The sequence below is a fragment of the Chelonia mydas genome, chromosome 1 (genome assembly GCF_015237465.2).
Source record: "Chelonia mydas isolate rCheMyd1 chromosome 1, rCheMyd1.pri.v2, whole genome shotgun sequence".
Lineage (NCBI taxonomy): Eukaryota > Metazoa > Chordata > Testudines > Cheloniidae > Chelonia > Chelonia mydas.
This window is the reverse complement of record NC_057849.1, coordinates 284091731-284156024: the sequence shown is the minus strand read 5'-3', so window position 1 is coordinate 284156024 and position 64294 is coordinate 284091731. Positions and strand designations below refer to the sequence as shown.

Here is a 64294-nt window from a genome sequence, read left to right as displayed (position 1 = left end):
CCACTGAAACTTCAGACGTGGCTGAAAGGTCTTCGGTCTGGAAGTTTCACTTTCCACTTTCCGCATGCTCCTGCCACAGAGTGAGAAGGCATTAGTGACTTCAGTCTCCTGGGCTTCTCCTCCTCTGCAGAGCTCCCCACATGACTCAGCAAGCCAGAGAGCAGTCTTTCTGTGGCCATGGAACTAGCATTTGAATCCAGCTCAGACCTAGATTAACTGGTGCAGAAGGTTGGCATGCCAATAATAAAAAGCACTAAAGAAAATAGGGCTCCCTCGTATAAAAACTTTATAGTTCAATACAATGAACATTTAGGGCTTAATTCTAATCATAGATATGTAGGCGGGTACCATTTTATAGCACAAGTTGGAACATCAGCTGCAGTGCTGACATCCTGTTGAAATGCAGACTAAGCTACTGGCCCATTAAAAGTTGAGCTAAAAGTAGGCGTACTTGCTTAGTTTGTAAACTGTTTGGAGCAAAGACTGTCTTCGTAATAAGGGTTGATTATGGTAGCTCAGTGCTTGAGTGGGGCTCTTAGGCACTCCCATAACACAAATAATAAATAATATTTAGAGTGCTCTTGGTACATATCTGAATCCTGAAGCACTGAAGCTATTCAGTACTTTACATATATGTGGTTCAACTGAGAAAAAATTCAGTTCACCAACTTTTTAGCATAATGCCTGCACTTCTAACAGTCCATGCTAAGGAAACCTGCAAAGATTCATATGGACACCAGTGCTCAAATCTCCAGAGCCAGTTTGAGGACACTTGCAAGACCCGAAATTACAGAGGGCTGCAATCTTAGGGCTCAGCAAGATTATCTGAAGTGATGGATTCTTGTGGGGTTTTGTAGATGGCAGCACCCCTGTTGGCTTTGGGACAGAAAGACGTGAGGAGCCCTAGTGACTACCCTCTTGAAGAGAAGTTTGGAAAGGAATAGCTCCCAGCGTCCAAAGCTGGCTCTGCAAGAGTCTTAACATTGTTAGGGGAAGTGTTTCAGTTCAGTGCATAGGTAGATAGGTATAGATACACTAGATAGGTGCAATATACGATTATATTTATATACCACTCCCTGTAGCCTTCAGTTACCATCTATGACATTTATGAACTATTACTAATCATTTGAGTTAATAGGTTTTTATAATTACTAAACATTATGAGCCAAGTTTTCAGACATGGATGCCTAAATTATGCATACACACTTTGCACCTGGGCATGTGATGATTCAGTGCAAGGACCTTTATATAATATACATAAATGCAGTGTTTTAGTTGACCACTAGGTGTTCACAATTATACGTATGCAATCATGAGTGTAAAAATGCACATTACTAAATCTGGGATTATATAAATACCACATCCAGAATATTTTAGGTTGTTGTCGGAAGAGAAACTTCAGAACACTCCAAAGGCATTAGATAAAGCAGAATGAAAACTTAAACTTGGAGAAAGAAAATAAAATATTGTTACTTTTATGCTGGAGATTTATCTCTGTTTGTAGTATGTAAATAACACCATGGCAGTGGTATAGAATGTGAATTGTTTTTAAACACTCTGGTTATCTACTCTCCTCCTTTGGAAGCTTGTAATGGTTCAATTGGTCAGAGAGTCTAATCTTTTTAACCTTAATCAACTGATCTGTTTTCATTTGCCTTTTAGTAAAACAGCTGATTGTCAACAGATTTCTTTCAAATTACTGTAAATTTTACCTCAATCATCTGATCAGAATTTCTCAGATCAATCAGACTCCTTAGACTTCAAACAGTCTACAGGTTATATTCGGATTCCAGTTTGAAATTTCCAAGGCACAAATATTAAAACTTTCCTATTGTGCATCTTTTATCAGTCTCCTTCCCTTTCATGATCATACAAAGATAAAAACTTAAATTTTCAAAAGTTACTAGTAATTTTTAGTGTCCAATTCTGGATGCCTGCGAAGGGTCTACATTTCAGAAGTTGGGGCTCAGCACTTTTTGAAAAGCAGTCCCCTTTAAAATATTTCAAGTTGGACATTGAAAAACTGGGGCATCCAAAATCACTAGTCACTTTTGAAAATTAAGTTATTTGATACAGGCTAAGAACTACACCCACTTATACTGATTTTACTGTCCATACTCTTGACGGCTGTTGAATAATTGTTTTTTTGGTAAAGCAATTAGGGCATGGGAAAGATAGCATTCAAGTGTAGGCATGCTAGTCTCATCCTCAACTCAATTAACTACAATGATTCTAAACTCCTCATGGAGCATTATTATTTTTCTGCCACCAAATTCATATTAACAAAAGCCCAAAGCAGAGTTAATCTGTGAGAATACCCTGCAGCCGAAGACATCAATATTGAACTTCCACCAATAGACATAATACTATTCCTAGCTGTTATTTGCTTACACAATGAATGGATGTTCACCACTAGTTCCAATCTGTGTAGCATTTTTCTCTTGTAATTTCAAGAGGGTTTTCGAAAAGTCCCTGCAGTCCCTGCAATAGCTAGAGGTAAGATGATAAACACTACCTATTTTTAATTAGAAATGTTCTCTTTCTGCCTCCCCCTCTTTGCCCCATTTTTCACGTTTATCTGAATTTCTTTTCCACTCTGCCCACTCTCTGCTCTATTTTTTCATCCATTTCTTACTCTGAGTTTTTTTTCCCACTTCGCTCCCTCATCCAAGGTTCCACCAGGAGAGCTTTTAGCTCCTGCAGGGGATCCATAGGAGGGGTACTGGCTGAGGTGAACTGAGAGATGAGCTAAAAAACTACGACCTTCCAGTGACTAAAGCCTCAATCCTGCAAAGACTTCAGGGGATGGAGAAAACAACATTACAGTGGTGAGTAGGATAGACTTAACTTTTAGAAAAGACAGTATCATTCTTAATACAAACTTTATCAAGGAAGAAATTTTGCAATATAATTTCTGAAATAATAAATAATATAATTTCTGGAAAATCTCCTGAAACTACAGTGATACTTTATTATCTATATAGGGAAATTTGAGATACATAGCCAGACAGTAGAAAAAGTGTTGGAACTGATATACTGGGCAGGTGAAAAACAGATGACAGAAACTGCCCTGAGAAAAATCATTATTAGAGCAGGTAGAATTTTTTGTTTGGTTGAAATGTTTTTTCAACACAGAATGGCTTTTTTCATCAAACAGAAATTGCTATGGGAAATGTTCATTTTTATTAAAAAAAAAAAAATCTTATGGCAACCAAAAATCACTTTCTGGTTGTTGACAACCCAAACAAGTTTTGGTTAGTTTTGTATGTTGGGCAGAAATGTGTCTGGTTTTGGTTGCTGAAAACAAACATTTTTAGTGTACTTCCAGCAGCTAAACATCTGCTTGGTGAAGGTTCAAAGCATTACAAACATCCCACAACCTATTCTCCAGTGGTGGGCCCAGGAAAAGGAGGAGACCTGCTTGGGAAGGTAGTGAGATAATGGCACATGGTAAATGTGATGATCTTCTAGAATGTTCTCTCTATTTTGTGGTTAACCATTCTTTACGTTTCTCTCCTCTGTCTTCTCCATTTCCCACTGGGGGTATTCCTTTCTTTTCTTTGTTAGCTGCAGGTCTTAGGGAATCTCATTATTTCTCTGATCTCACATATTTTTGCCAGGTAGAGTTCATTTATTTTAATTAACCCTCTGAAATAATTACATGTCTGTGTTCTTTCAAAATACAAAATACAGGAATTGAATGATGAGTCACACAAAACATACTGATTTTTAAAAATACATAAAATTCAACAAGACTAGTGCACAAAAATGAGCACCATAGAAACAGTTAAGTATAGTGAAAAAACTGGTCTCCTTTTAGCTATCATTTATGTATAAGAGAGTGAACTAAAAAATGAAGCCTAAAAGGTTATAGAAAAATAAAGCATCGCAAGATATTATTGATATTTAAATAGCAAGATTGCATCAGATCTTTCAACAGCTGTATCCAGTTCTTCACCTGTAAGAAGTGCTATTATTTATTAAACTAATACAATTAGAGACTTTGCATTATAATAGAAAAAATATATCACTTATTTTGAATTAAATATAGTTTATGATAATGATAACACTGATGTCTAAAACACCAGAGAATATAATTCAGATGATAAAGATAATATTTGTTGCATCAATTGTGTGTTATTTTAGCAATATCAGGAAAAAAGTGAAATATTATTTTCATTTAACTGCAGATGGCGTATGCATTTCCAGGCCTAATTATCTGATCTTTGTGATATGCTGTTGTGAAAACGAGTATAATATTTCTAGTTACAGCAGAAGTATTTTAAAAAATGGAGGATGTTTTAAAACATATATAACACACTTACAGGTTTCAGAGTAACAGCCGTGTTCGCAAAAAGAAAAGGAGTACTTGTGGCACCTTAGAGACTAACCAATTTATTTGAGCATGAGCTTTCGTGAGCTACAGCTCACTTCATCGGATGCATACTGTGGAAATTGCAGAATATCATTATTATATACACAGACACCATGAAACAATACCTCCTCACACCCCACTCTCCTGCTGGTAATAGCTTATCTAAAGTGATCATCAAGATGGGCCATTTCCAGCACAAATCCAGGTTTTCTCACTCTCCGCCCCCCCCCCCCCCCAGACAAACTCACTCTCTTGCTGGTAATAGCCCATCCAAAGTGACCACTCTCTTCACAATGTGTATGATAATCAAGGTGGGCCATTTCCTGCAGAAATCCAGATATCTCATTTAAAGATATCTCTTTCCAGCCTTCAGATTCTTTTATCACTAGCATCCTGATATAATAAGAATAAACCCACACATTAGTCCAATTTGGACCAAAACCAAACATTTAATTAGCTCTTTTTTGGTTTTAGATTTTCTCAAATGTCTGTGCTTATTATAAGTCACAACCTGGGGCGGAAATCCCTCAAAGAAGGTGTTTCTCCCCTTGCATCTCCCTTGATCCAAACTTGAAAGTTCTGAAAATCTCACAAGAAAGACATCCTCAAAAGATTTCCAGCCTGTTTTTTTCAACCAAACTATTTCAATACGTTCAATAAGTTCCTGATAAGCATCTGGTTTTTAGATGTTTATCCAAAATTTTGAACCTACCGAGGTTTATTCTTGCTAATCTGTCACCACTGTATGTTAACATCACATTTATCTCATATTCCTGTAACCACACAGCAAAGACGGAGATAATTTATAAATTTGCAACTTCTCCCTTATCTTGGTTTAGATAATGAGGTTACCTAAGAAACCTAACAGTCACGGGCAAAAATTCAGACTGCTTCTCTGCTTTTCAAAAGTATGGAAAGGGTGAGTTGCTACAAACACCTTACTTTAAAAAACTCTTCACTGGCTTTTCTTGCATAAAATGCGAGTTTTAATATTGAAATTCATTTTCAATGTTACTGGGTCACCAACATGAGAGGATGTGTACAGGGAATGTTCTGTTACTAATTTTAAAATAGAAATGGAAAACTTAGGAAATATCTACAGGGGAAATATGAATTCACACTGTTGCTGCCTAGATGTTCTTAAAGTAAAAATCAATAACAATATGTAAAGCTTTTCACCTGCCAACACTTATACAAGTAAGCAGTCCCATTGGAGTCCGTGAAATTATTCATGTCAGTAAAGTTAAGCATGTGTGCACATTTCTGAAGGATCAAGGCCTAAGTCACTGATTTTATTTAGGCTATGTCTACACTAGGGAGCTTATGGCAGTGCAGGTATACCGACTCGTATGATCTCTCATGTAGCCACCCTATGCTGAAGAGAAAGAGCTCTCCTATCGACATAATTAATCCACCCTCAAAGAGCAGCAGTAGCTATGTCAGTGGGAGAAGCTCTCCTGCCAACATAACACTGTGCACACTAGCGCTTATGCTGGCGTAACTTATGTCACTCAGGGGAATGTAATATTCACCTCCCTGAGCAACAAAAGTTTTGCCAACATAGGTTGTAGTGTAGACATAGCCTCAGCTTTCATAGCTGAAGTGTCCAAAAGTCATTACCGTGTGACCAGCGCATCACTGCAAGATACAAAATGAGTTGACCATCTCAGACTTCTTCCTTCTAGGCAGGTCTCCATGTAGCAGAAAACCCCTCACACCCTAGCTGCCCCACCAGTAAGCTTTGTGCATCACCCTTTCAAGTGCACCACTTAAACGCATGTGAACCCTTTTCACAGCATTGCGGAGTTGCATAACTGTTTCTTTTAACCACCACCATAGCACTACCAGAAGTAGTAGAATGTTGCACTGCACTTGTGTGAATGTTAAAGGTGAACATCTATATATGTTTTTATTATATTGTTTGTAAATGCTGCACTTAGCAAAGCAACTATTCTTCACTGGGAAAGAGCCACATGCAATGTGGGAGTCCTCCAAGTTCAACCATTTTTGAGTTATCAGTGTGCAAAACGAGGCTGAGAAAGTGCCATTACCTAACTCAGGGACTCTCAGCCTGGGATTAGAACCACTATCTTTTAGTTGGGAGCACAGAGTGGGGGGAAGACTGCAATTTTTTCCTCTCATAACATGCGAGGGTTCACAATATAGAAAGGCTTGAAAAACCACTGACCTCATTCCAAAATGACGGAAGAGGTTTTACTCAAACCTGTGAGAAAAGTTTACCAAAGATGAAGGATGGAGAGTTTGGAAAGTTAGGAACAAATGACAATCAGGTGTTATAATGGACATCTGTATATAATCTTAACATGAGTGAATTCTACAATAACTCTAGTTCCCCAGGGAATCGTCAATAATGGGAGTTTTTGGAGCACAGCTCCCATAAGACAGCATTGATTCTTCACTTCCACTTTAACACATGTATTAAAATGTTGATAATATTGCAGTATAATTCAGTCAGTATAAACACAGATTAAGAACCTGAGCCTGCACCCTTTGAAATCAGTGGGAATTTTGTCACTAATGTCAGTGGGATCAGGAATGGGCTCTTGAGGACCTGGGTAGTTTGATACAACCCATATATATCAATGAGTAATGAAAACCAAATCCAGAAACCTCAAGAATAGATTTATCACAAAAAAACTGACTAGTTTATCACAAATTTATCACAAATAAATTTATCACAAATAAATAAGCGGGCTCCCTGCTCATTTTCAGGCATCTGGCTCCTATGCCAGATGCCAACTGGAGAGCTAACTAAGCTAAAACGGTAGGTTTTTTATCAATGCAACCTTGCAATTCTCAGGAAACAACATCGTTTCACATTCAGTCATTCTGAAACTGGGACTCAGATTTCCATGGTAGAGTCTCACAAGTTCTCATAGACAAGGATACCCTAAAGTTTTAAGTGGGGCAACAGTCAAATATAAGTTTTCACTCAATTTCTTCACAGTATTTCAATCTGACTTATTTTTACTAAAACCGGGAGTGGTTTTTGGTTTCGAAACACTTGCCATGTGTCCATACCTCAATTTCTACAAAGAAAACTGGCCCAGTTCTGCCGGTATTTAATCCTGCCCCTTAAATGGTGATGATATGTTTAAAACAATGGTTCTCAACCTATTTACCATTGTGGAGCACATATGCAGTTCTCTATGCATTATGTGGGCCGCATCCACGCAATATGTATACTACCTGTAGGGCCTTCAGGATGTCACATGGGCCGCAGCTGTGTGCTGATCGGGCCACAAGTAACCCATGGGCCACAGGTTGAGAACCATTAGTTTAAAGACTACTTTTGTTTATTTATTTGGGTGCGCTTTTGGGTTATTTTTGCTGAAGGAAAGTGAATGGTTGTTTTCAAAATATTTTTTATTTTCTCCCTGGAGGTGGGAAGGAATAGGAATACTTTTCTTTTTAAAAACATTCATCAATATATTCCTATTAATAGTAAGGAAACCAAAATCTGTGCATTTCACCTGAGGATTGGTACCTAATGTTAAACAGAGACAGACTCCTCTGATTTACATAACTTCTGAAATGCTTAATACTTTTGTTCGTGATGAACATGCCTAATTGGCCAAAGCCACTCTCATTTGACTATCTCTGAAGTTACATATTAACAAACAATCCACACACCAGGAGAAATATATTACAAATGTGTAAATTGACAGCGATGTATTACAGACACAGAACTGTTATCACCCCTACCATCAATTACACCATTTACCTATCTTGCACATGTGGCTTATTAGCAACATTGTTCGATTTTCTTGAATTATGGTCAGGAATCTTAGGGATGGTATGTTATTTTCAATCTTATATTTGAATATGTGGCATGTTGTTGGGTAGATGTCCTTTAAACTATACAACCCCTCAAGGTTGTATTCCAGGCTTTATTCTTTTGCATTTTTATAACCTTTCTCATGACAGCATCATTCATAGACCTGCGACTGATTGTAACCTCTGTGCCAATATTAGCTCACTCTAGGGGCCAGATTGTCCTCTCAGTTAAACTTGTTTTATACAGGTTGTAAATCTACTGACGCCTGAGTTACAGTGAAGTGAGTAAGAGCAATATCAGGTCCTAGGTATCTATTGCTAGGGATCCCAAGCGGGAAGATTTATTCAGTTCACCCTTTAGATTATCCAGATCTGGGCTTGGACTACTATTTGTATCTCAAAGCCACAAGCTGACATGATAGAACCGTTTTTGGGCAGCCCCTCTGGATATTTGCACCTTTCTGTTGTCCAGATTTTGCATCCAGCAACAGCAGATATTAGACATGTCAGTGCTCTCATTGATTCTGGGTCACTTGTAAAGCATGGAAATGTCACCATTGAGAAACCCTGTGATTACTGTGACTAAGAGATAGTTAGGCTGTCACCCATACTTACTCAGCAATATGTGGAAACTGCTCTCCAAGCTTTGGGCTTCACTATCTCTGCTGTGTGAAGTCCAGAAGTTGCTTTGTAATTATCTATGAGCAAAAAAGCAGGTGTGCTTGCTCTGTATTGTGAGGTGTCTCTTGCCTCTCCCCCGGCCCCTTGTTCTCCCAGGTCACCCTAGTTTATGGATGATCTGTGATAAATGAAGCAAGAGGGAAGACATCTGGAGTGACAATAGTGGAAGTCTCATGCCAAGGCTGATTGGTTCCAACATGCAGATTTTTTAAGAACTCTGTTGCTGAGGCTCCAGGTAGAGGGCAAAAAAAAAGTTCTTTTCCTCCACCATAGCATCTACAAAATCACAGTCAGCAAGTTCATTTTAGATGGTAGATAGTTTGGATTTACCAGGCTATCTCAGCTCAGTAGCTGGTGTGAGATCTTCCCATTGAGAGGGCATTGTTTACTATTTTGCTGACAAGACTGATTACATTAGGGATAGGTTTTCTTCTTCAGTGGTCACAGTGCAAACGCCTGAGGGGACAAAGGCCTTGTCTTCTCTGCTAGAGTTTTGGCCGACAATGCTCCTGAGTTGTTGGAAGAACTTCATACCACGACCTGTGCTTTGGATCCAGGGGATCCATGTCTTTTCTGGCTGGTGAAAGGCAGTAGGGAAGTAATGGGTCCCTTTTGTGTGGAGATTGTCAAGGCTTCTTTCAGAGAGGGCAGGCTGCCTATTGCTTGCCTGGTCCAAAAGAGCTCAAGTGTGGTGACTTTGCGGGCATGCTGCAAAAGACAGCTGTTTGAGAGGCCTCCTGGAGAGAGCTGAGGATATGCATCCCACAGTGATGCAGAGGACCGGTGGCTGGCTGGCTGGCCGGCCAACCGCGTTCCTATGGAATGACTTTCAGATTGGCTGAGGTTTAAAATAATTGTGTTTATTCCATGATTAGTTATGGTAGGGTGCCTAGAGCCGGGGATAGTCATTGTGATAAATGAAGGGGGGGGGGAAGTAGCTGCTTTTTATGGACACCCAGCCAGTTAGCTATAAAGTCCTTCTTGATGGCTGTTTTCTGCTTGCTTTACATGCAAAGGGTTAAAAAGTCTCCCTGGCTATTTAAAAGAAAGGGAATGGGCACCTGACCAAAAGAGCCCATGGGAGGGCTAGAACTTTTTAAAATTGGGGGAAAAAACTTCCCTTTGTTTGCTGTTGTTCTCTGGAGAGAGGGGACAGAGTAGGACAGGGCTGGAGCTATGCTGTAAAAAGCTTTAAAACCAGGTAGGAAAAGCATCAAATCATACCTCAACCCTACTTATCTGAAACCCCAGATATGTAAGTAATAAGGGAATGTCTAGGAAGATGCAATTAGGGTTATTTTCTTTTATTTCTTATTGGCTTGTGGACTCCTCTGTGCTAACCCCAGATGCATTTGTTTTGCTTGTAACCTTTAAGCTGAACCTCAAGAGAGCTATCTTGATGCTTAATTTTTGTAATTGTTTCTTTTGTAATTTTTTGGATCTAGCAAAAAGCCTAAGTTCCAAATGTATTTCCTTTCTTTTTGGGATTTAATAAAATTTACCTTTTTTAAGATTAGGATTGGATTTTTGTGTCCCTAAGAGGTTTATGCATATGTTGTTTAATTAGCTTGTGGCAACAGCTGATTTCCTTTGTTATTTTCTCAGTTCTTCCCTGGAAGGGTGGTGAAAGGGCTTGAGGCGACCTCACAGGAAGGAATTCCCAAGTGTTCCTTCCTGGGTTCTCAAAAGAGCGGGGGGGAGAGCTTGCACTTGGGTGGTGTTGGCATCTAGCTATCCAAGGTCAGAGAGAAGCTGTGACCTTGGGAGTTTAATACCAGCCTGGAGTGGCCAGTATTAATTTTTAAAATCCTTGCGGGGCCCACCTTCCGCACTCAAAGTCCAGAGTACGGAATCAGCCTTGACAGGCATCTTTATTATTTTAAAAGCTATATAAATAAATATTAGAATTAATAGAAAAATTAGGGCCAGACAAAGAATGGGCTATCCCTGGGTCACCCACAAAGGCTCACCAGCAGGCAACACAAAATGTTCCCTTTATGTTCTCCAGGTGAGCCTACCAGTTCAGGCAGTGAACGACCAGCCTCAGGAGCCTGAATTACCTCTCACTTCAACCAGTGTAAATCAGGAATAACTCCACTGACGTTAATGTCCCTTCCCCAGTGCAAATCTATTACAAGAGGGCAGGTGGGAATTCATTACTGAGCTATAACCAGTGGAGTTGATAAGGTGAGGCAGGCAGGGATGAATTGCACTTGGCACAAGGGAGGTGCAGAGTTAGCTACACCAGTTTCGTGCCCAAATCCTGTGCAGCAGGACTCCCGAGCATAGGGCATTCCTTTACTCTGTCTGTTACTCACTGCTGCAATGACCATCCGGGGCTGATCTGGTTCCACCTGCCTGGCCCTGCATAGGGGAAATGCAAAGGTGCCCCTCTGAGGCCCTGCGCTGTTCCATTGAATTCTCACTACAGAGGGAGAAGCATGTCCCAGAACTTGACCCTGCATCCCCCATGATAGTGTACTGTGAGGCCAGTGGACCGTCAGCCAAGCAGCATCTTCCTGCATGTGCAAGTGTTTGAGTTAGAAAGGAAAGCCTCAGGAAACTGCAATATTTGGAAAATCAAAGTATTTATTATAATAAATAACAATGAAAGAGATATCAAATAAGCAGCTCTTTCAAATGTATCATTCTATAAATATTATAATAACAGTTGTAAGTTATACCATATTTCATGTAAAAGCCTCTGGTACATTTTTATAAATAAATTCACACTATTAATTTATATAAATAAATGTATAATTATTGCTGTTCAATAAATTAGCATTAAATATTAAAAGGCTGTAAATACTTTTTGCTAAAAGAACCTGAAATATTTGTTTTCTAGAGAAGGATCAATTTGACAAAAAGACGGCAACATTTCCTAGAAAGATTTTTCAAGTTAAAGACATTGGGACAGATGCAGGCAAGCACCACTGCATAGCTTTCAAAATATCCACTTGTGCTTGTGCACATAGGCCCCAATCAACAAAATACTTAAGCACTTGGTTAAAGTTGAAATGTTTGGCACTGTTAAATAACTACCACTCCTATAGGTGCTTCTTCCTAATAGATATATGGTTTGTATCATAGCAGTGGTTTCCTGGAGGTTCTTTCAGTTTTTCCTCTTGTTTCCTCCCTTACTAGTAACAATTTTCTTCGGTGCTTCAGTGCATGCATTTTCCAGGTAATCAAAGAGCAAATCCAGCTCCCCAATTGCTTTGTTCTTTCCACTAACTCCCAACTATATAGAGAGAAAAAAAAGAAAATTCTTTAATATCTCATTATGTCACCAAAGATTTAGATTGGAATATAATATTTTCATAGAAATAGGGCTAAATTCTGTTCACTTTACTCTTACAAATAATCCTGTTAATGTCAGTAGACATCAAGATGGAAACTACCTAATCCAAACCATGGCAATGCTGGATTGTTCCCTCCAGTCTATATTCCATGACCTTGCCCAATTCCATTTTAAATTACTCAAGAGATGTATCAAGTGAACATAGAAATCACACAATATACAGTAGCATCATAACAGTGCTGAGGTTTGGCTTATGATGCTTTTAATATGACATCTGAGGAAGTTGTCCCTAACTGATTGCCCGATTGGCTGAACAGTCCAGCCTACAGTCTCTTTCCAGTAAAAGATCACATTGTACACTACAGCAACCATGACACAGTTGGTGGAGGAAGTTTTTAAGTTCTAAAAATCTATTTATTTTCTTTTAAGGTTAAAAATTGCAATGACTTGTCTGTAACGTTACATTCATTCAGTCATTAAGTGCACATGGTGATATCTCTATTACAGTTTGCATATCATTATAATCTCAGTTTGGGCAATAAAGAACATAAAGTCCAGGTTACCATTTCAGGGACATACTTGCATAGCACCATTAACAAACACAGGCCCCAATCCTGCCAGTCTTACACATGGGAGTAATTTTATGCAAGTGAGTAGTCTCTTAACTTCACTGGAAATATTCACTTGCTGGTTCAGAGCTATAGATAAGAAATAATCTCTATGCCAAAAATCTTACAATCTAAATAAGACAAAGGAGAAGTAGAAATGTCCCTAGCCCCCCTATCACCACTGCAGCCCTTACCCCTTAAATAATGTCTGCTCACTTTAGAAGGTTAGCTTCACAACTGTGTTTTTTTCTGCATTAAACTGTTTATAGTTTTGGATTACACAAGAGCCAACTGAAATGGGTATTTTTTCATCATTAGTCACAGCTGATAATGGGCCTAATCCAAAATTCACTGGAGTCAACAGAAAGACCCCAACTGACTTCAGTGGGCTTTGGATCAAGCTCAACAGGGACATTGGAACAACAATGAAAAATAATGACCTGGCAAATCACAGCCAATTCATTAATCTGTTAGTCTTAAAATCAGCAAGTAAGTTATTTGTAATAGCTACTTGGGGGCCTGGCACTGGTCTTGTTAAAATAAACGTACCTGCTTAATTTTGTCTTTCATTTCTTCCAGGTTCTTTTCGACATGTTCTCTGTGTCCTGAGAATTTCTGAAAAACAAAAGCCAGGGTTTGGTTGGTGAATGTGTGACAGTGCGGTTTTTCTGTTTCACACCTTTCTATTAATCTATTTGATTTCACAAGCCTAAATTTGGGTATCTTGATCTGAGGTTTCCTTTGATTTCAGCACCCAGTGGGTGCTCACCTTGCCACTACAGCACACTGCTAAGGCTACACTTGAAATTCAAAAGCCAGCTGAGAGCAGAACAAAGGATGGGAACCAGAGACGAGAAGGTGCAGGAGAGGTAGGATGGGAAACAGCCAGGGTCTATGTAAGTGTGCAATACTTACGCAGCCACTTAGCTCTGTGCTCAGAGCTGCTAAGAACTGTGCCACCTCATGGATATATGGATAACGGTTGCTGGTCACAGAGAGAAGTACTTCGTTCACTATGATCTCTATTACCCTCTTCATCACATAGCAGCGATTAGTCTCCTACAAAACACAGAGTAGGAGGGTCACCCTATATAATAATAAACCAATAAATGCAGCTTAGGCAGCTGGCTTTGTGCAGTGTATGTAAAGCTCACCTGGACATTAATGTACAGCTGCTGTCCAATGAGCCTGTTGTCTGTGTCCTGGTCCGAGAGACTAGCCTGAGAGGTAGAAAGGAAGTCAATATTCTACAACAATAGTGCAGGACACTACAACTGACACCCTGCTTTGAGTGACAGCTGCCGGATTGAGGGATTATACCTCAGAGGGGACCCCGGGTGAGATGGAGAAGGCTGAGCCTACCGGGGAGGAGGGAGAGTCAGAAGAAGTATATAGGAGGTTGTACTCTTCGGAGGAGCTTACTAGTTATTCCTAGAGTAATGTCCATGGCCAGCTTTGAATGGGGCTAGGGGAAAGAGAAATGAAAACTCTTTTTTCAAAATTTGCCAGCCCCAGGGAAAGCAGAGGAAATTTAGTGGCGTGCACAGCAGTTCATTAGAAATGAGCTGTGCTTCACCAGTGGGTTATCCCTCCACAGATCGTTGAGGGAGTTTCACAAAACTATGTATTTAGCTATACCTGCCTCTAAAAGCATCACTGCAGCATAAGTACATGTCCATGTAGAGGTGGGGGGTGGGGGTAGAAAGAAAGTGGAATATGGGAGGGGAGACCCGTTGCAATGGAGAGGAGAGAGGACACTCAAGTACTACCATAATAGATAGATAGGTTACTATACCAGTTTGGCCAACGTGTAGGTGCGATTCCTGATGTAGGATTGCTGGAAGCTGATCTTTCTCAGTCTGCAGGAGTGACTGGCAGGAGCAACTCTTGCTCCTTTTGGAGGCATGGGGAGGGCCAGGAGAAGGAGCGGAAGACAGCAGAAGCAGAAAAAGATCCAGGCCGGGGAGCACCTCATCCAGTTCTGTATGGACACCATGGCTCAAAATCCAAAGTAGTGAGTTCAGCTGGGCCGCAGCTACAGTATTCTGCACCGATGAGAAAGAGAGATGGCCATCATCAGAGAGAGAGACCGGGTAAGACAAAGCAAGAAAGCCAGGTAGACTTCAAATCTTACCTTTGCCGGGATTCTTGTTGTGCTGTGCTGGAGTCTAGGTGCATCTTATATAGACCCATCAGCATCTTTTTCCTGGTGATGAATTAAAAATGACATCAGCAAGTCTCTTACTTTCCAGCATCCTCTTCTGAGAATAACCACCACCCAAACCCACACAGAACACAACCACAAGGGCTTTGCACTCTTCCGTTTCTTATAAGAAGTAACCCCATTTTTAATGTTGGGGTTGACAGGGGCTTTTCCTGACGTATGGTTGAAGTTACACGGATGTGAACCCGGGATGCTCTTTTGAAAAAATTGTTTATTGTAAAGTTGACAGGTTTTGTGACCTTTGTCTTGATCATAACACACCAGCTCACTCAGCAGTTTGATTTTAGACTTGATTCAATTTTGTAAACATGTTCTACATTTATACTTATTTATTATTTGTATTACTGTAGTGCCGAGAGGCATTAGTGGAGACTGGGGCCCCATTGTGCTAGGTGCTGTCAGATATACCATCAGACGCTGTCCCTGCCTCCCAAGAGTTGGGGTCCATGCACCTGCCCAGAGCCCTACTGACATTGATGGAGTTCCACCTGTGTCCACACAGCTCTCTTTGAAAGATCAAGGTCCAAATATAATCAATATAGTAAGACCTCATTTATAGGACCCCCCTTTGCTCCCAAATCCTCATTTTCCAAAATTGAAACGTCCCACAGTGAGCATCATTTGCACTGAACCGCCTCACATTTGTACAACTGTTTATCTAAATGAATTCCGTGTTCTTCATTCTATTCAGATAAACCAGGGTCTTCAGAGCACAAATACTACACTTTGTGCTTAAAATAATGGTGCGGGTGGTGGAAGGGCTACAAGCTAAGGAGGAATTTAACTTTTTGTAAATATTACCCAAAATCAAATGGTAAGAAAGATGTATTATTATTCTTTATTAGGCACCGACAATGTGCACAAGTAACGAATATCGAGATAGTCCATGTCCTGACGCGCTTGCAAATTAAGGCCCCAATCCTGCAGCTAACTGTGCAGGGGGCCATCCCTGTAATTGGATCCAGGGCAGGTGCAGGGCAGTTCCCGTGTACAGTCACTGGCAAACTGAGGTGTAAAAGATGGACACGGGTAAGACAAGATGAGCTGGGAGAGCGAAAGGAGAGTTAACTAAGATTATGTTTTATTTTTAATATAATGTTGTGATCGGAAGGGCACTTAATGTGGGTTAATTATAGTCCTAGGCTGGGAAAAGGAAGGAGAGGATTAGAAGATGGGAGGGCTTGAGGATTTGGCTACCCAATGGCTAAACCCAGAAGCGAACGCAGTGGCAGAGCCCATGGACAATACTGTCCTAGAACAATAACGGCATGTTCTCCCTATGTTGGTACAAACCTGGGTTTGATGGTTTTGCCCTACATCTACTGTGGAGGCAGTCTAAGACAACTAATTGGTTCTTGGAGGTCAACTTAGCAAGGAATGGGAAGGCTGGTCTACCTGTTGGTTGGCCACATTTAGAACGGAGGTGAGAGATGATAACCTACCAACCTCGCAAGGGTTACAGTATTGGTCCACCTCGAGCGACTGAAACGTTCCTCCCCATCACAAGGTCCCCACCAGGAACAGGGGCCCCAAGATCCCAGACTTTCAAGAGACTACTATCGCCCTCCCGCAAAGGGCCAGTGGTATATTATAACTGTGGGCAACCTGGGCACATTCAACAGGAATCCCCTACAATGGAAAGTGACTAGATAGGATGCCTCTTCAGTCAAGTGGGTGAGAATCCAAACCAATCAATAGAACTGATCCAAAGGTACTTCGTGGTCTTGATAAAAATAGGGCCAAACATGGAGGAAGAATTGATAGATTTGGGGTGTGGACAAAATCTACCTCAACTGGACTTAGTCTTACCCAAAGCCCTGGATCCTGAGCAATACGTCCAGTATTCCTGCATCCATGGAGAAATCAATACGTACCCAACGACCTCTGTCATTTTGTAGGAAGCAGACCAACTAGGGTGCCTCCAGGCAGGAGTGGCAGATTGCCTACCCTGGCCAGTGATCCTGGAATGCAACTGGGAACATCTTTGGACCCTCCTGGAAGAGAAATTGTTCCCTCCAGCCCAGACCCCCTTCAGCCACAAGAAAAGACACCCTCCGCCCCTGAGGATACCTAGGACATATTTCCCCATCACTCCATCCGATCTTTTTGAAGTCTCAAGAAGGTCCCAGAGATCAGAAAAACAGCAAAAGAAGCCTTGGATGGAGGACGAGCCTGGGCCTGTGCTGGAGGCAACTCCATGGAGCCTGGAGAAGAACCTTCCCAAAGGGTAGACCCTGGGGAGGGAACATTCCAACTGTTTGTAGGTTATCCCCATCCACAGACCCCCTTCACAACCTAGACTGCAGCATCCTGAGTGACATCCGTGATGATGTGGCAACTCAACATGACAACCAAACACTCCAGGAACGTTTCAACCAACTTCCCACAGTCAACAGGGTGGTCACCACTCAACATGCATCTCATCAGTTTCCCTGCTTTGAATTATGGGATGAGATTTTTTTGTACAAAGTAGAGAGACATCCCCAAACTGAAGAACACAGATATCAACTCCTAGTCCCCAAGCCCATCTGACAGGAGTTCCTATGGCTACCCCATACTCTTCCCAACAGACACCTAGGTAAGGTGAAAACCCAAGAAAGATTGTTGGCCCAATTCTTTTGGCCAGGGATATATAAAGAGGTAGCCAATTTCTGTTTATCATGCCTCAGTTGCCAGAAAGTAGCCCCAAAGGATCAGGACTGGGCCCCCAGCAGTTCCCTTCCCTCATGGCAACCCCCTTTGAGAGGGTGGGGATTGATATAATAGACCCTCAGGAGAAGTTCACCTAAGGTCATTATTTTGGTACTTGTGGACTATATTGCCCAATAGCTAGAGGCAATTCCTTTATGAAACACCTTTGCCTCCACCCTAGTGTGAGAGCTACTCCAAATGTTTTACTGGGTTGGCCTTTCATCAGAAGTCATCACTGATCAAGGGATTAATTTCATATCCCAGGTGTTCCAACAAGTTTGGGCACTGTTGAAAGTATGACCGCTCTGGACCTCAATCTACTTTCCCTAGACAGATATGTTAAATAAGTTTCTGGGAACAGAGGCCAAAGACAGCTGCTCCCCTCTCATTTCTTTGGAGTGCAAGAGGTACCACAGTCCTCCATGGGCTTCTCCCCTTTCGAGCTCTTTAATGGGAGTCAGCCTTGAGAAAGATTAGACTTGGTTAGGAAGTTTTGGGGAGCTCACCTCCACCCACTCTACCACTGTCTTCCAATATGTCATTCAAATGAGGGAAAGGTTAGAAAGATTGGACCACTTGGCCCAAACTAACCTCTCTCTCTCAGGCCCAATAGACCCAGATGCAACAATATGATTTCTGGGAGACTGAGTGCTCCTACTCCCTCCCCACTCATACAGAAAGTTCCGGCCAAATGGCAGGGCCTGTATGAAGTGTTCCATGGGGTGGGACCAATAGATTACAAAATTTATTGCCCAGACCAGCAAAAACAAAGCAGATTTATCATGTATCATTTATCATTAAAACCCTGGCAGGGGAGGGGTAAAGGAGATCCTTCATCCACCTGGAGGAGGAGAAGAGGATCTGGGGCCTCAGGTCCCTAAGAGGGCCAAAACTGGGATAGAGGAGATGTCACTTGGGGAGGAGCTGTCTAATGGGCAGAGAAGACAAATAAACAAGCTCCTGGGATCTTATACGGAGGTGTTCTTCCCACTCAGGGACAAACCTTACTGGTGACTTGCCACATCCACAGAGGGCTGGGGCCAAGCCCATTTGGAAGTCATATCAAATACCAGAAGGTGTAAAACCTCTGTTAGTTCAGGAAGTCCAGGAAATGTAAAGATTGGGAGTAACTGCAGAGTTTCATAGTCCCTGGTGAAGTCTGATGGTTTTGGCACCAAAGCCAGATGGAATTGTACAATTTTGTGTTTCCATCAGTTAAACACCATTTCTGACATTGATGCGTATCCAATGCCCCAAGTCAATGATTGCCTGCTGGATCACCTCAGTCAAGCCCATTTTATCACATGAGATCTAACTAAGGACTATTGGTAAATTCTCCTTACTCCCAACTGCTGAAAAAAACCATCTTTTCTACCCAAGTGAGCCTCTTCCAATTTGTTACCATTCCCTTTGGGCTGCCTGGGGTTCTGGCCACCTATCAAAGGCTGATGTACAAGGTGTTATGACCCCACCATCACTGTGCCGTGACCTACCTAGATAATGTGGTTGTCCGGACTGGGCCACATGCCTCTGGAACCTAGCAGCCATACTTCAAGGCCTACAGGAGGCCCAGCTAACAGCAAACCCAAAGAAATGGAAGGTGGGAAAATGGAAAAAGAAATATTTGGGCTATCTAGGGAACAGTAATGTCCAAGCCCTACTGGACAAAGTTGACACCCTAGCAAACACCCCATACAAAAAACTAAAAAGCATGTCTAGGCCTTCCTAGGCCTAGCAAGGTATTATAGCAAATTTGTGCCCAATTTTGCCTTATTGGTTGTGTATCTTACCGACCTTGTTAAAAAATCAGCCCCTCGACAAGTTACATGGTCCCCATGTGTGATCAAGCATTTCAAAAAATTAAACAGATTCTCTGCAGCAAGCCAGCATTGCACATCCCTGATTTCTCTCAAGAATTCAGTTTACAAAGAGACATCTGAGGTGTGGTGCTATCCCAAACTTTCCACGGATAAGACAAAACCCTTGCCTTTACAAAGGTAGAAAACCTTTAGACTGGGAAACCCAGTACTCTGTCCTCAAGAAGGAATGCCTGGCATACACTGGGCCATAAAGGCACTGAGATACTTCCTGGTTGGAACATCCTTTGTCTTAGTCACTGATCATGCGGCACTAAGGACTCGAATGGCCTCAAAGTACTCAAATGCCTGTAGGAGACAAGTTAGTACTTACTTAGCTTTACAGCCTTTTCGATTTCAAACAGAACATTGGCCCAGGAAAGCAGATTTCCTTCCAAGAACCAAAGAAGGCAAAGGGCTCTGTAGTGAGTGTTCCTACAGGGCCACTCAAATGGAGGTGGCAGGGAGGTATGTCAAGGTATATGGGATACCATTCCTCTGGGGTCAAAGGCCTGCCGCTGGCTGGCTTATTGATTAGCCATTCCTGCTGCACCTGAGAAAAGAGCTGGAAATTAATTAGCTGATCGTTATAAAAGAGGGCAGCAGGCAATGGAGAAGGGGAGATTGCAATTCTGTCCAGAAAGCTGAGGGAGACACTGTGATGTCCTTTATTGCTGAGGCTCTGAGGTAAGAGCCAGGAAATTTTGAGTTGCTGAAGTTACTGGTGTGAGGGACAGACTTGGGGAGAGGACTACTCGGCCTGCACAGGCTCTTGAGGGAAGAGTCTGCCAGGTTTTGATTTGTTTTGTGAAGAAGGCTTAAAATAAAACTACTAACTCCACTGGAAACTGCTTCCCTGGATTCCTTGAGTGAGCTCAGGCAGATCTGCCCCAGGGAGTGAGCTGGCTCAGCAAGAGCAAAACCTGGCCCAGTGGGAGGAGGGCACTATAAGACAGGCAGCATGTGAAGAGGCGGGAAGGAGAGTGGGAGGAAAGCTACAAAGAGAGAGGTTGGGTATGAGGCTTGAGTTTCTTTCAAGTTTCCTGCTTGAACCATTCCCCTGTTACTAACTGCTGTCCTGTAGCCAACCCCCTTTTGCCTTACTAAGGCTTGGGTGGTCTTCTCTCACCTTTCCATCCACCACTGCAAGAGAACTGCCAGGGATTGACCATTGTCAATGAGGATTCAGACATCCTCCTTCACAGTAATTAACTACTGACCCCTGGGCTTCACATCTGTCTCCTCTGATCTGACCTGACCCCACCCTGGTTGTTTGTCTGTTCTGTCAATCACCCTCTCCATGATCATGCCAATCAAGACTCAGTTTTGCCTGCACTTTTTCTCTTGGGTTTGAATCCTATCGGCCAGACTTATCAACTGTGTAAGTGACTCCATTGACTTTAGTGGAACTGTATCTACCTACACCAGTGGTGAATTTGGTCCAACCCCAGCCAGTCTTTTTCCTTTCTGCTGAAGGCTTTGAAGGCCCAGTTCCTCACTGCTTTTGGCCTTGTTTCATCATTTATACTTATGAAACATGGGTGTAAAATGCTATTCAGCTGTGGTAGCATTTTACATGTGCCCACCCTGACATGGCATAGGTGTAAATGATTACATGAGGTGCAAGGCAGTGAAGAACTGGGCCCTGATCTTTCCTTATCCCTGCTTTTATGTAGTGATTGAAGGCTTAACCTTCGTCCTTTTCTCCACCTGTCTTCTCCTGTATTGCTAATTGCAAATTTGGACATATGTTGTTGTTTTCCAGACAACACAAGTAATACTTCATGAGCCTCTCTCTTCCATCTGTATAGTAAATGACTGTCTCAATCATATCCTAACCCCTGACTACTTCATGTCGTCTTACTGCCGAGTCCTCCAAAATGTTAACCTCCTCCTGGTAAAAGCTTTTTTTATGCCACATGTCTGACTCCATGGTCACCCTCCTTTGCTCTTATGATCAGAAATCTTGAGAGTCATAGTTGGCCATGAATTTTCTCTTTCCTTCCATGTTGCCCTTCACTGTGTCTGCCTAGTCCCACAGCTGAAGTTCAGATTTAATTTGGCTATACTGACAGTCTCCCCCACATATTAATTACTTCCTATTGCACAGTACTCACTTTTATGAATTTCCTAAATCTCTCTAATCTTGGAGAGTCCAGGATTCTGGACTATATGAACCCATCCTTCTAGCCCTTCCAATTGCAGAGGAAAGCTTGAAAGTGCAAACTCTAAAACTCTCAGAAAACAGAAGGCAAATGAAAAGATTACAACTTATATATATTTTTTGAAGTCTTATGATTTTTTTGCAGGGCCTGACTCATATAATTTTTAATGCTTGGGGTTAGCCACCCTGTTTAGCAAAGGTGCTTGCCAGAGGATAGCTAGCCTTCTGAAACGGTCAAGTGTGCCGCATATCTCTGATAAGCTCCACAAGAGAAATGAAGCAACTCGGATTCAGACGGGACTAATTAACTTATTGAGTAACTGGGAGGCAGTTAATTAGGCAGGGAAGTCCCTGGGCTTGATGACAAGAAAGGAATAACCCCCTGTATGAGAGTGTTCCCAAGGGGAGGGCTTCTTATGACGAACCATGTGAGGAGGGCTCACCAGGAAAGGAAACTAAGGAAGAATGTTCCTAGATGGGAGAAGTTCCGAATGGGATGAGCCATGAGGGCCTAGTCTCACCAGAATGTGCCCCCGATGGAAGGACTTCACTAGGTAGCACCAGAGTCCCCAGATCAGAGAGAGTATATGCTGTTCTGAGGAAGGGTTGTTGCAGTTTTCCCTCTGTGGGCACCTAGACCCAAGAAGAGAGACACTTCCCCAGCTGATAACAAGAGGCCCTGGCTCCAGAAAAGGGTTCCAGGTCAAGAAGGCTTCACTCTTTAAAGGGACTTGGACGTAAGTGGGGTTGCTGGACGAAGGGTAACTCAGTCCCCTTCTCCTCCTGCTTGAGATGCTGGGGTGAGGCCTATTTGTATAAAGTTTCATCTCTGAGTTAAAGAAAGTAGACCCCTGAAAGGGCACTGCTCATAGACATAAGTCTTTGTGTGCTTATTGAAAGCCCATTGGGGAAACTGAGACAGAGATGTACTGGTGATGCTGCACTGGGCTGCCAGGGGGATGCTCCCATAACAGTGACTAAATCAAGTAAATTGATCCATGGTAATTCTGTTTAAACTGAAAAAAAAATTGATCCTCAGTAAAATGTTCTTAACGTTTTTTGAAAAATCAGCCCAACTAACTCTATTAAAACTGCACAAGATGAACTTCTATATCCTTAACCTCATTTTTTCCAGTGATGTCTCAGAAATTAGCAGTATCCCCCATGACTGACCCCCAATGATAACCATTTAGGTGTAATTACGTATGGAGTTTCCCTAATTCACTGGGAAACTATCGTGGTTTTACGTTCTCGACAATGACTTACTAACCCATATATCATTTTTGGGGAGGACTGGAAGTTTACATCACTTCTGCCCCTAAAGCCACAAAAGCTTCCCCGTTGCTGTTCAGTGAACCAACAGGTAAACAGCCAACACTGTACTTCGATGTACATCCATTATGCACACCATCAGGACAGTCATGCAGGAATTGGCTCGTAGTTGACTAGGTATAGGTTAGGGAGATTCAGTCCTCTCCAGTTCATGGGCTGGTCCTTGGCACAAAGCCTATGTACTCCGGCATTGCATGAGAGATGTGAGTGTCATCCATTTCCCATGGCTATAACACTTCTAGTTTCTCTCGTACTACTGGGATTCCTCTACAAGTTGAGTCCTCTCTGACTTTAAATTGGTGCAGTTATGTAATTTCTAGGTACATTAAATAAGAGATGCTACTTAAACATTATAATCTAAAGGCTTTGATCTTGAAAGAGTCATACTGTGATGCTTTTTTAATAAAGAAACTGAATAGAGACGGAACTATTAGCTAATTGTGGGCTAATCTTTGAACAACCTTGTGCGGCTGGTTTTTTAAATAATCTTATTCTTCTACCAAAAGCACTGAGATGAATGTGGTCTCAATAGAACCCCCTACTGAGCCAATTTTACATATCAGTATATGGATGCTACATGTATTATTCTGCCAGACATGATTATAACTTCTGTTGTAGTGACATGAAGATTCAACACAATTTGCAAACAAATAAAATTGGACTCAGTTTCTTTATTTCAACGGTGCTACAATAGAAGGAGGCTAGCCCATTGTCTGGTGATAGTAATCATCCATAGATGTATTGTACAACAGTAATGCATAAACAAGAGTTATTAATGAGATCTGCTGTGGTAGGTGCCATCCCTCTGAAGAAGTAGAGGTTTACACACAGAATCCAGAATCTCATTGTACGTGTTAATGGTTTAGAATTTATTTACCATAACATTTTTATCAGCTATTCCACCATATGTATGATTCCTTTAATTTTTAGAAATTAAAACCAAGCTATATCATGCTAATTATGAGACACTGCTGATCTACTTAGTGACCTACATATATACAACCCTTGAGAAGTTAGGTCAGGTGTACTGAAACGTCTGTATTTCCTGTTGTGTGGTGGTTGCTCTGACTGCAAGGCAGTGACTCAGTGACTTGGCAAAGTGGAATTACTTGCATTTGCAAAAACCCTGCTGCTAATGGGAGTAGAATTTTTCAAAGCTGTGTTAAAATCCGAAGTTCAATGCTGCCTTAATATTACCTCGCACTGAATTTATCCAGTAGACTAGGTCTTATTACATAATCGTTCAAGGTATCTGCAGCAATAGGTGAGGGAAACTCAGGCCAAAGATTAGCATAAATGAGGCCACCGAACTACAATTCCCATAAGTAGGGCCCTACCAAATTCACGGCTGTGAAAAACACGTCATGGACTGTGAAACCTGGTCTCCCCCTGTGAAATCTGGTCTTTTGTGTGCTTCTACTCTATACTATACAGATTTCACAGAGGGAGACCAGCGTTTCTCAAACTGGGGGTCCTGACCCACAAAAGGGTTGCAGGGGGGTCGCGGTATTGCCACCCTTACTTCTGTGCTGCCTTCAGACCTGGGTGGCAAGAGAACGGTGGCTGCTGGCCAGGTGCCCAGCTCTGCAGGCAGCAGCACAGAAGGAAGGGTGGCAATACCAAACCATGCCACCCTTACTGCTCCGCTGTTGCTGGCGACGGCGCTGCCTTCAGAGCTGAGCAGTTGGAGAGCGGCAGCTGATGACTAGAAGCCCAGCTCTGAAGGCAGTGCCGCTGCCAGCAACAGCGCAGAAGTAAGGGTGGCAATACGGCAACCTCCCTACAATAACCTTGCAACCCCCCATCTCCCCCGTGACCTTATCTGATAAAATATGACCAGGTAGATCATTGTTGCTACCACAGTTATGTAACTGCAACAAATTTTGTACAAAGGTTGTCAAGTAAGGTGTCGACAAAGGTTATGATTTGCTATCTGTATGCATGTATCATTTTTGTATCTGAAGTTATGATTAACTATGTACCTGTATTTCAAATGATTGCTCCTGTGGTAACCCCCACACGGTATTTAGCCTGCACGTCTTGGGACTATTCAAGTTTAAAGGCTCATCAAGGAACACTTAACTCACAATGGATCATGGAAGATACCTATCTACGCTTAGTGGACTTTCCTGTGATGGCCTCTATGACTAAGCAAAATCATGCATGGACATGTGACTTGCCCATGTGACTCCAAACACCATCTTGTTACCTGTAATTTTCCACAGTAATTTTCCTTCACTTGACAGAAGCTATAAAAGGCCCATCTCCATTTTGCCTCTTTCCTGCCCAAACCTCTGGCTATGAATGTATACTAATGGAAGCATTCTAACCAAGGGACTGAGGATCTTCCAATGATTTAGAAGCCACCAGAGACTTAACAAGCCAGCAGTTTATTCCATCACTGCTACAAGCCTGAACCAAGAACTTCACAATTATTGTGTGTATTTGATTCCTTTAATTTTAACTCGCACCTTTCTTTCTTTTTATAAATAAACCTTTAAATTTTAGATACAAAATGATTGGCAACAGCGTGATTATTGGATAAGATCTGAGAGATATATTGACCTTGGTGCATGGCTGGTCCTTTGGGATTAAAAGAACCTTTTGTTTGATGACATTGGTTTTAAATAACCACTCATCATGAAGTCTCGTGTCTGGGTGTTGAATCCAGGCCTGGAATACCTAAAGAGGCTGCATTTCTGACTTCTTATTAGCCAGTGTGGTGAGACAGAAGTTTACTTCTGTTGCTGGTTTGGTACATCTCATGGAAGAATAACCACCAGTATTGGGGTGTGTCTGCCCTTTTCCCCAGCAGCTTGTCCTAAATTTGGTATTCTAAGTTGTGACCCACAGAGGCATGGTGACACACCCCACAACCCCATTTTGGGTCAGGACCCTAAAGTTACAACACTGTGAAATTTCAGATTTAAATATCTGAAATAATGAAATGTATGATTTTTTTAAATCCTGTGACTGTGAAATTAACCAAAATGGACTGAGAATTGAGTAGGGCCCTATCCCTAAGGCACCACAGCACTATTTACAAATAAGTATTTCTGGTTCCAGCCATTCCATTTGGGCAAAAAATGGAAAGACAGGGTGGGAAATTTTTTTTTAAAACAAAAATTTGCTTTATCGAAAACCCAGTTTTCTATCAAAAACACTCTGGAAAATTTGCAACCAACACCATTTTAAATGGTATCTGAGTCCTTGTGAAATGGGCATGAAGAGCTTGATAGGAAAGGGTAAACATTTCTAAAGGAAATCATTCAGCTGAGGAAACTTTTCTTCTTCCTTTTTTTTTTTTTTTTTTAAAGACAACCTCCCCTTCTGGGGTTAACAGTTGTATAAAAGTTTCTTACATCTTGTTTATAGTGGTAGGAGCTCATTCCTGATACCAACATAGAGCAGCAAGCTGGTTTGTAAGGGCCCAGTTCAGAGAAAGCCTTGGTCTTTCAACTTGGACTATGGTCTTTGGCTCTGGATCCAGTTAATCATGATTCCAAATGTCAACTTGTCTATAGTGTGAGTAACTGAGCTTTTATAAAGAGCAGTTCCGGACTCTTCCAGGGCAGCAGCTTGTCTTCCAGAAGCCCACAGAGATTGTCTGATCAGCTGCCTCTGTCTGTTGGAAGAGACAGGTCCACTGAGACTGACTCTCAGTGGCCTTCTCGAAGCAAGCTACTGCCCATGTTGGGCACAATAAGCTGAACAGAAACAAGGCAAACTTGATTTTTTTTTATTTTTAAATGTATACAAAATTCAAATTCTTCATTGTACAAATATATTTAAAAACAGCAAACATTAACTTAATTTTTTTAAATGGCTAAGCAATTATTTTCACCTACTTCATGTAACTTGCTTTTGTCAATTAAAAAGAAAAAAAAAAAAGGCCATCAGCATAAATCACCATCAATTTTAGCTGTGACCATCATTACAGTAGTTCACTCACCCAGAAACGGACAACTAGAAGAGATAATTGAGGAGTATGAGGGTAATTAAATACGTGTTTGAAATGAAGGTTTACCCCCTAGTATCTAAAACCAACATTTAAAAACTGGTCTTGACAGCAGTACAGCCATCCATATGGATACTCCAGACATGGCTAACAGTGAGCCCATACAGTAAGTTGTCAAAGTCTTCTAGGCAAGAAAAAAGTGTGTGGGGTTTTTTAATTATTTATTTATTTTTAACTAGAACAACCCTAGAGTCCTAACCAAAACCTCAACATGTGTTGCATATTTTACATCAAATTTGTTGAAATATTAAATGTGGCTTTTTTGGTAGTAGGGTCAGATACTGCTAAATGACTGCTAATGACAACACAGTCCTGTACATATTCAGAATTCATACAGGATTATGAACAAACCCCTAACATAACTATCTCCTAACTCAGCCATGCTTGAAATCAGATGTCTGAGGTACAGTATTAGGTGAATGATGGTATCGTCCCATAATACTGTTCTTGGAATACTATATTCTTGTAGTAAAACATCTTTAGAAATTATATACAAGTTGTATACAAATAATTACTGTCAATTTCAAGAGATGCCGTAACTGAAAGATTAAAAGCAGGCTATTGTAAAATAGTACATACTGTCTACCCACAGCTCCCATCTCTTTCAACAGAAGTGTCAAATGTTTGACACCTCTCAGGGTCAGGCCATCTTACCAGTATATGAAAGGCCCAAAATACAAAATTTCCCAAAAAATTCCACAAAACTGCAACAAAAATACATCATTGTACAAAACAGTGACTCCCTGGTGGAACACACTACGACTTGCCCCAGAAATTCTCTTTCCTCTTCTGAGCTCGTTCCAGAATCTGAGATGCTAGTGAGCTAGAGGCTGCAGAGCGAGCAGAGATCTGGGACAATCTGTCATCTGTGAGTGCATGCAACAAGGAAAACAAATCTATAACTAAATCCACAGATCAGACATAAATTTTAAACAATTAAGACAGCTGTGGCTGACTTCTCAAATACAAAAGTTTTTATGCCACTTATGACCATGAATGCCACAAAATCAAATCCAAACAAATTTCTAAATTATTGTTAGCTTTGTTGAAGGGAAAGCTAATTAGAAAGCTACAAGCATACTGACTGGGATTTTTAAATTAGGTGCTCAATTCTCAATGAAATGCAGTGGGAGTCGAGCAGCGAGCTCTCCTTTGAAAACTGGAGTCATTGTGCCCAATCTTTACACCATTAAATGATCCTCCAGTAGTACAGAATTGGCATAGTAACTCCTATGCTTTTTTCCCCTTCCCCAGCATATTTGGTGTGGTTTTGGTTAGTGTGTTCTAGTAATCCCTGGGTGCTGTATGGTTCCTTGGCGCTTATGGCAGCTAGTGTAAATTAGAGCTGTCCTCAAGCTGCTCTCAGTTACACCAGAGGACCAGCTTAAAGCTCCTCTGTACCCTCCCCCCTCCCCCGGCCTTGAGATGCATTGTGTGCTCCTTGGTTGTAGATGAGGATCAGGGCAATTCTTTTTATTTTAGTCACGGCAGCTGGCTGGAAAGCATGTGGGCAGTGCAAATTGCTCAGCAAAGCATCTGTATATCTGCATAAAGTATGTGAAACTCTGTAGCATCCCACAACCTCACCACACATTTTAGATAACAGCGCTGTACCAGACTGCATCTTTGTTACTAAAAACCAGTGACAAAGCATGAGCTGTCATAAATAGATTCAATGATGCCCAAATGCAGGCATTTTGAGTGTACAAATTTATTATGCATACAAATGCATGGAAATCCCAACCATATACTTATATACACAGCTACAATTAGCAGTATGCTCATAAAGGGGATTTTTTTGTACGTGCAATTTAGGAACCTATTTTAAGAATGTTTTGACCAAAGGCTTTCAAAGATCTAAGGCAAGTTTCAGAGATGGTACTAAATGTTAAACAATCTGATTTAAAGTCACAGAAAACACAGCACATTGTGGCGTGTAGTATCAAGTTCTGTTTGATTTCTGAAAAGTCACAGTACTATTTGTTCTCTTTGTCAGGAAAACTGATAATCTAAGACTGTTCCTGATAGTGACCATTTTGCTAGAGCAGTGACAAAATCTGTAATGACGCTATGGATGTACAGCAGTGCATCAGGTCAGAGAGGCAGTCTCCTGGCATAGACACTCAATTTTGAAAGCTCCCTTGGAGAATACATAGAGCCTGTATTCAAATTCTCATGAGAACAGGATATCCAATAAGATTACAAATACTTCTATGTTCTATCTAGTTGGATTAAAAATACCAAAGCACCCTCAGGCATAATACTTTTGCACTTTGCGTGTAGTCAAGGCTTGAACCAGAAAGCAGAAAGGCTTGTGAAAATGTCGGGGGGCTAAAGGGGTAGTTAAATCTGAGTTTGGAACAAACATTTATATTAGCCGTACTGAACCACGGTTATGAACGGTTTCATTTTTAACGACATTTCATGGTTTATTCATAGGGTTTGTACTTAACTTTTCAGATTACTGGGCAGAGAAAAATATTTGGATTTCTTTTGATGATATGATGATCTGGGTATGCATAAAGGTTTTACTGGTCTACGTATGAGATGGGTGTATACAGGACATATTGCAGCCATCTCCCATTGGGGTGCAAATAAAGGCAGAAGTCATCCATATGATACATACTGTTTAATATTTCGAAATGAAAAATACCTTCATCATTATAGTTTCTTTCCTGCAGTGGTAACTGGAAATGGCTCATCTTTGGACTTGCAATGTTCCCTAGAAGAAAAGACCACAGGTGTTATTTTTATACCATTAAAAAGAGCTGTTTCTGCATCAGAACCCTATATGGGATGACACTTCATGTCAAAAACTATTTAGAACATTACTTCTAAAAATGTAACTATCAATTAGGATACTGCATACTTGCTAGTTACAGGACTGAGACTCCCTTATCCCCATAATAACAACTCCTATTGTAATAAGTTTCTTATAAGGGTACCCTGAAAATGGTGCTGAGATGAGGATCGAATAAGTGTATTGGACTGTATACTTTTCAAGGCAGCATCTTTGGAGGCTGTTACTGTAGTTACACAGTGAAATAAGATCTAATGATTTGCATTCAGGACTTGGAGGTAGGATATGGCCCTAGTTCTAATCCCAGCTCTAAGTGACTTTTCTCTGGATTTAGGCAACTCACTGAACCTGTTTACCACTTGCTCCATTGTAAAATGGAACTATTACCTTACTTCATCCATCTCTGAAGATGCAAGGACTTTGTGTGCTTTTCAAGAGCAGGACCTTAAGCATGTGATTAAAGTTTTGTGGAACTGGGATTTAAGTATATAAATTTCACTTTGACATCTAAGTGCTTGAGGGGTTTTGTTATTTATCACATAGATGCCACCATAGTATGGTTACTATTGTCGTTTAAAACTACTCTGAGCCACTCTGGCCCAAATTGCTCCTCTAATGAAGAGTTCACACAGGGTAGGTGTACACTGCATTGTAAACCTGGTCTGTGGGACCCAGGCTTATGGACTCAGTGTTTACAATCCTGTGCTTGAGTGTCCACACTGCATTGTAAGCCTGGACCCAGGTCTCTCAGTTGTCCTAACACATCCATACTGCGGTATGCAGCCCTTCTGACTCTGGTCTTTGGCTTCAACTGCATCCACACTGCAACATGACAAGGATTGGACCCAAGTCACAGCAGGTACTGGGGCTCTGACTCACCCTACTAGCAGGGCCTTAGGACCTGGGTCCTGAGTACTTGCTGACCTAAGTCAGACTGATTTGTGTGAGGATGGAAGGGTGGCGTGGGCTCAAATGTGAGTTAGAGCATGGACTTACTGTGCAGTTTAGACACAGCTGCAGGGACCAGGAAATGCTGCTGAGATTCCAACAGACCTTTTAAAGATAGAGAAGGCTGGATTGTCCCCTTCTCTCCCACTCCACACACAAGGGTCCTCAAAAACCTACAGTTCTCTCAAAATCCACATAGATGTCTGGTGATCCTGTAGAGGCCAGGGCCACCTCACAGATGGGACTATGATGACAGATTTTCGTCTGCCAGCAACTCTCTCCTGAACATCCCAGCCCTGCAAAGGTGGGTGCTCCACAGCACATAAAAGGGCATGTAAACATCACAGCCTCAGCTTTTCAGCTGATTCCCCCTGGAAAACTATGGTGAGAGAGGGAAATAAGGGTTGTATCACACCTAGCCTACTTCCTTGCTCTTCTCCTCACACAGGTGCACTGTAGAGTGGTATGATGATGTTGTGGAGGTGTCCAATTACTCATCTGTGTGAGTAACCCTAAAGGGAAATGTACTAGATTCCCCCTCTGCTGTCTACAGAAGAGATAACAAAACTGTTCACAGAGAACCAATTATTTGAGGTATCCAGTAATTCCTTATTAAAATCAAGAAAGCTCTATTAGACAGACAGATACTGGAACCTAAGCATAGAACAAAGGCCAGATCTCCCCATAGCAGTGTAGCTCAAAGTATCTCATTTAGGTGGAGAATAGTACAGTTGTTCTAGCAAGATGAAACATGCTGGTACAAAAGAGTTTCTCTGCAATAAGCAGTCATTCTTTGTTGAAGTCACAAAATTTTGGGCCCTGCACATTTGCAAGATAGCAATTACCATACAAACTAAGTGGATGGAAAAATCCTATTTAAAAAAAAAAAAAACAACCATTATGCTGGAACTCTGGATCCCTGAGAGTCCCTTGAATGCGACAGCATGGATTCCAGGAGGGGAGAGTAGCGCTTTTGACTGATTTCTGCACAGGAGCTGTAGTTGGATGTGCTGAAGTGGGAGACGCTCTTTCATCAGCAGCATTGACAGTGGGCCAAGAATCCTTCCTCAGAGGCAAAGGATCTAAAGTTTTCAATCCAGCAGCTTGGGAGGCAAGTAGTGATACAGCTTCTGCTTCCCCTTCAAACTGAAATACCATAGAAAAGGCTACTATTAGTTTATACACACAACTGAAAATTTGTTTGAGTTATATCAAACATCAAGTACAGAGGCATATGCAGCTGGTACATGTTGGCTGTGTCTTGCTGGAGCTTCCAGGCCAGGCAAGTGATTTAAGGCTTTGGGACAGTGTTAAGCAAAGCTCACATTATGAGGGATAATCTAAACATGACCCAAAAAAGGCTTTACACATGTGTAAAAGCACTAGACTGCTTTCTCAATTTCATCTGGCCCTACACCTTTAGGCCATGTATGCATTCACATACAATACCAGGTCAGATTCTTGCCTTTGGAAAATAAATCACTTCCAAGCTTCCATTACCATCTCTAGGAGCAGAGAAAACATGGAGACAGTATAAACTAATGGACTGAGCAAAAGCCTGGTAGTTGGATTCCTGAATTTCTAATCCTACCTCTAACAACAACTTTGTGGTCACAATCTCTGTGTTTTGATTCCCCATCTGCAAAGCAGGACTATGAGATTAATATGGGGATTAATACTCAGTTACCTCAGAGGAGCTTTGTGAAGGTTAATGTTTATGAATTGCTCAGTATTATTAACACTGAAGGCCAGTGTAGGACTTTGAAAAGTGGGCTGACTCTTTTATAACAATAAAACAGAATTAACTTAGTCACAAAACCCCTAAAGGATTTAAAACACTACTAAAAGACAGCCAGCAACTAAAAGATGTTTGGAACACTTGGGAAGCCAGGAACATTGCTACAGCGACAGGATCCTAGGTATCCCAACCAGGAAATTGGGAGACAAGATGCAATAATATTTGTGGCACTGTTAAAATACCAACTATTAGATATTGAGGAAAATCCTGAATAAAGGGAACAACCAATACTTTATATCCATGGGGGAAAACAGCGAAGGATATAAAGAGAGAAGGAATTATGATTATGAATAAATTTTAGTGGGTAGCCAAATAGGAAAGCTGAAGACGTAGGATAGTTATAGCTGACTTGTCATTTCAGACTGAGGCTTATTACCCAGAGCAAAAGTTGAACTCTGAATTTAAAAAAAAATTTCATTAGTGTTCCTGCTTCTATTATATATTCTACCTCACTGGGAGAAATCTGCAGTGAAATCCTATACATATTTAGAAATTGAGACCACACACCTGCTTGTGAAGTGATGTGACTAAGGACTGGGAAGGTTTTTGGAACGCAAGAAGCTCAATCTATTTCACTTAAACAGAAAGCTAAGCGGTGAATTAATCAGAGTTTATAAGTACTTACATGGGGAACAAAAATATAATGGGCTCTAGAATACAGAAGCATAACAAAATCCAATTGTCAGAAATTGAAGCTAGACTAACTCAGATTGGAAAGAAAACGTACGTTTTTAACGATGAGGGTAATTAACCATTGGAAAAACTTGTCAAGTGTTGTAGTGGATTCTCCATCACTGACAGTTTTAAAATCAAGATTGGATGTTTCTCTAAAAGATATGCTCTAGTTCAAATATGAATTAATTCAGGAAAATTCTGTGACATGTTATGCAAGATGCCAGACCAGATGACCACAGTGGTCCTGTCTGGCCTTAGAATCTATAAGCCACAAAGACCCGTGAAACTAAATACTGTCCTAGTATCTTTTTGACCCCTACGCTAGGATGTACAGAGAAATCAAATCTGAAGTAAAATGAAGCAGAAAATTCCAAGAACAATGGAAAGGGAGACTGACACCAATGCGGCATACTTCTCTACCCAACTCATGGAGTTTGGAGCTCTGCATGACTTCAGGAATGAGCTGGGATAAGGGTAGCAGGGAGATCAGCTGCTCTTGGCAGCAGGCTTTCCGCTGGACTCCGCACACTTCAGAGCAGAAATATATATGGGAAATAATGCAGCATTCCCTCCCATAGTCCTTCAGTTTCCATTGCTTAACAAAAATATGTAACTATCGGCATAGGTGCTGGAGCACCCATGGTAAAAAATTGGTGGGTGCTCTGCACCCATTGGCAGCCAAGCTCCCCCCATGCCCTACCTCCTCCTCCTCCCCCTCCCCTGAGCTCGCTGAGTCCCCACTCCTCTGCCTACCTCCCAGCGCTTCCCACCCGACCGCCACCAAACAGCTGTTTGGCAGGGTTAGCACACTCCGGGAGGGGAGCAGTGGAAACATAGCATGCTCAGGGGAGGAGGCAGGGAAGAGGCAGGGCTGGGGCAGGGATTTGGGGTAGGAGTTGGAATAGGGGCAGGGAGGGGACGGGGTTGGGGCAGGGGTAGAAAGAGGTGGGGCAGGGGCGGGGGCAGGAGGAGGGTTGAGCACCCACAGGGAAGAGGGGAAGTTGGCGCCTATGACTATCAGCCTCTCCATCACAGATAACATTGAAAATTTTAGACTGGAACGTCCCAATCCTTAAACAAGCTTAAAACAATTATTCAAACTGACATAAAAAGGATATCCGATCTGTATCTTTCTACACTGCATATTGAAAAATGCTTGCTTTGTCTCACCCTTCTGGATTTTCTTTCTCCTGAGGCTTGTTTAGATGAAGAATACTGTGTTTCTAAAGACTTTTTCTTTCTCTGCTGTGGCGATGAAGACTTCACTTTAGATGGAGACACTAAAAGTGCACCTCCTAGAGTAACAGAAGATAAAATATTTTGTTACATTAAAAACTTTTAATAAATTAATTCCCTCAAAATGTTGCTTTTCATTTTAAATATTGTTACCGATAGCTGGCGTGGTAAGATCATGATGAGTTCTTTGGGCTCCACCAATTGTTTTCAACTTTGGAGTAGAAAGCCTGCCACGTTTTCCTGAAGATACTGAAGAAGAATCTGACCTATCTGCTGAAGGTTTCGGTAGTGAGGCATTTTCTCTGCAAAAATGAGGAAGGATGGTCCAGTGGTTAGGGCTCTGGCCTCGGTCCCTGTTCTATCACAGACTTCCTGCATGACCCTGGGCATGTCACTTAGTCTATTTGTCCCCAGTCTGTAGAATGAGATAACAGCACTTCTCTATCTCACATGACTGTTGTGAGGATAAATATGTTAAAGACACAGATGCTCAGATACTACAGTGATGGAGAGTCATAAAAATATTTTCTAAGATAGAAAATATGACTGAACATCATGTGTTACTAACAGAGTTTGTAAAACATGCATGGTAAAAGGCCTAGAACTCAACTGTAATTAGAGGAAACATGGGAAAGTTGACTGCCAAATACTGTACTCAGAAATAAGTCCTTGATATTTCTAAATATCTTCCTACTTTTTTTTCCTACACCCAGACATTTTCAGAACTCCAAGGTTACCAATACATCCCCTCCCTCTCCCCCGTAACAGGAAACCACACCCAGGGAGATCTGGACATAGCTTCCTGCAAAGCCCATCAACACTGTTCAAGTTTGCTGAAAAAGTCAAAGGGTATGTCTACACAGCAGCTAGGAGGGTGCTTCCCAGTGCACGTAGATAGACACACTAACTCTGCTCAAGCTAGCACGCTAAAAACAGCAGTGTGGATGCAGCAGCATGGGGAGCGGATTGGGTTAGCCACCTGAGTACAGTCCTGCCTAATCCTCTGGGTACATACATGCCACCCTGCTATTTTTAGTGTGCTAGCTCGGGCGGAGCTAGTGCATGTCTGTCTTCCCACACTGGGAGGCACTCTTCCATCTGCAGTGTAGACATACTCTTAAGCACTATATTATGCAGTCCATTCAACAGTGACAGAACAGACTATCCTTTCAGTCCTACCAATCCTTCAAAATTGAGTATGAAGCAGACTCCTAATTTTAGTTTTCCACATGGCTATATGTTGCACTATCACTTGCCTACTCTGAGTGGCCTTCTGTACAACTTTTAACATTTTAAATGTTATGCATTAAGTTTACTCATATTAATCAAAATAGTATTTTGTGTTTAGTTTCTACAAATTACATTTAAAAAAAAAAAGTTTTGCATTACTAAAATCTAATTTGCTTTGACAGAAATCATTCGCTGAGCCAAATCTGCGAAGCAGCTCAGGGTCTATTTCTTCCTCCATTTTGCCCTTCACCTCTGAAGGAAATTGGTGTAAGAAACAAATCCTCTCTTATTCTGAAATTTAAGACACTTGTTGCTAATTATTAACATACAGAACTTGTCAAACTAGTGCCCTAGCTAATTACCTGTTAAGTGCACTAGCATGTAAAGTTTAGTTTATTTTTAAATCACCCCATAAAGCATGGAAAGGTAAGAAGAAAGACAATGAAATTTTAAAATGTACCCTTTTACTTTGTTGTCCACAGTAGGATCCTTATCATTTTCTTTCAATTTCTGAGCCTCTGCTGACTCTTGTTTATTTTCTTTTTCTTCATCTTCCTGTAATCCTGGTGGCTGATTTTCCACTTGTTCAGTACTGTCTTGTTCACCCCAAGCTAGACGTCTTCTGACTGGTACAGTAGAGGCATCTGACATGCCTAACTTCTCTGTATTGTTCTGTTGGGACTGTTCTATTGAGTCAGGCTGCGGCAGTATGTTTTGGCTTGCAGACATCTGTTTCTCAGGAACTCTATAAAACAAAGCAAACTATGTTTCCCTCACCAAATATTCACTTGTTTTTTTCCAATTTACTACGTATGTGTCTCCATAAACTGCATACATCCAATTCAAGAACCTGTCAGAAATTAAGAGTTTAGTTATTAAAATGAATACAGATTAATCAGTCATTTTCCAAAAAAGGAGCTTACAGTAGACTTCTAAGTCCATACTTCAGCACCTACTTAATTTTCACATGTGAAAATGGGAACTGTTTGATGCTGAACACTTTTGAAAATTAGGCTGGTGTTAAACAGACTTTAGAGCCTATCTTAAGGCTCCATCTTTTGAAAATCTTGGTCTTTAAATTGTTCATAGAAATCAGGCATTTGTGCATGCAAATGAAACTAGTGTACAAAGATCCATTTTGCACAAAAACAAACCAGACAGTTTTGAAAATCTGGCCTTGTATTTGATATCAGACATTATGGTGTAATAAACCATAATGTCTTAAGTTTCATCTTGCTTTTATTATGGCTACAATTACACAAATAGATCAATTATTCTCCCTCCCCCCTAACCCCGTGCCTCCAAGACACTGCCTGGGAGAAAGTGGGTTGTATATATAGTATCCCATACAATGTTTTGAACAATCAGATTTAAGGTGAGGTGACCAAACTGCTTTTTTTGATTTAGGAATAATTACCTATACAACATTATTAATAAAAGTCTCTAAAACTTATTAGCAATAAATGACAAAATTAGTATCTGCTCAAACCATCTTTATGGTCCCCAAGGGGCAGAGGCAAAAAAATGTGAATACATAATTGCTTTTTCTTGATTTTAGAAACAGAAGTGCAGTGGGACTAGATCTGCTAATCACAAGCCTATTGATTTGTTTCTACAAAAACACCAATACAAATGTATGTAGCCATGACAAAATTTACATAATGTAGGGTTGTGATAGAGTGGGAGTAGCCCAAGGCTAACTCACCACTCTGTAAACTTCCCTGCATGTGCTAAATTGGGAGATAATTGATTAAGGACTGGGTGATTAATCAGTTAACAGGGGTATTCAGTTCATCAGATGGGGATGGTTAAAAGGGAGACAGGAACAGAGAGGGAAAAGGAAGGGCAAAGCAGCCCAGGATCTCAGAGAGAGGCGATTTCTTCCCTCCACCCCCAGCTTGTACCTAGAGAGAAGGGTGAAGCTTGGGGAAAGTCTTATTCTGCAGAGAGACAACCATAGGCATGTGCAGCACATTTCATTAGGGTGTGCACCCAGGGAATTTCTTTTTTTTAAGGCGAACATTTATTAAATACTCAATCATAAAGGACATTATTTTTATTTATCAAACAAACTAAAGAAACTAAAACTTAACTAAACTTAATTTTTTTTAAATTAACAACTAAACTTTACTTAAAAAATGAGACACAAAATACTAAATTTTTGCTGTAGTGATAACCAGGCATATACAAAGATACAGTCAATTTTCATGATCTTTATCTTTAACCAGATAATGAGCTAACCCAAATTGACCAAACCAGATTAAGGTTTCTTCATCTTCCTGTCCTAGAGAATGACGTCGCTCACCAGGTTTTATGGACTTAAATTCCTCAATCACATCACTGTAATTAACTGACGAAGCGAATTCTTGTTCAATGTACAAAATAATAAGTGAGTCGAGGCGCTGTTGCGAGTTTGTTTTTCACATGTGCTAGTTTCAAAAATGCTCTTTCACATGAACAGCTTGTCTGCTCCTTTTCTTATCTTAACAACAAACCGATCCATATTTTAAAATTAAAAGGGGGTACCATACGATTGAATTAAAACGTAAAGCCACGGGCTTGTTATGCTGTTTCAGTAGAGTACACGTGACAAACATTACCAGCACAGTAGACACTGCACTGGGCACGCCTCACGCGGCCACTTACATAGGTCAAAGAATTTTCTAGAATAGTAGTCGGAGGGGGAGGGGAGGACCAATGGTAATGTGGCACCACAGTAGTGAGGACGCATGCTGTGAGCAAACACGGGCTTTCTATATAGAGCATACCATGCAATTAAATTAAAACGCAAAGCCACTTTTTTCTTTTTGAGACATTAGGGCAGGCGTGGGCAAACTTTTTGGCCCAAGGGCCACATCGGGGTTCCAAAATTGTATGAAGGGCCTGGTAGGAAATGCTGTGCCTCCCCAAACAGCCTGGCCCTGCCCCCCCTCAGAATCCCTGACCTATCCTGCTCCTTGTCCCCTGACCGGCCCCCCCCCCAACCCAAGGTCCCACCCCCTACCCAACCCTCCCTGCTCCCTGGCCCGACTGCCCAAACTCTTATCCACCCCCTGCCTCCTGACAGACCACCGGGTTTCCCACGATCCAACCCCCCATTCCCCATCCCCTGACCACCACCCCCAGAACCTCTGTCCCATCCAACCGCCCCGCTCCCTGTCCCCTGACTGTCCCCGGGACTCCCTGCCCCTTATCCAACTCCCCCGGCCCCCTTACCATGCCGCTTACCCTCGCCTCCCCTGCTGCAGCGGCGTGGCTCCGGCAGGACCTGAGCTCCTGCTGCTTGGCCGGAGGGAGCTCGCAGCCCCGCCCCCTTACCACGCGGCTCCGAGTGGCAGGAGCTCAGGTCCCGCCGGAGCCATGCCACTGTCCAGGGCCGCTCCTGGACGCAGCACGCTGAGGCTCTGGGGGATGAGGGAAGGCAGGGGCGGGGGGAGCCTCCCTGGCTGGGAGCTCAGGCGGGCCGGGCAAGACGAGCTTGCCCACCCCTGCATTAGGGTGTGCCTGGGCTCACCCGACACACCCCGTACGCATGCCTATGGACACAACTGTACATGACAAACATAGGTGCTGGAAGTAGGGGTGCTACCGCACTCCCTGACTTGAAGTGGTTTCCATTATATCCAGGGTTTACAGTTTGGTTCAGTGGCTCTCAGCGCTCCCACTATACAAATTGTTCTAGCACCCCTAATGACAAATAAAACACTGGTGAACCTACACAGGAGTGTCTGAGGACTGCTTGCCAAGTGAGAAGCAGGCTGCGGGGGAGCGTATCCTATCTTGTTCCTTCAGTAAATGAAGTCAAACTTCTTATTTGGGTTCTCAACACATTACAATAAAATTTTAGTAGAAAAGTATTTGACATTCCATCTGCTTTAAATACATTTATGCAAAGTCTAGTAAACATTAGGGATCTTAAAGTTGTGTTAAATCTCAATTTACTTTTTAAAAATTTCAGTTTTTAAAGCTACAATTCTACATTCCCTTCACATCCAGGATAAGCACCTTACCCAGCTAGATCTAGAGCTCTGATGGTGTTGCTAATGGTTTCTTCTGAACTGGAATCTGAGGACACGTCCCAAAGTCTGTTGTTATCTGAAAGAATCTGATTCAGATGATACCGAGAGAAGTGGGTTCCCTGTACTCGTTGCCTGTAAGCCTCCGCTTTCTCTCGAAGTTCTTTCACCTGCACATACAGATGTCACAGGGTACATTTGTTTGATATTTTAAAAATCAGTTAAGTTATTGTGAAGTATTATTTGCGCTTGCTAATGCTAATTACAGTAGAAAGGCATGTTACACACAGAACAGGACCAGTCACAGCAAAAATACTGCAAGGTGCAATAAAAGCAAAAAAACAAAAAGTTAAGCCAAAATAGCAAATGTATTTATTTAGAAAGCATGTGTTTGAGCAGTCAAGCTAATGCATAGTTACCGATCACTTATTCAATAAGCATGAAAAAATTATGCAGCATCTATGGACAAGTTTAGTGCTGGATTCTATTTCTTCGTCAATGTTCAGAAACCATGTAATTGTTCCAAGCATTAAAACAAGAACTTAGGTGCAACCAACCTCCATATACCACATGTAATTTAGGATGTTTTGAGAATCCTAGGGGGAGGAATACAGAAACAGTCTTAATATTTCTTTTCTAAGACATCACGTTAACATAACTACTGTGTGAACCATTGTAAAACTGTCACCGTAGCACTATGCTGCCTCCTAGAGATTAGGTACAAAAATGTTGTAATCCGTTATATTTTAGCAATATTTTGCATTTCTTGCAGTGATGCATTTAAGCATCTAAGTCTAACTGATCACTTTTAAATCCGTAACTTCTGAATACTTCAAGGTGGATGTTTAAGTCAACAGACCTTCTCCTATGTATAAAGTTAAGTATGTGCAAATGCGTTTGCAGGATCAGGACCTTAGACTGAGTTCTTTGACACTGCAATAGTCATTTGCTATACATTTGTACACCACCTAGTGCAATGGGGAACTGATTTTGCAAGGGGCCTCTAGATGCTACTATAATATCAATAGCTACGGCATTCATGCTAAGATACCAGTCACTGTAACATCGAGGCATGAGATGGAAAACATACATTTTAAAAACAGTAAGAAATTACTTTTGGCCTTAAAATATAAACATTTTAACTCCTTAGTTTTAGTCATTATAATACCATAATAATATTGCTAAAAATATTTCACAAAATTAAGAAATTAGATTGTGAGAGCTCTCCCATTTCACACACACACAATCTTGCCCTCCACCCAAACACTGTTTGCTAATAAAAAAATCTTGCTTATATTTTTATATTCTTAAGAATTATACAAGGTCCCTGATAGCAGCAGTATTACTGCTATACTGATACTGGCTCGTGAAAAAGGTTAATGGAAATGCAGGAGAATAATATAATGGCTGAGAGCATGCATGCTTTTGTATTAAATCTCAACTAGTTTATTTTATTTACCCTTCATTCATATATTAGATTTCTCTGTTTATCTGCTGGAAGAATTATACTAAGGGGGCAAATTCTGCCTTCTGTTTTACCCATGTAATCACAGTGCAGACAAATGAATAGAGGAGTGAAAATTCACTGGGGTTGCATTGATGTAACTGCAGACTTTGGCTCACTGGGCCTCTCAATTTAAAAACAAACAAACTATTCTTTGAGAATCTGTCATTTAAGACTACTGCATGATGATAATACAATGAAATTTGTAAGATTATTCAGTTTAAGCAGAGGGATGAAAATTAATGATAGTTGATAGGCTGAACTATAACAGGTGGATATAAATTCAGAGCAATAGGACTCTGCATGGGAAGGAAAGGCATACTGAGAATGCTCTGCCTCCAGTGAATTGTGAAGTACAAAGAACAACCAAGCTCTTTCAATGACCCAGGAGCTAGCATTATCTCAGCAGGACACAGACCCTAGACAGTCCTACTGTGATTATGAATTACCTCACATTAATTTTTTAAAAGGATAATTCAAGGCGATTTTTATTCTACTGCTGAAAAATAACCCTTACTAATACATCTTAGAACAAAAATAACAAGGAGTCCTTGTAGCACTGTAGGGACTAACAAATTTATTTGGGCATAAGCTGTCATGGGTTAGAACCCACTTCATCAGATGCATGGAGTGAAAATACAGGAGCAGGTATAAATACATGAAAGGATGGGGGTGCTTTACCAAGTGTGAGGTCAGTCTAACGAGATAAATCAATTAACAGCAGGATACCAAGAGAGGAAAAATAACTTTTGAAGTGGTAAGAGAGTGGCCCATTACAAATAGTTGACAAGAAGGTGTGAGTAACAGTAGGGAGAAATTAGTATTGGGGAAATTAAGTTTAGGTTTTGTAATGGTCCAACCACTCCCAGTCTCTATTCAGGCCTAATCTGATGGTATCCAGTTTGCAAATTAATTCCAGTTCTGCAGCTTCACGTTGGGAGTCTGTTTTTGAAGTTTTTTTGTTGAAGAATTGCCACTACCATTCTAAAATATATTAGAACAGTTTCCTGGAAGCAGTCACTATAGCTAAAGCTATAATGAGATTTTCCTTATAACCCTTGTTTTCACATGCTTTAGAACATCTCTTTTGGGGCTGAAATTGTGTGGTCTCAGCTCATAGGTGAACGCTTTTGCAAAATTTGAGAACAGCTTCAGGTGTTTAAATTACTAAAGAGTGAAAAAACAGTTTAGTTTATGGGGGTGTGATGATGTGTGAACCCCTGACTGACATGTGTGTGCTGGCAAGGACCCCCGTACTGTAGATACAGTTACACCAGCAAAACTGCACTTTTGCTGAGGAGAGGCTTGAATAAGCTATGTGGCCGACTGACAATATCTTGAATAAATCTTATTGAATTAAGAAACTTTTTTGAATTTGGTTAAACCTTATTCAATTAGGGTTAGTACCTTTGGGCTACACTGTATTAAAAATGCAATTGTGTATGTGCTATTGTGGCACTATAGATACCTTCTCTAGTAGGAAGGGGGATGCTAATGTACTTCCTCCATTATCAGCCCTTTGAGGCGACCTCTCTGGTAAGATATACATACACTAATTCAAACTGGATTCTCCAGGGAACAACAGACAAAGAAAGGCTTTTTGGATAAACACCCTGGTTTTAAACTGGCTCATGGCCTTCTTCCTGATCCAGCAAATGGAGAGGACTCTTTGTCCTGAGGGCCCTTATTCTTTGGGAAGAGTTAAAAGGACTGGATCTACTGAGGCCTCATAAATCTGGGTGCTTGTTCTGAACTGAAGCTGTGATGAACTTGTAGCCACAAGCAGTCCCTTTGGATGTCAGAATCCATGTTAGGGTGAACTCTGGTAAACTTATTAGCATGCATGTAATTTCTTTTATTTTTAATATATTTTCTCTGTAATGTTTTTTATCTTAAGAATAAAGTAGGCTTGCATAGGAAGTGCTGTGTAGTACCTTATAACTGTAGCAATTATACCTATTAACCGTCTCTGAAGAGAAAGCAAGCATGTGTCCTTGAGCAACCTGTCTGTGCTGGGGATAATACAGTAAAGGCAGAGAACTGTGTATGCTGGAAATACCCCTGTTGGGAGGGAGAGAGATGCAGGTCTTCACCCAGAAAGGCATCAACTGGGGATCTGGAAGCCTGAGAGTGGGTCCCTTTGCTGCGGAAACACAGGTGCAGTTGCCATGACTATACCAGTAAAAATGCAGTTTTGTCATTATATTCTGCGTCCGCTCTAGGAGCACGTTTCCAGAACAGAATACTGATATAACTATTAGAGTGGTAGCCATGTTAGTCTGTATCAGCAAAAATAACAAGGAGTTATAAATAAATTTGTTAGTCTCTAAGGTACCACAAGGACTCCTCGTTATTTTTGCTGATATAACTATATTGGTAAAACCTTCAGAGTGTAGATCTGACCAAAGGCCTGGGAATGGTGATATAACACTCAAGGAAATAAATACAGGCATGACTGGCACAGTTTTGTTTCACTTTTTAAATTGGAGGTAAAGGTAAAATAAGAGGAATGGTAGGAATGCGGGAACCTATCTAGCTACAATCAGCAAGCAATGTTTTGTAGATGTCAGAGCAGAGGCCAGTTTTAAGGAGAGATTTGATAGAGTTAAGATAGTAGTTGTATACATCTTTTCATGGAACTTTTCCACATGCATCTGGGATGGCATGGAGAAGGCAGGGTGGTGGTTGAACGGAGAAGCTGACAGGGTGGGCAGTAAAAGCTAGCGTTGTTAGCAAAGTGACAGTGGTGGATGACAGCGTGATAAATTACAAGATCAGCTAGGCAGAAAAGGTCTAAGTTGTGAAGGGCCAAAGCACATTTGTGTCACTGTTTTTTATTTTCTTTTTTTGGGAAAAGGAGGGGCGATTGTTTTGGGGGTTTTTATTTAACTAATCATAGCTTCACTTTTTCTTCCAGTTAGGGATCTATATTTGTCTCACTGATTTGCAGAAATCTATTTCTCAGATGGTGGAAATCTTTTAAATTGCAAATGTATCTGAAATATTTTTTTCAGTTCTATTTATTATTTGTCACATATGGCCTGATCTTGCAGGCCTTAACTCAAGAAAAACTAGTGGAGAAGCAAAGATCAGGTCCATAAGAGTTATTAACTTGTTTTAAGTCCTTCTTGTACCTTTTCTCCTGAAGCTTGGTAAATTCCCAGCTTTAACTTACTTTTCAGCCTTTACTACTTCAACTCATTTTTAATTAGTTAAAAGGTATAATAAAAATAACTGCAAGCCTCCCTAGTGAAACTATTTCAGAGACAAAGGGTTATATTGTATTCTCATTTCATTGTGTGAGGATATTAGTCAGACACAGTAATAAGAGCCAGCAAGATGAGAACACCCCTCTAGAACAGTGGTGTTGGAACACTTTTTATAGTGGGAGTGCTCAAAGCCATTGAACCAAACTGTAAACCGTGTATATGAGGGAAAGCACTTTAAGCCAGGGGGTGCTGCTGCACCCCTGCTCTAAGAGCTATATACTGCTCTCTGTCTACAGGCAGAACTAGTCTGATATACTCTCAGGTGAAGTATAAATCAGAATCTGAATGGCAGAGCCCAGTCAAGGAAGATGAAAGGGAAAGTTAAACAACTTTTGAAGTATACACTATAAAAATATACTGTCATAAGTAAAAGAGAATCTGGTGGAGAGAAGAGTGAGTGAGTGAGTGTACAATCCTACCAGTTTTGTTTTGAATACTTCATCATGGAACCTCTTCGTTCCCATGTGACTTCCAACTAGCTTTCTCTGTGACTCCCCATAAACAAAAAATCTCCTGGGGAAGGCCAGGCTCAACTGGAAACATAGGTCTATTATCCTAGAATGTGGGAATTTGCTCATTTCTCTTACTCTCTAATGAAAGGCCACAAACATTTACCTCCTAAAACTCTCCACCTCACCCCAGTAAGGATCACTATTGCCTGATAAGGCACAAAGTAGTTCTCCATTAACAGCAGCTTCATCCATGATTTTGATAAGTACTGCATGATTAGACTAAAAAGTAGTAGGAAAAAAGATTCTAGCAGATAAACATTTTATTTCCTTGTCCTCACCCACCCCATAACCAGTTTGGGTCACCTTACAGCCACACACTATCTCAAACTCCCTCCCTGGAGTTTTGAGTGTTACCTTCACAATATCTCAAATCCTACGGGCATGGGAAGTCATCATCTGACAAAATGGTATTTCACTTTAAAAGCAAAGGGTTTCCATAACACTTGCAATCAGAGTGTGCTCAATAACTTAGAAATTCCTAAAATTTTAATTGTACTAAGCTGAGGTTTAATACATACCAAAAGTAAAAAATACTGTTTGTTTTTAGTCCTCTTAGGTCCTCATGAGTTTGGTTTCACAGTAATTATTATGAGATTCAGTTGTTCTAAAATTTTACAGTGACACATCTCAACAAACTACAAATTAGTTCCCCATACAATACTATATATACACATTTAGGCAAAACATATCTTTATCTCAACAAAGCAAAGTAAACTTGCTTGGTATAGCAAGTGAAGCAAGGGGTCGGAATACAATTCCTTTTCACTCCCTCTGCATTAGTTTCTTTGACACTGACTCTGCAAACACTCAGAATGAGAGGCCTTTCCCACAGACCATCTCAATTACATTTCCACTCTGGTTTGGTCATAACTAGTTGGACCCTACCTTCTCAGCATGTCCTAGGCACAGAAGTCCCACTGTGGAATCACAATGTCTGCCCCATGAACCACACAAAGATATTGCAAGGATTTGATAGAATGGAGTACCTTGGGGTTGGTCCCCCTACAAAGGGGGTGAATCCTGAATTTCCTCAATGGGAGATGAGGACCCTCAGCACCTTGCTCACTGGGGCCCTAAAAGAATGCTTAGAAAATTTTATATGGATACTCACTTGATCTGGCATGTTTCTCCTGATACGTGACCAAGCTCCATCTTTGTATAAATATTGAGCTGGGGACAAAAATTTTGATCTATATTCAGTGTTCACCTTCCTAGAACATTAAGGGGGAGAGGGGGAAGACGATAAACAAAAAAAATTAAATTTTACTATCTAGGAGACTGTTTAAAAACAAATTTCATAATTACATAAATATAATTATAAGTGCTCTTGCACAGTAAAAGCTGCATGACAATTAAAGATGAATTCCAAAGCCAAAACTTTGAAAAACGTGTGCCTCAAGTTAGGCATATTTAGGCACCTAAAAAAGTACTGTGATTTTCAATAGTGCTCAGCACTTACTAAAATTAATTAGTCTTCACACATTTCCCCTCATGTGAAATATACAAACATATAAACATATACTGAAATTAGCTCTGTCTACCTAAAAAATTGCTGAGCACTTCAATCATCCTCTTTTAATCTTGGCCCAAAATACAACTAACTTCATTTTCAGCATAAACTTGAAATAACCCTTTTGTCCAACATCTCTTCAGGAATACAGACTATAAAAGGCAAAAGTTAAAAAGTAAAATTAACCCAGTATATATTAATATGTAGGAAAAATTCATAGTTGACATCTCTCCTAACTTTTGACCAAACAGAGTCCTGTTTTCCCTTCCCTGAAACTGACACAACTTGGTCCTGTATGTTCTACTAATGATGGTGTGATTGAACCAGCTCAAGAAGCAACACTGCAGCGCATCCACACTAGTCATTCTGTTTCAGGAGTATATACTGCAAAGCATTGACACATATCAGATGCAGTTTCTTTCTATCAATAGATAAGTGTTGTGTGTTTGCATGTGTTCACAATTTGGATTTGCTCTAGTAACTGCTTTGAATGCTTCTGTCCTGCACAAATAGCCACGGTAGAATCATGAAGGGCAGCGGCTACAGTCTTACAGAAAGCAGATACCATGGCAGACGATCACCAGCCTTCCCTCAAAAGCCACTGCCAAACTGACTCTGAGCCTGAAGGCCGAAACACTGACAACCAAAGAGTTAAGGAGCCTAATCTCATTTTATTTTCATTTATTTTTCCATGAATAAATGCATCTGTTGCCTTTGTGTTTTTTCTTGGTTTGTAGCAAAACAAACTTATCTTCCAAGATCCAGAGACAGGAATGGCCCAGGCTTAGACAGAAGACACAAAGCCACCCCATCCCAGTAAAACCTTAAAGAAGACAAGTGGGTGAAGGAGCACAGTGGGGAGGCACATGGATTTACTAGAGAATGAAGGTGGTGGGGTGGATTGTACGTTTCTGATTAATGTACATTTTCTGGGGTTTTCTCTTTCCTTTTTCAGATCTTAGAAGCATAGGAGCTGCTGCTTTAAAAAAAAAATTAAAAAGTGTATGGACTGCCAAGGCAATCCTGGCAATGTAAGTAATGCTGCGAGGCAGAAGGTATATGCAATACCCATAGCATCATCCGACTAACTCAGTTTTCTCCATGTTTTTCAGGTGACTCTATGGCTCAGGAAAGTTTTCATGTTAATCTTGTGTGCCTTCCTATGATGAGGCATGGCGGGAACTGGGCAGAGCAGAGAACAACCAAGTACCTCAAGGCCAGCATGCAACCAGTAAGTGAGCAGCTTGACAGGTGACTGAGTTAGCAGTCTACATTTTCAAAGCAGTCACTGAAAGATAAACAGCAGCAATAGGGGACTGGACTGGGAGAACTAACAGAACTCCTGCTTTTTTTTCCAGCACTACACTGGTCCAGCATGAGCTGGTGAAGGATGAAGCAGTGTTTTGGTTTATCCACAGCAAGCACAATCACAATGCTAGTATGAAGTTGAAAAAAAAGAGGTATGTGGACAAGAGGTGTTAGACAGATATGCTAAGGTAATGCACTTGATTCCAATGTCAAAATGATGAATGCCCACCACCCCTCACAATATTAGGGTGCTGAATACCTAAGTTCAGTTTTTCTATATATACATACCCAAGACTTGTATGTAAAGAGCGGGGCTTTTGAGTAATATGTTGTTTATTTTTTTGTTTGGGTGGTTTCTGTTCTGTTTCTGATTTCCCTTGTTTTGGTGAATCTCCCGCTGGCTTTAGGAATGTTTCTTTCCTTTCATTCTAAGGCAAAGATAATTTTAAAAATACCATATTAGCTAACAAACTAAACAAACTCTGCAAATGCAAATTCTATGTCACACTAGCCTTTTTTTTTTTTTTTTTAAACATTTTAAATGATAGAATCATAGAAATATAGGGCTGGAAGGGACCTCAAGAAGTTATCAAGTCCAGTACCCTGCACTGAGGCAGAACCAAGTACCCCAAGGCTATCCCTGACAGGTGCTTGTCCAATCTGTTTTTTAAAACCTCCTATGATGCAAATTCCACAACCTTCCTGGGAAGTCTATTCCAGAACTTAAATACCCTTATAGGTAGAAAGTTTTTCCTAATATCTAATCTGCATATCCACTGCTGCAAATTAAGCCCTTTACATCGTGTCCTACCTTCAGTGGACATGGAGAACAATTGATCATAATTCTTTTTATAACACCCCTTAATATATCTGATGACTGTTCTGAGGTCTCCCCCAGCCTCCTTTTCTCAAGACTAAACATGTCCAGTTTTTTTAACCTTTCTTCACAGGTCAGGTTTTCTAAACCTTTTATCATTTTTATTGCTTTCCTCTGAACTATCTCCAATTTGTCCCCACCATTCTTAAAGTGTGGAGCCCAAAACTGGACACAGTCTCCAGTTGAGGCCCCACCAATGCTCAGTAAAGTGGAACATTTACCTCCTGTGTTTTACATACGACACTCTTGTTAATACATCCCAGAATTATATTAGCCTTTTTTGCAACTGCATCCCGTTGTTGGCTTATATTCAGTTTATGATCCACTATAACCCCCAATCCTTTTCTGCAGTACTGTTGGCTAGCCAGCTATTCAGTGCATGCTAGGGAACTTTTACTGTACGCCAGCAGGGTCTACATGGCCAGTTAGTGCACACCCGCATGTTGCGCACTAACACACATGTAGACAAGCTCTCATACACATATTTAATGTAATCTCTACAAGACAGCAATGTTAAGCTTGCTTGTTTTGAAAAAATCTCAAAGCCTGGAAATGCCAATATTCAGGTTCCTACTGCAACATTCACTCAGCCACATCATACATCCTATATACTTTATGGAATACATTTAACATAAAACTACACATTTAATAAGAAACCACAGGAATAAAATAGCACTACACCTATGCAAGGTGGCTAAGTTAATACTGCTATATAAATCTTATCTTTGCATTTCTGAAATTTAAAAAATATGGTACATCTTTAATGTTGCACTAAAGTAGGGGGAATTTTTGTATTTCTTCTATTATTTTGTGAGAAAGCCCCTAAAAGTGATGTGAGAAGAATTTTAGGATTTTTTAGAAAACTTGGCTTGCGCTCTTTTTTGCTGTGTTGCGATTTACAAAAGGTTTGAGGGTTTTTCCCCTCTTCAAATTTTTCATTTTTCCTGCTTGTTTTGTACCTTAAATCTCAGGTTTGTCACATGTGGCTGTCTGGTTTTGCTGGAGGCCCACAGATGTATATTGCAAGAGCACACTGTAACTGAAGGGGTGGGTGTGATGAATCTTTAGAAACACACTGTTCTCCAAAATATATATTCATCACTGAAGATAAATATATATAAAAAAATGTTTCAGACAGCGTGACTAAAAATTTCTTACTCCTTCATTTGCTCAACTGTCTCTTCTCTTGTAACGTTATAATTTTACTTAATTCTCCTGTTCTCTTCCAGGGTACACTATAACCTGTATTTCCAATGTTTAAAAATAAGCAGAAAACTTAAACCAAACCCCAAACTTTTCAGACTTTCTTCATACTTGCTAGAGAAGCAAAACAGAAGGCAAAAGCTAGTTTATCAAGAAACAGATATGATGGACTGAACAGAGTTCCATCCAGACCTCATTAGTGAAGGATGCATAGCCTACTCTGTAGGGCTTTAAAATGGGTAAAACAGTGAGCAGCAAACTAGAAAAATCTTGTTTATCCTACTACTGTGCAAAGTAGGTTAGATTTTACGTAGTTTGGAACTCTCAGCCAGACAGAATACCATTATTCCAGTGGATCTGAATTTAATAAAAAGACTATCGTCATGTTCCCTGAAGGCTGTGTCTACACCGATATTTTTTCTAAACATTTTTTACTACTGGTATAATTAGTTCAGCTCTGCTACCAGGAAAAAAAGCCCCTGTCACTACCAGTGTTTTTACCATAGTGTATTCTAAACCAACTCAAGATGAATTGGTGCCAAACCTGCACCAACAACCCACACCTTCTCTAAACTTCAAGTGCGCTGGTGGTAGTGGAATAGCAATGGTTAAGAAATCTTTGCAAAAATAATTTAGTGTATGTAAGACCTAAAAGGTAGTTGACTGCTGTCTGGGCTTTACAAAAGACATCCTAACGTTTGAACCACACACTGGAATCTGTCTATACTACATGGTGTGCTATCAACTTAAAAAGTGAGTTGAATAAAAGTTACAATCCCTGCACCCATTTTTTCTTTAAGTGTAACTATAGTCTGAAAATTGACTGTAAAATTGGTACCTTTACACACACTGGATTTGTTCCTTGTACATGTTCAAATGCATAGCTTTGGAGTTTTGTGATTACAAAAAAATTATTGCTTTTTACTCCTGTTAGACTTGGAGAACCAACACACTCAATAGAAAGTTAACTGAATTCTACTCCTTCTTGGTCATCAAGAGACTGCACAGGTGCCAAGCAGGGCATAACTTGCCTGGCAGAATCCATATTGCTAGCAGCAGTACACAGAAAGGAAAGAATCTCAGAGCCAAGCTAAGGATTTGGGTTGGCAGTTAGCAAAAAGAAAAATCTTTTATTTTGGAAACTGAGCACACTTTACACAGAAATCACAGAGACAAAACCAGGGAGCCTCACAATGTTATTTTTAGAGTCCTTTTTTAGAGCAGAACCATTCCCAATGGACTGCAATGTCAAATGTAATAATTATAAAACTTAACAGAAAAAAACCACTATAAACAGACTACTGAAATACCATTCAAAGATGTATATGAATACCTTTCTTTCAGGGGAGATATTTACTGGTGCACATACAGGAAATTCTCTCTCTTCCAAATCACACCTCAGTTTTGGTCCCATCGCTGGAGGAGAAACTTTGAAACTTCTCTCATATTCAGTTTCAGGGATAATTGTGGGAGACTTAAATGGGGGAATGGATTTACTTGTATTGTGAATAACCTTTGAATTTAAAAAACAAAAGAAGTTAATTTCCTAATCTTAAAGTCAAATTTTCAAAATTAGTTACCTTAGTGATTCCTCCAATATGCACACAGAGAAGCAAAGGGTGAACAAATACTGCATTAGGAAAAGTTACCTATTAGATTTATAGGCTAAATGGGGAAATTACTTAATTTCAGTAATTATTTTTCAGTTTATTCCTTTGCATGAATGTAATTCAGAGACATTTCTAAGTCTAGACCCAACTACTTTTCCTTATTTGTGACTTTATTTTATTTTTTTTAAAAGAGCATATTTTCTTCGGTTGGGGACAAAGGTAGTTGGCAAATCTTTGCAATTCACCTTTAGATTGGTATTCAGGATCACAGATTTTTGAAACAATACACGATAAAACCTACATTACAGCCTGTCAGTAAGTACTGATGGACTCCTTCATGGTTTAAAATAAGGCTCTTATTGCACAGTAATTTGATCCATTCCTTTTTCTGCAATTAATTCTGTGTTATAAACAAAGATGTAATAGTCAAGCAAATTCTACAACTGGTCAGACCTGATCTTCCCACAGATTACTGAAACTTAAAGGACACGCCATATGCCATAGAGATAAATTTTCCTCAACTTTGCTATATGGGCTTGGATTAGAACAATTATCTTGAGGTCAAGATAATTTGGGCATTCTTAATACACCTGTTTAAGGATCAGGTATCTCTATTACTGTAATATTCAGATGTACTTTTCATCAGGTTGTTTACAGATATACGTCAGAAAGTCAAGATACAATACTCTGTTGATAACACTAGAATCTCATGATAAAAATTTCAATCTTTAATCCTGATACTGCTAACACTTTACATATGTATAACTTTACTATTCTGAGTAGTCCCACTGATCTCAAATTTGTAGTAAACAGCAGTAAATTTAAACACACGTGTAAACATTTGCAGGGTCAGGGCCCTTACACTGTATGTTTTTGGAGTAAACTTCAAAAGAAAAAAAAACACCTTACAGCTTCAGACTTCTTGTTCTTTGCAATGGAACAGCTGTTTTAACGACCACCAATTAGGAGAGCACCGTACAGATTAGTAATAAAATCTCAATGAAAAGGAGTGCTCTGTGAAGTCTTTCATAATTTAAACAATGTGATATTACAACACCTACCTATTATTGAACTGATCCTGCAGACTCTACACAAGCAAAATTCCCACTGAAGTACATGAAATTGCAATGAGAGTTTTGCTTGCATAGGGGGAGGCAGGATCAGATCCTTTTTATAAGGAATCATATGTGAATTAATGGGCTTTTATATATTATAAAACAAAAGTGGCACTGTAAATAACATACCAATCTACCATAACAAAATATAAGGAAAGTATGGTAATTAAATGACTTTATTGACTGATAAACTAAATTATATATTTACTTTTCAGATTCTTTAAAATTACCTGGTCAGCTGCAAGTATTGGAGAGTTTTTTTGGGGGGTTTTCCATAAAAACTGCCTTTGATATTCAGAATTTCTGGGGAAACTATTTGAAGGTGAAATATTCATGCCCGATTTCTTTTGCAGGACTCTGTGAAACTGTCAATGAATCAGAAAAATCTCCACTTATTGTTCTCCTCTACTTTCTGCTGCTGCAATTTTCTTTTAACTAAGCTGTTATAATCCACATCCTTAGATCAGGCCAACTAACTAAATGAAAGATACGCTATTTCATTCTCGACAATACCTTGGAAGACTACAAATCATGGGCTAAATTCTAGTTCACTTGAAATAAATGGTAAAACTCCCATGGACTTAAGTGGAATCAGAATCTGGTCCTAACAAATAGCTCTTCCAACATAATGGGGTCTTAACATAGATTAACATCAAAATACAGAGTTGCATAGAGACAAAGTTATAACAAAAAGAAGAAAGTTTTAAGCATGAAAGCTTGCTTAACTGTATTTAATTTACTGTAATAGTCACATTATTAACTTCAACCATAGACTATAAGAAAGGGAAAAAGTTTTTCTAATGATCCCTACCCCATTATCCATTTTTTCTAAGTGCTTTTTTGGAGATACAAATACTGCTTTCTGGTTCACTGGAGTTGCGGGTGGCAACTTCTTCCTACTGTTTTCTGCAAGGGTGATGGGTGATTCAATTCTAGAATCCGCAGAGTGAGACCGAATTTTTTTAGGAAGCCTGGGTGCTTCAGGTGTTCCAATGTTTTCCAGATTTCTATCATTATTGTGGTTATCTGTGTGTGACTCTGCAGGCCCAGCGCCTTCGAATTCTGGTGCGTCGTCCAAATATCCCTCCAAATCGCTGTCCCCTCTCCAATCAAAGGACTTTGAAATCTGTGGGTTGAAGTAAGGCACCCTTCTCTTCGAAATGAAGTTTGGCTCTCTTGTGATTCCTACAAAATATGCATTAAGCTTGAGCACAATAAAATAAGTCTATTACGATTTAAAGACACTGGAACACAAGATCAGAATGTTAACATACTGGGATGAAAATCTGAATATATAACACTAGATTGATTTTTAATAAATTTTGTAGATCTTTGAGCAAAGACAGTTTACAAACTATGGGCCTGTGAAATGTTGAGCTCTTACATACGTGCTGAGTGCCTTTAATTCCCAGCTGAGTCAGTGGGAGATGTGGGTGCTTAGCCTGTCACAAGATCAAAAAGAAAAGGAGTACTTGTGGCACCTTAGAGACTAACCAATTTATTTGAGCATAAGCTTTCGTGAGCTACAGCTCACTTCATCGGATGCATACTGTGGAAAGTACAGAAGATCTTTTTATACACACAAACCATGAAAAATGGGTGTTTACCACTACAAAAGGTTCTCTCTCCCCCCACCCCACTCTCCTGGTGGTAATAGCTTATCTAAAGTGATCACTCTCCTTACAATGTGTATGATAATCAAGTTGGGCCATTTCCAGCACAAATCCAGGTTTTCTCCCCACCCCCCCACAAACCCACTCTCCTGTTGGTAACAGCAACAGAGACAAACACCTACAAGATCTCTATCAAGCATTCTTACAACTACAACACCCACCTGTGGAAGTGAAGAAACAGATTGATAGAGCCAGAAGAGTTCCCAGAAGTCACCTACAACAGGACAGGCCTAACAAAGAAAATAACAGAACACCACTAGCCATCACCTTCAGCCCCCAACTAAAACCCCTCCAACGCATTATTAAGGATCTACAACCTATCCTGAAGGATGACCCAACACTCTCACAAATCTTGGGAGACAGGCCAGTCCTTGCCTACAGACAGCCCCCCGACCTGAAGCAAATACTCACCAGCAACCACATACCACACAACAGAACCACTAACCCAGGAACCTATCCTTGCAACAAAGCCCGTTGCCAACTGTGCCCACATATCTATTCAGGGGACACCATCACAGGGCCTAATAACATCAGCCACACTATCAGAGGCTCGTTCACCTGCACATTCACCAATGTGATATATGCCATCATGTGCCAGCAATGCCCCTCCGCCATGTACATTGGTCAAACTGGACAGTCTCTACATGAAGAATAAATGGACACAAATCAGATGTCAAGAATTATAACATTCATAAACCAGTCAGAGAACACTTCAATCTCTCTGGTCACGCGACTACAGACATGAAAGTTGCGATATTACAACAGAAAAACTTCAAATCCAGACTCCAGCGAGAGACCGTTGAATTGGAATTCATTTGCAAATTGGATACAATTAACTTAGGCTTGAATAGAGACTGGGAGTGGCTAAGTCATTATGCAAGGTAACCTATTTCCCCTTGTATTTTCCTACCCACCCCACCCCCCCCAGACGTTCTTGTTAAACCCTGGATTTGTGCTGGAAATGGCCCACCTTGATTATCATACACACTGTAAGGAGAGTGATCACTTTAGATAAGCTATTACCAACAGGAGAGTGGGTTTGTGGGGTGGTGGGGAGAAAACCTGGATTTGTGCTGGAAATGGCCCAACTTGATTATCATTCACGTTGTAAGGAGAGTGATCACTTTAGATAAGCTATTACCAGCAGGAGAGTGGGGTGGGGGGAGAGAAAACCTTTTGTAGTGGTAAACACCCATTTTTTCATGGTTTGTGTGTATAAAAAGATCTTCTGTACTTTCCACAGTATGCATCCGATGAAGTGAGCTGTAGCTCACGAAAGCTTATGCTCAAATAAATTGGTTAGCCTCTAAGGTGCCACAAGTACTCCTTTTCTTTTTGCGAATGCAGACTAACATGGCTGTTACTCTGAAACCTCACAAGATCAAGTCGTACAAGCCTCTTTTGCAACTTCCAGTGTAGTCAATGGGAGTCAGCGAGCATAGCTGAGGGCAGAAATTTAACCCGCAGTCACTACAAAGATTAATTTGGCTAAAATTATCAAATCATCAATCTGCACTGGCCAAGCGTGGCATGGAACTTCCTAAACTACTTATGTATGTTGCATAGGTGCATTGCTGAATAGGTTTTAACCTTACAGTCACTGGAGAGCAGTAACCTGTCACCATATGCGTATTAACATTCTGCACAGACACCTGCACAGATTTCTTCTTTCAAAAAAAAAAAAAAAATCTTCGAGAGTAGCCTTTAAAATAACTTAATATCTTTAATACATTACACAATATTTTTAAAGCTTAGGAAACATCTTTCCCTATTTACACAAAAAAGAGACACTGATTATCTGAGATGGTTTTAAACAATAAAAAAATAGCTGATTTATGTAAGATAAGGAAAACAAAATTAGTCATTTTAAGAGGGAAATGGGTGGTTAAACATATAGTAGTTAAAGTGTGACAACAGAATCCTGCTGGAGAGTGTTAAACAACTAACAAAGGACTCTATTTGGCTGAGATGAATAGTTGCAGAGTATATAAACTAATCTGTGAGGAACTAGGGTACAGCTGGAAAGAGAATAAACTGTCTTTCAGGCAGAAGGTAGCATATAAAATGTCAGATGCATAGAATGTTTGGGCTACAAAGCATATAAATGCCAAAAGTAGTAATGTAACATTTGGCGGAACACTGGGAATATGGCAGAATTAAATTTTCAGCACTCAAGCTGACCTATCTGTTTGTTTGGGTAGGTGTTATGAGTAATTCTTAAATTGCCACAATCTGTTAAGAGAAACTATTAAGTATGCATTTCAACAGAAAAGAGCCAAAAGTGAGCCAAACATTATCAGTCAGTGGAGACACCAATCTGTGTCTGTGAGTAGTGTTCCAAGGATGTGTGTGATTAAATGTGACCAGAAAAAGAGGTGGGCATATAAAATGGAAGCAAAGGTCTGGGAGACATAACCTAAGCACAACAAAAGCTATGAAAACAGACGGCTTTTTTGCCAACCCACATGATTTTGAGTCTTGTGATATCTGATGTTTAGCTTAAATCCCTAGCTCCCAGAGGCATGTGAATAGATGAGAATCTTAGTTTAAAGTTTCTAGCCCTCACGGTTATGGAAAAAAGCTTGAAAATGTGACAGTTTACAAAGGCTCAAATCAGAAGGCAATAAAAATTACCCAATTTTTTTAATTGAGATTTTAGCCATTTCTGTGACTTTGAGTCTAAGACATGATTTTTGAATGTTTGGTGTTAGTAATACTGGATTCAAATAAAAGGGAATGCTTGCAGCTTTCTTAGAATTGCTTTGAGAGTCTTGCTATCACTGACCACTTGAAGAGCATGTTGGTTTGAGAGACCAGAGAGAACCAGCACAGATAACACAGTTCCAAACTCTTATTTTGTGTCCTGAGACACACACACACAGAAGACTCTGATGGCCAGGTGATTTTTAAATGCCACCTGCAAAACTCCATCTGAGGACTTTCCAAAAACGGTGTGGGGAGCTGTTTAACTTAAAAATCAACACTGCTGAATTCATTCAAAGTTACATTAAACTCCATCTTGTGCAACAGACTGAAACAAAAGGAATGGAAAAGCAATTTCAAAAGCATCACTGCAATTTTTAAGATATTCATTTTGGAAATAATTTGACTAAATAAAATCCAGTAACGTGGAGACAACTTGTTGATTATAAATTGTTAAAATGCAAGTACTAGTTTAAGACACAAATGGTACTTAAAATGTAGTATTCCTATGAAAACAATGGTTAGAAACGTGCAGTTTCCTTAATAAGAAAATGCAAGTGCAAATGTTGGGACTTGTACAACAATGGCACTTTTGTTAGAGAACTGCCATGATACTGTTAAATTAACTCTCCATGCTAACAAGGATTGTAATTTATTTTTAGCTCAAGAGAAAAAAAAAAAGCTTGCCGTTTTCCTAAAGTAGATATTTTCCTATCCTGTGATTTGATCTTTCTTGAAGTTATCTTTTTTTAAAAACCTAAACTGAGATTACTTACAGTTCAATTTTTAAAAAAAGATCCAGGCCAAGGAGAAGGGCATGATGAACTATCCAAACCAGGGCCCTGATTGTGCACAGGGCTGAGCACAGTGCCGTCACTTTGGAGCTGAATGTGCTCAGCACCTCCCACAAAACCCTAGTTCCATGAAGAATTGAGCTCTTGGGTCTTGATAGTAAAGGCACTCAGCATCTCACAGAATTGAGTCCCAGGTGCCTAATAATTCACATTTCATGAAATCTCATTGTAACTTACCTCTATTCTATACTATGCACGTTCTTATACTGCTCTCATCACCATAATATGGAAGTCTGAGAGACTTCCAGTAGCGCTTTAAGCAACAAGACTGCAACCTGTCAGGTGTTTATTCTCATTCTCTTGGCAGGGGAACAAGTGTTCTGTTTTGGGAATATTTTTAATAATACCATACACATTGCTATATGATTGTTAGAAAAGGCAAGGTCAAAGACACTACCTCACACTTAGAGCATAAGGTGGTGAGATGGAAGATAGGATAATTACTTGTCTTGACAAAGCTATCAAATTGCCTGATGCTTACATTGACAACCAATTTTACTACCAGTAGATGACTCTTATAATGCTTAAATGTCAAGCTCAAACAAGGCAACCAATCTTACTCTAATATGTACACTCTGCAGACTATTTCATATCTATATCCCTTCATTAATCTCTTATGCCTATTCACTAGTTCAAACTTTTCCTACTCATCTTTTGCCTTCCACCTAATGTGTGGCCTCTTTTGTCATCTCTTCCCATTCCTGCCTCTGTCTTGTTTCATGCAAAGAGTAATAGTGCCTAATTATTTTACTATAACTAATTTGCTTTATTACCTCCACCCTGTACCCCTGCAATACAACCCATCTTGTGCTAACTCTGTGCCTATGTTTAGAGCTGGACATACACCATTGAATGACATGTACATTTCTCACTTTAGATAAATAATGTAAACTAGTTCATTCTCTGCAAAACTTGGGCTCTGTGCAAAGATGATGTATGAGTTATGGCAGTTATTTCTAATAGCTTACCTAGTTGATCAGATCGAAGCCCAGCCCTTGAGGATTTTTGATCTCGTGAAGGGTTACAAAACTCTGACAGATCTGACTTTTTCCATTTGAAGTTCCTCTTATATTCACTCAATCCCTACAGCAAATGGACATACACTGTGAGTAGTGCCATTTTTCCACCTACCTCCCAACAACAGATCTCCCAGCACTTAAATATCCACAGGCACATTGTAAAGCATAATCGGTCAGATAAGCAGGTAGGTAACTCTGCTTCTAAAACAATCTTGATCAAAGTAAGCAAAAAGTTTTTGTTCTGTTTTCTGACAGTAACGTCAGAAACAGTGCAAATACAAAGTCATTTCACATGTCAAGGATACCATCTAGAATCTGCATACTATTTTAAGTTTTAACTACATTTTTACAAATAAATACTATGGATCCAGTTCATCTCAAATTTGTTCCTTGGATCATATTTGTCTGAACCACTCTTCTTTGGAGCAAGAACCTTATTTTTCTACATATTCTGCTGAACACCTCGTACATCTCTTGTACTACACAAATAAGAGCGGGATGCCACATCCCCTTAGTTTGTCTCAGTTAAGAGACCCGCTACTGGATGAGCACCCACATGCCACCCCCATCTTGTGCTACCCTGGTGCCACACTGTACCTGTACCAACACGCAACCCTCATCCTGTACTCTACCTCAGTACCCCAGTGCCCACACAAACGATTCTATGCCAGTGCAGTGCCCACACAGATCCTGCACCATCCGCCTATCCTGTACCATCCCCCCCATCCCGTGCCAGCCTAGTGCCCACACAGGTCCTGTACCATCCCCCCATACCATGCCAGCCCAGTGTCCACACAGGTCCTGCACCATCCCCTTATCCCATGCCAGCCCTGTGCCCGCACAGGTCCCGTACCATCGCCCCTTCCTGTGCCAGCCCCGTGCCCACACAGGTCTTGTAACATCCCCCCATCCCGTACCGGCCCAGTGCCCACACAGGTCCTGCACCATCCCCCCCATCCCGTGCCAGCCCAGAGTCCACACAGGTCCTGTACCATCCCCCCCATCCCGTGCCAGCCTAGTGCTCACACAGGTCCTGTACCATCCCCCCCATCCCGTACCGGCCCAGTGCCAACACAGGTCCTGCACCATCCCGCCCATCCCGTGCCAGCCCAGAGTCCACACAGGTCCTGTACCATCCCCCCCATCCCGTGCCAGCCTAGTGCTCACACAGGTCCTGTACCATCCCCTCATCCTGTGCCAGCCCAGAGTCCACACAGGTCCTGTACAATCCTCCCATCCCCTGCCAGCCTAGTGCTCACACAGGTCCTGTACCATCCCCTCATCCTGTGCCAGCCCAGAGTCCACACAGGTCCTGTACAATCCTCCCATCCCCTGCCAGCCCAGTGCCCACACGGGTCCTGCACCATCCCCTGCCAGCCCAGTGCCCACACGGGTCCTGCACCATCCCCCCATCCCGTGCCAGCCCAGTGTCCACACAGGACCAGGACCGACCGGCCCTGACCCCACTCCACGCAGCTCATCACCCGCTCCGTGCCCGCTTGGTTCGCACAGCGCCGATGTCCGGCCGGACGGCGCGGAGGGCAGGCCGGAGACTAAGCCAGGGCCCGGGAAGGCCTGGCGGGCGGCCGCCCTCACCTTGAAGCGCACGGGCATGGCGGCGGCGGCGGCGGGGCCGCTCCGGGCAGGCGGCTGTAAACACTCCCGTTTCCCTGGCAAAGCCCCCGGCCTGGCTTCCCTCCCCCGGCGCCTGCGCGGGGAGCCGCCCAATCAGGCGCGGCAGCCGGCTTCCCCTGCGGGGCGGGGGGGCAGGACAGAGGAGCCGCAGCGGGAGCGGAGCCCGGCGTCCCCACGCCTCGGCTGCCAGGCAGCCGGCCCGGGCCCTGCCCATCCGCGCGCGGGCTGCCCCTGCCGGGGGCTGCTCCGGGGAGCCCCGAGCGCGAGGCCGGCGCCCAGCACGAGCCCGCTGGCTTCCCCCGCCGCGAGACGCTGCCGCGGAGGGGATGGTCGCTCCCTGCGGGGCTTCTGCTTCCCCGGGCTGGCTCCTAGCTGGGCCTTCCGCCGCTCGCCCCTCCCCAGCACCGGGCAGCGGGTCCGCTGGCCCGGTGCTGAAGGGCTGCAGGAGCGGGCTCGGCCCCAGCCGCGCGTCGCTGGTGGATTGGTGGGGAGGGGCTCGCTGTGAGGTGCGGGCACACGCGCCGGCTTGCTGCTGGGCGCGGTGCGGGTACGTGGCGCACCGCTCCCAGGGAAGGAAAGGCGGAGAGGAGCCCAAGGCTGCACGTGCCCAGGAAGGGGAATGAGCTGTGCTGGTACGAGGTGCACTACTAGTGTCCACTGTAACCGAGGCCAGGTGTACACTATAAATAGGGTGACCAGGTGTCCCGATATTTAGGGACAGTTCCGATTTTGGGGCCTTTTTCTCATAATAGGCCCCTATTACCCTCTGCCCCGTCCCGATTTTTTACACTTGCTATCTGGTCACCCTAACGATAAACTTCCATTGGTATAACAGTCCGCTGAAAAATTAACACCCCTGAGCAATACCTAATCCCCATGTAGACAGGGCTATGTTGACTGGAGAGCTTCTCCCCTCTATATAGCTACCGCCTCAGGGAGGTGGATTAACTAGCCCAATGGGAGAACCTCTCCGGTGGGTGTAGTAATGTCTTCACTGAACCGCTACAGCAGTGCAGCTGCATCGGTGCAGCATTTGAAGTGTAGACCTGTCCTGAATTTGCACTAGGGAGTTACACCCGCTTAACTATATGGGTAAAAAAATCACATCCCTAGTCTGTTAGTTACTTACATCAGTGCCAAACCCGAAAGTAGGTTTTAGAGAAATAGAGCAAAATTGTGTTTCATGTCTTTCTGAAGCCTGTTTAGGCACTGTGCCACTACTGTTCCTCCACTCTTTGTAGCCATTCACTGACCCTTATGGAGCCAGCAGACCTTAATCTGTCTCCTCCCAAATCTCTGCTCAAGGCTCACTTCTTTTGACTAGCTTTCCACTCCTAATCTCCATTGTGGCACTATGTGTGCCTGATTATACTGAATTAAAAGAACATGGTATAGAGAGGCGCAAAACACTAGAAATATTAAACAAGTTTTATGGAGTATTTTACATACCCTTTCTGTCCTCTGCTGTTGACCCTCTCCACCTTCGTACCTAGCATGGTCTGCTGTTGCTATTCACTGATTTGTCTGTCTAGTGTAGACTAAGCTTCTTGAGGTAGGGATTTTATTGTCTTTATGTCTGGAAAGCACTATGCGCTCCAACTGAAATATGGCCTAATCCAGCTCCCACTGATTTCACTGAAAGTTAGGTGGGGCCAAGCCCTGTATAAAAGGTAAATAATAATCATTCCTCTGCAATTTGTTGATTGGTGTGAGGTGATGGGGAACTTAATAACTACCTTATAAGCAAAATAAAACATTTGTGTATATTCAAGGAAATAAAGGAGGAAGCGATGTTCTGCATTCCAAATGTTCAGGAAGTTTCACATCTTGTATTAAGGGATATCAAAGGCCAAAAAATCCTAATGTTGATATGTAATATACTGGTACCCACTGGATATTTTTGAAATTGAAACCATGTGGTTCACTAAGTCGAACAACTTGATTGGCTGCTGTTATGGTTCTTTGTATTGTTCAAGAAGCTCCACCTCGATACGCTTCCTTAAAGAGCCAATTAAGTGGCTAAAACCCATTTACCTCTCTGTGCGTTATGTATGGCCTCCTATTGTTCAGCAGGTTCCTTGTTCAAAATGCAGACCTCCAAGTGAGAGCTGATCTCTGTTTCCTCAAATGTATTGAAACTGGATCGAAACGTCACTTGCATTATATCTGTCAAGACTATTCCCAATTAACCAAGTTATAGACACAAGCCCACTGGCTGCTGATGGACTCTTAGGGACTCAAAGGGATGGTGGGTTTTGATCCTTTGCTTGGAGAAGCAGTTATCACATTTCATCACCTCCCTTAGTTATCTTCACCACCACCCAAAAATATATTACAGCATATTTCTTTACTATGGATTTCCCTGTTGAATAAAATAAGGCGCAATAAGTTATCCTGCAGGAGTGAAAAACATATTCCTGTGCAGACATTGGTCACATTTGAATCATGGGAATACCACCTATTCCTTTACAGCTGTGTGTGAGGAACGGCTAATGAGGAGGAAGTCCTGCAGCAATAAATCCAACACTGAACCTCCAGAGTCCTCATAATTGTTTCTGTAATGCTATTAACTAGGCAACTGTGTTAGGCTTGATGATGCAAACTATCTGCCTCTGAATAACCCATAAACATTAGTGAGGAATAAAACAGTTATACAAGGTAACATAATGTAATAGTGTTGAAGCACTCAGACTAGTCAGATATTTTATGTGCATGCTGTAAATGTACAAATGGTTTATGGTCTTACTCGATCCAAATGTTCAGAACAGTAATATATATCCCAGAACTTACGGAAATATGGTACTAAAAATGTGGAATACATTATGCCTATAATATTAAATGGATCAATGTGTTTGTTGCATAAAAATAGTCTGACACTTAGGGGACTATATATGATATACACAAATGGTTTGTTTGTATGATTATTGCCTGGCTATCTTATTACATGACATAATTAGGTGGTTTTGGACTTGTAGATCTGCTAATACAAGACACTTCTGCCTTCCAAGCATTCATCAAATCTGAACAACACATCCTTTTATTTCCTATGATATACACATAAGCATTTTATTTTGTTTGGACAATATTTATTACAGATTCTGATGGATTCTTTTCCTCCCACTGAATCAACAAATTCAGCTTCTGTGATTGAGTCCCACATAAAGCTCTATTTTTATTTGTTTTGGTGTGTGTGTGCATGTGTCCTTCTCTCTTTCTCTAAACCTGATGATGGATATTTTTCTGGTTCAAATTCTTTTCCCCCAACACTCACCCATCTGTTTGCCTCTTGGCATCACTGGGTCCTGCTGCATATCCTGACCCTTGCCTTGGTTCCGTGCTGACCTATCTTCTGACCTTAACCCTGCCTCCAGGGTCCTGATTTCAATAAGGACATAAGGACCTCCCAGCATTTGATCCATTAATAACTCTGGCAAGATTTGTGATTAAGTGGGCTGAGCTGACCTGCCTTTCACTTGCTTGTTAGACTTTTGATAGCAAAAAGCTTATCATCTTTATTAGGAACATAGGGATCCCTTCATAACTCTATTATCCATGTTGCTTATAAGTTACAGATAACCTTCTTTGAAGAGAAATTCACAGATCAGTTCCACAGAATTATTTTTTTTACATGGAAGTCCCTCTTGCCATCACTCAAAGGCTCCATATCTCTGCAATCCTCCCTCCAGCTAAAGAGGGCTAGACACAGCTTGCTCTGGAGCCTGTCAGTTCCACTCCATGTGTCAGCCTCAGG

The 64294-nt window shown here is 41.2% G+C and overlaps 2 protein-coding genes across 17 annotated transcripts; both read right to left on the bottom strand.

Moving 5' to 3' along the window:
* Positions 1–11489: 11489 nt before the first annotated feature.
* IL22 (interleukin 22) lies at positions 11490–14298 on the bottom strand. The gene is made up of 4 exons (XM_007065837.4): positions 13918–14298; positions 13679–13822; positions 13313–13378; positions 11490–12095 (listed from the first exon to the last, which is right to left on the bottom strand). The coding sequence occupies exons 2-4, from the start codon at positions 13799–13801 to the stop codon at positions 11967–11969; spliced, it is 318 nt and encodes a 105-aa protein (XP_007065899.2). The 5' UTR covers positions 13802–13822; positions 13918–14298; the 3' UTR covers positions 11490–11966.
* A 367-nt stretch (positions 14299–14665) lies between these two features.
* Positions 14666–60772, bottom strand: MDM1 (Mdm1 nuclear protein). 16 transcript variants are annotated; one of them, XR_005223519.2, is made up of 15 exons: positions 60505–60772; positions 53471–53844; positions 52890–53024; positions 51268–51447; positions 48143–48282; positions 46148–46247; positions 40309–40347; positions 39746–39921; positions 36196–36480; positions 34659–34807; positions 34440–34564; positions 31693–31942; positions 29702–29770; positions 14898–14969; positions 14666–14808 (listed from the first exon to the last, which is right to left on the bottom strand). XR_005223519.2 is itself a non-coding variant. In XM_037887047.2 (15 exons), the coding sequence occupies exons 1-15, from the start codon at positions 60520–60522 to the stop codon at positions 27805–27807; spliced, it is 2265 nt and encodes a 754-aa protein (XP_037742975.1). In that variant the 5' UTR covers positions 60523–60658; the 3' UTR covers positions 26754–27804. The 16 variants fall into 16 exon arrangements, 13 of the variants coding, with proteins under 13 accessions (XP_037742975.1, XP_043404105.1, XP_043404117.1 ...); XM_037887047.2 differs by lacking the exons at positions 14666–14808; positions 14898–14969 and adding exons at positions 26754–27914; positions 58858–58972 and having other exon boundaries at positions 60505–60658; XM_043548170.1 differs by lacking the exons at positions 14666–14808; positions 14898–14969; positions 60505–60772 and adding exons at positions 26754–27914; positions 58858–58972; positions 60361–60491.
* Positions 60773–64294: the final 3522 nt, after the last annotated feature.

Excerpts from the sequence above, each read along its gene's own strand:
- IL22 (XM_007065837.4), bottom strand. The coding sequence starts at position 13,801 with ATGAAGAGGGTAATAGAGATCATAGTGAACGAAGTACTTCTCTCTGTG. Across the intron at positions 13,379-13,678 it reads GCACAGAGCTAAGTGGCTGC|AAATTCTCAGGACACAGAGA; the intron begins GTAAGTATTGCA and ends TTTGTTTTTCAG. Across the intron at positions 12,096-13,312 it reads TGAAAGACAAAATTAAGCAG|TTGGGAGTTAGTGGAAAGAA; the intron begins GTACGTTTATTT and ends CTCTCTATATAG.
- MDM1 (XM_037887030.2), bottom strand. The coding sequence starts at position 60,757 with ATGGGCAGGGCCCGGGCCGGCTGCCTGGCAGCCGAGGCGTGGGGACGC. Across the intron at positions 40,348-46,147 it reads GGAGAAACATGCCAGATCAA|GATTCTCAAAACATCCTAAA; the intron begins GTGAGTATCCAT and ends TCCTCCCCCTAG. Across the intron at positions 29,771-31,692 it reads TCCAGAGTTCCAGCATAATG|GGAACATTGCAAGTCCAAAG; the intron begins GTTGTTTTTTTT and ends CTTTTCTTCTAG.